This window comes from Mixophyes fleayi, chromosome 3 (genome assembly GCF_038048845.1).
Source record: "Mixophyes fleayi isolate aMixFle1 chromosome 3, aMixFle1.hap1, whole genome shotgun sequence".
Taxonomy (NCBI): Eukaryota; Metazoa; Chordata; class Amphibia; order Anura; family Limnodynastidae; genus Mixophyes; species Mixophyes fleayi.
In genome coordinates this window covers 241,587,375-241,659,463 of record NC_134404.1, presented here as the reverse complement: position 1 = coordinate 241,659,463, position 72,089 = coordinate 241,587,375, and the positions used below count along the sequence as shown (strand labels likewise).

The 72,089-nt window shown below is 41.3% G+C and overlaps 1 protein-coding gene and 1 long non-coding RNA gene across 3 annotated transcripts; one reads left to right on the top strand and one right to left on the bottom strand.

Moving 5' to 3' along the window:
* Positions 1-13,224: 13,224 nt before the first annotated feature.
* Positions 13,225-24,769, bottom strand: ZBTB18 (zinc finger and BTB domain containing 18). Of its 2 annotated transcripts, none has more exons than XM_075203352.1 (2): positions 24,529-24,769; positions 13,225-15,421 (listed from the first exon to the last, which is right to left on the bottom strand). In XM_075203352.1, exon 2 carries the CDS (start codon positions 15,405-15,407, stop codon positions 13,842-13,844), a length of 1,566 nt encoding a protein of 521 aa, XP_075059453.1. In that variant the 5' UTR covers positions 15,408-15,421; positions 24,529-24,769; the 3' UTR covers positions 13,225-13,841. The 2 variants fall into 2 exon arrangements, with proteins under 2 accessions (XP_075059453.1, XP_075059452.1); XM_075203351.1 differs by lacking the exon at positions 24,529-24,769 and adding an exon at positions 16,960-17,628.
* On the top strand, positions 24,711-32,893 carry LOC142144464 (uncharacterized). Its single transcript, XR_012689718.1, has 3 exons — positions 24,711-25,049; positions 30,017-30,151; positions 32,492-32,893. It is a non-coding gene; the product is annotated as an uncharacterized LOC142144464 (long non-coding RNA).
* Positions 32,894-72,089: the final 39,196 nt, after the last annotated feature.

Sequence of the window (72,089 nt, the reverse complement as noted above, 5' to 3'; positions counted from 1 at the left end):
ACTCTCTGCTGTTCTGAACCAGAAGACCGAGGTTTCAGCTGAAAGTAGAGTTTGCAGCTTTTGTTTAAAATTCCGGAACAGGGCTCTATTTCCGGAGAACCGGTCCGGCAAATTTAACTTGGGTTCATCAACTGAACCAGAACTGAGCAGTGTAGTCCGGGGGACCCCGTCTGGGGAGGACAAACGCTGGGATAGTTCCCGGATCATCTGATAGAGAGTCTCAATGTGACCCGCCAGGGCTTGAAGAGGAGACGATTAGGTTCCGCTTTCTTCCATAACAACTTCGTCTCCGAAACGTTTAGGCCGGTTATAATGTTAGGAACCCCGCTAGCCGGCACAACACAACCCGGAGTCTACTCTACCAGTCAGGTATTCACTGGAGCCCCTGATGGTGGGGACAGATTGGGCTGCAGACTGGCAGAGGGTCGTGAAGTGTGCACCGGCTAGGGAGAACCAAAGCAGCGGAGTGGAGTCCAAGCAGAGGTCAGAGGCCAGCGGCAGACAACGGTATCAAGGAATAAGCTGAGGTCAGAGGTCACAAGCAGACAGGGAGGTAAGTATTCAAGCCAAAGGTCAGGGTCACGAGATACACAAGCGGGGCCCAAATTCAAGCCAAGGGTCATACACGGGTAAGCAGTAACAGGGTCCAATACACAGGAACAAGCAGGAAGCAGGCTAGCAGACTGGATACAGAACTATAACCGGCAGTGAGGCTGCAAACCTCACTGCCTTAAATACTAGTGGCCACCAATCAGAGCCTAGCTCTGAATCACACACAGCCCCCTGCCTGATTAATGTATCAGGCATTAATCAGCCCACAGGCTTGTTAAATCAAGCCCCAGGATGTTAAGTACAAGATACTATCTTCTGCGCATGCGCGCCCAGCTTCCTCCGTTGCCGGGACGCAGCGCAGGGCACAGAGCTTCCGACCGTTGCCTTGGCAACGATCGGCCAGGATCCGTAAGTGACGCCCCGGTCGTCATGGCGACGGTCGGGACGTCAGAGGAAGGTAATGAGTGTCGCGGCGGTGCCCGCGGCCGCCGCGACTGTCTAACAGTACCCCCCCTTGAGGAGGGGTCAAAGAACTCCCGACACCCAGGTTTCTTAGGGAATTTTTTTAAAAATTCCTTTAAATGTTTAGCAGCATGAAGCCGTCTTTGTGGAATCCACGACCGCTCTTCCAACCCACGATTCCTCCATTGAACTAGAAAGTGCACCTGCCCCTGCACTCTCTTAGAATCGAGGATCTTAAACTGTCTAACACTCTGGCCACATTCCTGCCAACAGCTCGGAGTAGCAGTGGGAAACATTCTAGACAACTTATTTGGGGTATAGTACCACCTATAGTACAGCTTGTATGCAGTTTCTTTAATAAGTGTGGATATTGAGCTCTTGGCAATCCCCTCTCTGACCTCCTCCCAACAGGACTCATCCGGAGGGGGTCCCAGATCTCTCTCCCATTCACGTTCGTGGTGTCCTGGAGTGCCAAAGGATATCTCTATTAGCCAATTATAAATCCTCGACACCATCCCTTTGGTAAGTGGGGAATGCAAACACATGTACTCAAAGGGAGTGAGGGGTCTAAGAGTGTCAGAGGCGGGCAAGGACATAACGAAATGTCGGACCTGGAAGTACTCAAAGAAAAGTGAGTGAAAAGATTCAAACTTATGCTGAAGGTCTGAGATAGAGGCACAAGTTCCGTAAACCACCAGGTCCGAGACCACACGTATCTCCGCACGCTTCCAGAGTTTAAATTGCTGTGGCTGGCTACCTGGGGGGAAATGCGGGTTGCTCCAGAGGGGAGTTAGAGGGGAAATAATGGAGGATAGTTTGTGCTTGAGCAGGGACGAGTCCCATAGGGACAAACAAAATTTGAGCGATTGGATTAAGGAGGCCTCCTGTGGCCTGTCCAGTCTGGAAAGGCCCCATAGGGATGACAAGAAAGGGAATCCCACAAAGTGGGTTTCCAAGTCCACCCATGCTACAGTCCGGTAAGGGACATAAGTAACTGCAACCTGAGTCAGATGGGCCGCCAAGTAATAGTGTTTAACATCTGAAAAGACTCTTCCTCCCCGGGCCCTTGGCTGTTTAAGTACTGCTACTGAGACTATGGTGGGCTTGCCACGCCAAACAAATTTTGAAGAAAGAATGTAAGTCCCGAAACACAGGATCCGGCACCTTCACTGGTAGAGTCTGGAAGAGGTAAAGAAGTTTGGGGATCAGATTCATCTTAACAGCAATGATCCTCCCCAGCCACGATATAATATAGCTCCTCCATACTTCTAGGTCCTTTTTGATTTTAATGAGAAGAGGAGGAAAATTCTCTCTGTATAATCGGTCATAGGAAGAGGTGATCTAGACCCCAAGATACTTGATCTTGTTCGCCTGCCAGCGGAAAGCAAAATTAGTCTGTAGGGTGGCACGGAGGGGAGGAGGAGCGTGCAGGAGCATGGCCTCTGATTTAGCAAAATTTATTTTATAGCCTGAGAGAAGACCATATTCATCGATGAGCCTGTATAGGGCGGGTAAAGAGTCTTGGGGGTTCGTGAGAGAAAGCAGTATATCATCCGCAAAGAGAGAGACCTTGAATTCCCGGGGTCCCACCTCCACACCCGTTATCAAAGCCAACTGCCTAATCATTGCTGCCAAGGGCTCTATAACCAATGCAAAAATTAAAGGAGATAGGGGGCATCACTGTCTCGTCCCGTTGGAAAGGGAGAGAGGATCAGAAAGCGAGCCATTAACCAATAGCCTAGCGGTGGGAGAGTTATAAAGAGATACTCCCGTCAGGAATTCAAACGAGAAGCCATACGTCTTCAGAGCGTGAAACATAAAGTCCCATGAAATCCGATCGAATGCCTTCTCGGCGTCCAAAGAGAGCATCAGGGCTGGGAGACGTCTCTGATTAATTATTTGAATTATATCTATTGCTCGACGGGTATTATCTCTGGCTTGACGACCTGGGATAAAACCCACCTGATCATAATGGATCATATCCGGAAGGACTGTATTCAAACGAGTAGCTAATACTTTTGCATAAATCTTAACATCTACATTGAGGGAGATAAGATGGTAGCTTGCACAGTCACTAGGGTCCTTCCCCTCCTTGTGTATAACTACTATACGTGCTTCCAACATTGATTTAGGGAATGGAGCTCCTTGCAAGACAGCATTGAACAGGGTGCGGAGGTGGGGGACCAGGGTCTGGGAATTTTTTTTATCATAGGCTGCGGTGAAGCCATCTGGGCCCGGGGCCTTAGAGGCCTTTTGTGCTTTAATAACATCCAGTATTTCCTCTGACGAGATTTCTTCATTTAATTGTTGGGCCGACTCACGGGAGAGTGGGGAGGTTTGCTTGTTTTACAAAAGTTTTTATGATTTCAGCTGGAGGGGTACTTCCAGGATTCGAGCTATCTAAATTATATAAGGAAGATTAAAACTTCTGAAACTCTCGTCCTATTTGATCAGGGCTGTATATGGGGGAGCCCGAGGCCGATTTCAGGGTCATAACATTATTTTGGGAAGTTTGAGCCCTCAAACGGGTGGCCAAGATCCTGTCTGCTTTGTCTCCCTTCTCGTAAAACATTTGCTTCAGCCGTTTCAGGGCCGCGGCTGTGGATTCCGAGAGGAGGAGATTCAAATCAGAACGTACTTTTAGAAGTTTGTTCAAAGTAGCTTCATCTGGGGAGAGTTTATGTTGTTGCTCCAGAGTCTGGAGTTGGATCGCTAATGAGGTGCGCTTATGAATTGTTAATTTCCTACGGCGTGAAGCCATGCTAATCAAATGACCCCGTATCACCGCCTTATGGGCTTCTCAGAGGGTCGTGGGGGGCATGTCTGGAAGGCCATTTAGGAGAAAATATTAATCTAAAAGATTCCGCAAATCAAGGTTGAGTTGCGGGTCATGCAGGATGGTGTCGATGGTGTCGTTGAGGCGCCACGTAGCAGGGCGGGGGCGGGAAACTATATCAGCGAGATCAGCAGATATGGGGGAGTGGTCAGACGAGACCATTGGATGGATGCAAGCTGGCTGAAGTTTTAAGGATAGATCGCGGCTGAAGAGGATCACGTCTATTCGCGAATAAGATCCATGAACGGAAGAATAGAACGTATAGTCTCGGGACGAGGGTTCTCTAATTCTCCAGGAGTAAAAGAGAAGATGATGAGAGAGGAGGGATGCCAAGGCTTTAGATTTACGAGAATCAGAGCTGCCGGCGGGGGCAGCCGCGATAGAAGATCTATCAACAGTGTCATCTACTACAGCATTAAAGTCCCCTGCCATAATCACTTCTCCCTGGCGGACCTGAGAGAGCAGGGAGTCTAAGGAAGCAAAAAATGAGCGTTGGTTTTGGTTCGGGGCATACAAATTAACTAAAGTACACAAAGTGTTGTTAAGTTTTCCCACTAGGATTAATAAACGGCCATCTGGGTCAGAGTGGGATGTCAACATCTCAAATGTTACATGAGAAGCAAAATGGGTTGCCACGCCCCGTTTTTTCTGTCTAGGATCGCAAGCATGGAAAGTAAAGGGATATAGTCTGGACTTCAATTCTGGGTGGGAGTGACGAGTAAAGTGTGTTTCTTGAATAAAAACTACATCGGCCTTGTGTTGTTTAAGTGTGAGGTAGAGTGTCGTGCGTTTTTGTGGGCTGTTCAAACCTTTGACGTTCAGGGAGAAAATCCTAAAAGTAATCACTTAGGAGAAGAATGGGCCGCCTCAGGTCCTCCAGCGAGAGTCAGACGAGCTAGGAGAGAACAAACCAGATACATGGCATTAGCATTGCAGTAATAAGTACAAATAAAATCAAAAAGTGCCTGAGGGTAGGAAAAAAGGAAAGGGAGGGACAAGGAAAAAAGGGTGATAGGGAAGTGGACTGGACCAGTGTGTGGGAGCACATCTGGGCCACGATGCCGGCCAGGAAAAATAGGGGAATGTGCCAATAGCACGTAAAGGCCGGGCAAGGGCAGTAACCCCATTACGGGGACGCGGTCAGGGATACGGGTAAAGGTCCTGTGATCCCAACTGGAAATGGTGAACGGCCACACTACCCGCACGCCAGGGTCAGGTCAGCTAGAAAGAGAGGTATGTGGAGGGGGAATGTCGCGAGGGGTAATAAATAACTTATTTTGGCCTCGCAATATAATAAAGCAGCAAAGAATAGGGCAGAAGACCAAATTCTAGAACAGTTAATTATTCAGGTTTTTTTTCATTATTTTTCTTTATTTTAATATATTTCTTTTATTAGGACTAACATTGATTACAGGATCAATAAACCTTAAAGCATAGCACTGCCTCCTTTTAGCACAAGTTTCTAGACAGATAAATTCACCTATTAGATAACAAGCAGGGGTGGCAATTAAAATATGCAAAATATAAACAGCGAAAAAGAACCCATATAGGCAGAATGTTTCTATTGAAACAGATCCAGGTGACTTTGGTGATTAATTGCCACTATCCTAAGCATGTGGGACTCTAGAGAACAGAGGAAGAGAGATCACATCTTATATATATATATATATATATATGAGAAAATTAAACTTTATGATGTCATATAGGTCCAGACAATGAATTTAATTAATGACTTAGGCCCAATGTGTTTTTATAAGGTAATTCAGAGACTAAATGCAATTTGCTGTGTTTTATATAGAAATTACCCACAAACTTTATTTTATGTTTTGTGCACATTCTTCATTAGGTTTTGTATATCCTTACCCAGTAAGTGAGCAAATGTACCTTCTAATTTTCAGAGGTAATGTACACAAGGCCTCATTCATACTCTATTTGTACTGGGATGTGATTTGCACATTCCAGATGCACTTTGATGAAAAGCGCATTTCTATTTAATATAATAAAAACAGTCAAACACAACTGGCCGTCATTCATGAGTAATTTAAAATATAAATGAGTATAAAACTGAGCATTTTTATTAGGAGTAAAATATAAAAGGTGAAATTAAGGAGAGGGGTAGTCCTAAAATGGTAGTAGTTTGAAGGGATATTCATACTTTCCACTGTGCATTTTAAGGTCTACCAGCAAAACAAGGTGCATGCCACTTTTATGGGGGCAGTTCTACATATGGGAAAGTGGGCGTGCACCTTAAAAGGCAATTAAGCACAAACTTAAAAAATAAAAGTGAACTTCCACTATTTCTGCAGTTGTATGTAACTTTATATAACACTGAAGAAAGGAAACAGCAAAAGAGAAAACAGAAGATGGTGAAAGAACAAGAAGGGGCGGGTGGGAATAAAATCAGGTTACAAAACATTAAAGTCCTTTAAAATTAGGGAGTGGAAAGTAAATATACTTTATGTGTGGTTAGTTCTTCACTGTGTAGGGGTCTTATGAATCCCCAAAATACCGGGACCATAACATAGTTGTAATGTTTCGCTTTCCAACCAATACAACAAAGTGGCTGAAAGTACCTGTGAATTTTCAGCGCTTTCCCCCCTCTAAAATAAAACCAGCCCAGCACTGAATAGACCAAGAGCTAGTAACTGTGATTGCGTGATCCCTGCTGTGCATCACCCACAAAACATGATAGCTAGCCTGGACAGGTCAGCAGGGCGGATGTTGTGCAATAAACATTGGGTTCTACAAACCCCAATGTGTGTTTCAAGGAGATTCTAAATAGGTGGCATGGATTCCTTCTCTAGCAATCATCACATTAAGGCTTTTAGGAAGAGGCTCTACACTTTGAGTTGTGGCTGGTTGTATGTAGCAAAGGTGGTCCATCTTCTTTTGTTTAGCACCCATTCTACTAAACGCAAACAGCCCAGTACTGAACAGTCCAAAAGTAGTAGTTGTAATTGAAGGTATCCAGTGTTGTCAATTACTCAAAATAATTGTAGTAAGCACTGTTTAGTTAACAAAGGGGTTTCTGTGGTTCCCATGTCTGTTACACAAGGAACCTCAGAAAGGAGGCATGGATGCCATATCTTTGTGCTTCTGCTTCTTTTTAATAGGGTGGGGCTAGGAAGAGCTCCTGTGCTTTTCGGTGCAGGAGCTGATTGTAATTAGAATAGGTGGGTGTATACTATCCACAGACAGATAAATGACAGGCATGTTTACATTTTCTGTCACTTAATCCACTAGCTTAAGAAGTTATAGTCACCTGGAGGTCCTGACTTGCTGATTCTGGCCTCTTGGCCTGATCTTGGGACTCTAGAGTCGGACACCTTTAGAATGGGGCAAGGGGGTAATATGTTGAGTCACTCTCTGCGTACAGACAAACACAGACTTGCCCTTGGTTTGACTGATAAGATAAAGGGTGACCCAATGTTACACAAGGATACTGTAAAAAGTCGTACAACCACTACTAATTGGGGCCCCATTAAATATTCTAGCAACCATAGGCACCATGGCTCCTTCAATTTTCAGTGCTTTGGTTGGTTATAAAACTATGTTTTTCCCTTCTCCACAGACCCTCTCTAAAAAGCAGTTTTTAAAGTTAACTTAGATTTGGCTACCATAAAATCATGCTCCCTAAGGGAATTGTAAAATGCTCACATTTGTTGAATTGGGAAAGGTTCTTCCTTACAACATTTCTAATTATACAGAGATGTGAGAGTAAATGGCATTGCTCAACTTTAATATCTAGGATAATGTCAATGTAAGATGTAAGATTTTTCTCTACAGTTTTCCTTTAGAAAAGAAAGCAGGGAACTATTTGGAAACAAACCAACTAAATCATATTAAAAAGCACAGTCAACATTCAGTTTAAAGTTAAAACCACAGAAAATGGACTATTACTGTTGCATGAAATATTACCTGAACCAGCCCACAAGGATTTTTTGCAGCACAGTGGCACAAAGATTAATACTGCTGCCTTACATCACTGGGGTCATGAGTTTAAACCCTAACCAGGGACTTTTTGTTGTAGAATTTTGTGTGGGTCTCCTCCCACACTCTGAAGGCATACATGGTAGGTTAATTGGCTGCTGACTAAATTAGACCCTAGTGTGGGTGTGTGCTTGTGTGTTAGAGAATTTAGACTGCAAATTCCACTGTAGCTGGGAATGATGTGAATAACAAATATACAGTGCTGTGTAATATGGTGGTGCTATATAAACAATAATTATTTCATAAAATCACATGGTAAATGATATAATTAGCAGTCAAAGATGACATCACAGAGAACCTTTCACAAATTACATCACACAACATTCCTTATGAGATCAACGATTATATCAGCAATAACAATTTTGAAAAACCACACACAAAACTACAAAACTATCAGATTCATTTACAGTACAGACTTTTTAAAGGAAACAGAGGTGTCGCAAAAAAAATAAATAAATTAGCAAGTATTTTTTTTTACATTTAAGTAAGGCAGCTTAGAACTACCTGAGTGAGCAAATATGATCAAGTTCCAGAGGTTTGTCTAGTTAATTTTCATACACGGGCCTGTACATGTTATATTCTGTGACTGCATTAACAGGGATGTCTTCATCTCTGCATAAAGTATAGGGGCTATTTTGTTGTGGGATTGAAATACTCTACCAATTACCCTACTGATTTTATTGAATGCATTTCATATAAAAAAGTTATTTGTTGCAATTCTAGTTAATAATACATTTGGAATTACTGATTAAGAGAATTAAACTGATGACCATTAAATAGTCAAGAAATGTTTTTTTTTTATTTCTGTGAATAAATTGACAAATGCCTTAGATGGGAGGCTTGTTTTGTTTCTGGCTCAACACATTTAGAAGTGGCAAAGGCTCTTTTTTTGCGCATCCTCACTAAACTATGAATGATGAAGGGGGATTTGAGAATTATATAGAAGTAGGGTGGCTGATTTAAAGTGTGTAGTAATGAACTAAAGAATTTAAGATCGACATTTTACAGAAAAAAAACAACGTGTTTTTGTTGTCCACATATTGCACTTTTCTTCTGTACCAAGAAAACTCTGCCAAAAACAAGGTAGTGTTAGCATGAATTACTTCTTTGGCTCACAGATGAAACAGCAGGACAGACAGGATGGCAGCTTACTATCCTTTTGTTTTAAAGTGAACATAAAAAATACAGTACTTTTGCATAGTAAATATTTTTTAAAAAAAGTACACTTAATATAATCTGACAATTATTACATGAAAAAAAAATAAACTTTTTTTTTGTAACAAATCAGTTAAATATTCTTGTGGATGCGAATGTCTATAGTGCACATGATGCTCAGATGGTTTTCTGTGCATTTAAAAATTAAAAAATGTTTCAATACTAATTTATGACATTCATTTCTTTCATCTATGTATATTTTTAAGAACTGCTGATTTAATTACCAAGTGCAATGTATATATTTCGCTATGCGTACTTCTTAACATCTTTCATATTCAAGCTGCTTATATTGGTACAAATCAATCCCACACTTATTGTTACAATTTCAAAAGCACACAGAGTATTCCACTTGTCACTTTACAAACACTATTGTATTTCCTATATATACACACACAATGTTGTCTCCTTTTAAACATTTCAGGTTGGCTAAGACTCAGGTATAAAAGTTATAACCATTCTAAATTTTCTGTCCTTCCATATACTCGATACTACGGAATCAATGTCCCTTTTTTATTGTGTTGGGAAGAGTGAAATTGAGAAATAAAGTATCTCAAGACATAAAACACAAATTCTTAAAACACAAAATAAATGCACTTTTATTCTCCATTCCTACTGGTTTTAATATAGCAAACATATAAGCCTACAAAATCCGTGTTAACTACTAAACAAATAACACTTTCACAATACTCGAAAGGGATGCTATGACAAAAGTTACATTTTAATAAAAGGTATTTCCTTAATTGTGGAATGTTGTACAACTATAAACTTCATGTCAGTTCCTAAGTGCAAGCATTTTTTGTGATTTTGACAGCTGTTTGGTATAGTGCACATAAATGGTAGACTACATTATGTACATTTTTATTTAAAGATATTTCATTTGGTAAAAATCCCTTTCAAGATGCTTGCCAACTGTATTTTAAATAAATAACCTCCCAGTGAACGGAACATCAGAAACATAACACTACCTATTTCTGCTACATACACTGTTCCAAATGAATTGTGCGTTCTGGTTTTCAGCCAATGTATCCATTTTAATAAGAGTAAACCTAAAATTGCTAATTCACAAGCATATACAAAATCTCATGAACATTTTCATAAAGTTATCTTTTGTGATGTAGTCCTAAAATACAGCCTTGACTTTATATCTATAAATGCCACTTTAGGCAATTGCAAGAACAAATAAGCTCATAACTGAGAACAATATTAGTAACAAATGTTAAATATCTTGATTTCTGTTAGGGTAAATGCATTTTTAATTAAAATATGTAATCTCAGATTTTCAGGTTCCGTAGCACTTAGCATTCAGCCATACTATTAAATATTCATATTTGATAATTAGCTTTATGTATAAAATGCACATGAATTACTTGTGCTCAATTTGCTGTTTTTAGCCTAAATATCTAAAAATGTGTGGTAGCAAAGCAAAATGTATGGCATCAACAGTTACATTGCAAACCCTTTACATTTTAGATTTCTTACTATACAGCAATAATCACTATAGGGTTCAAAAGCTTACAAAAGCATGGTTTTAAAAAAGTCAGGACCCATTTACAGGAATACACTATATTATTGTAATTTAAAAAACACATTTAATTATAGTTAAGGCACTATATATGATCGTATATATATATATATATATATATATATATATATATATATATATAAAATATACACAAATACACACACACTCAGATTTTCTCAGGAGTCTTGCATGTTTTGCTGAAGACACTTAGATGCTTATGTTAAGTTGAACACAAAATGCGTTCTTGGCAGATAATATGCCTTTTCACATCTGAGTATGTGCATAAAACACTAATTTCGGAATTGATGCTTTGTGCGCTTGCCCAGAAGTAAAAAATCATATTATACGCAAGAACACAATTTGCATTCAACTTAACAAAAGCTCTTAATTATAAGTAGGTAATTTGTTAGGGTGGCAAATTAAAACTCACAGCAAATGTTGCTTTTGGTTATGAATTATGGGAATAGCAAGGGAAATAGACTGTGTACACCGTTTATTAATATTATTACTATTTTTTATTTCTATGCTTATTTCAAACATGGTTCTTTTTCCTTGAGATTGATTATATCAACCTCTATAGATGAGTTTGCTGGGGCAGGGATTGAAGTTAAAACATACCATTTTCGAAACAAAAACAAAATCAGTTATAAAATATGTCAAACTCAAATAACAACATCTATATTTGTACAAACAGTTGCATTATATACGGTTCAAAAATATATATACATATCTAATATATATATATATATATAGATATATATATATATATATATATTTTTATTTTTTTTTTCTTGACAGAGGTCTTGCAACCAGAACAAACTTTACTTTATGTACAAGTACATTGATTGCTGTCCCATATCAGACACACACATTTTATATATATCTCACACACATACATATACACACTTAATGTGCAACACTGATTAAGGCGAATAAAATACACTTGTTCTAATAATAAGAAAAGAGGACTATAAAGGATATACATAACTCGAATAAATATAAAAAAAGTATTTGTTTCCCATAATTTTCTATAGAGATAGTTTTGTAGGGTTGCAATAATATTGTGTGCAAATGTTGTAATAGAAATCTGCATTGCTGTACCGGTTTTAACTTGTATTATAAATTATTAAATGTATTGACCTACTCTGTACCACATAGAGTCACCACACCTTTATGTGTGTACATTAATCAGATTATTAAGCATACACAAAAGACGTGTTGCCCTCCCCCCACTAAAATCTATACTATAGAAACAGGGGATCTCAAGCTATTCATTGGTCCAAAAAATACAGGTGTCCAACCCATTTATATACACAAAAACACCTGTAAACATAACATATTTATACACATAATTGATGTACATTGTACTTCAAAATTGATCAATGATTCATAGTACTGAATGTAACTTACCAATATCATTTTGGTTCTGCCTGGTAACCTCCCAAATGTATACAATAGCATATCTTCAAAACGTGCTTATTAAATTTGTGAAAACAAAATATAAAACATTTTTTCCAGTGTATACAGTTTATTGAAATTTACACAGTTTAAAAATGTACTGAACACACACAAAGTACAAAATTAAAACAGTATAATAAATTACCCTCCCCTTATCTGGAAAACAAAACATACAATGATTGTCAAAGCTAGACACCAGTCTTATTCTTAAACATAATATTCAGAGAGCAAACTTTAAAATTCTAAATAAAAGCAAAAAACATTGTCTATACAGTGTCATTGATTGTCTTTTCTGTATTATTAAAATGACCCTTCCTAAATTATGGTTATAAAAACTTCAAGTACATAAACTAAAAAACTCCCTTTTCATTCTAACAGAAAGTTTGATGAAATAATTAATATGCTGCATATATGTCTGACTTAGTGGAAATGTCAGTTACTTTAACCACTTTGCAATACTTGAGATGTTTATTTTTAAATAAATACATGGAAAGAAAACGCCAAAAGAAAAATAGATCTTTTATAATTAGGTTTTCCCATTATAGCTATAATGTACGTTTACCAAATAATTTATGTAACAATAATGTTTTCACCCTATATGTTGGCTAACACATTTTTTTTAAGTAATCATGAACTATACTGATTGGATACATATGACTGCATATTTTTATCTGTATCGTGTTGACTTATTATTCAAGTAAACGTAGTAAAAATTAAAATATAGTTTATTTTATTTTAAAGAATTTTAAATATTTTTTTTAAAGTGCCATATTCAATATTATGATGTTTCGGATACACAAAGGTATTCTTTATTAAAGAATGCTGCACATATACTGTAAACATGTGTATTTTCCTAGGAGAAAGGGTTTGTTGGATAAAATTGTCATACACAATATGGACAGAATATACCTGAAGAGAGCAAATAAATAAAAAACAAAACAAAAAAACCCCACACACACGGCACAGTGCACTTCCTTACCTTCAGTGGCAATTTTAACAGCATATTTATCTCAAAGAAATTATTTTCAAGTCAATTATACGGCAAATATGCAATGTTAATAATTGTAAAAATATCCATAATAATTAACAGGAGTAAACTAAAAGCAGCATTCAAGTTTGATTTGACACCACCTCATTAATTTAAGTTATACAAAACATATACATTATAAAGCCAAGTTCACCACTTCCCCAACTTCACAATCCTTTTATTAATCCCAAACCATGTCTTCACATACAAACTCACAGTTACTCTCCTACCATTATTTACTGACAATGGCATGGACTGTTGATACTGTGAAAGAAAATTAAACTCCACTCTAAATGGATGCAAATATGTAAAGCATTTGTTTTCTTAATACGAGTATAATGAGGTAACTTCACCACAGAAATCTTGAGTACTATGAAAAAAATCAAATAATGTCAGTGATACTTATCTGCGAAATATAAGTCACCTCCTGAAAAATAAATCTTTTAAACACATTATTTAGTGTATAGATTCAGGACATGAAATTCTGCTAAAGTGCAATACTGATATTCAACTAGGAAAACAGATGGTTTTAAATGTTGAATGAGCATTTTCAATATGTACCATAAATAAGACATTCTACATTTAAGTCCAAAAACAACATGGCTCATTTTATACTTGAATACCATTATTAACATTTCCTTGTAAATTTTAAATGTTGAGTGGAGGAAGGATTATCTAATACCTTGGTAAATATAGTGACATTGCATATGTCTACATATATGTATGCGTGCATACATATAATTATAAAACATGTATGAGCGCATGCACACACATTCTGTTTATTTCCACAGTTCTTGGGAACTATCTTCTAAGGTCCAATCTCTTACTCCAGGCAAGCTCAATGCTTCACTTTTAACAGATAAAGAGTTTACCAGTTCACAGTGAAATTTTCTTATGTGCCTGTATAGGTCTCCAGATTGTGTAAACCTTCTCTCACACCACTTACAGGCATGTGGCTTTTCTCTTGTATGAACAACAGCGTGCCGGCTCAAATTGTGGGAGTACTGGAAACTTTTTCCACATTGAGTGCAAGTGAAAGGCTTTTCCCCAGAATGAGTCCTTTCATGTCGTTTAAGCGTGTACATACAGGAAAATGTTTTACCACAGAGGGAACAGGTTGGAACATGAACATCGTTAGTGGGCTTACTACGTATGCCATCTTGTTCTCTAAAGTGTGTACTTAAATGGATTTGAAGAATGTGTGGGCTCGGAAAAACTTTGTTGCACAGTGGGCACATGAATATTTGCCCTGCAGGATTAAGTATGTTTGATACAAATGGCAGAAGACTGCTGTCCATATTACCTTCTATCTGAACCCTCTCATTCTCTGGGGTTATCATTTCATCATCACTTGCTTTTTCATCATGATCCAACTCTCTTAAGACTGAATCTTCTCTTATAGGGCCCAGATGGATTGACTCATATTGTGTCCTTACACGAGAGCTTACACCTTCTTTCACAGTGCTGTGTGCCATATCGTACTCAGTAGTATCTACATCATTTTCCGCACATGAAACTTCTTTTTCTACTTTCACTTGAACCAGACTGTTTCTTAGTGTGTCTGGTGAAGAGAAGTAAGAGCTGCTCAAGGGTTCAGTTACTGAAGCACTGGATTTCACAGACAGGTCTAGAACACAGTCTGAATCTGCTGTGTCCCTTATGGAAGTGTTAGACCTCACAGACAATGAACCAGCTGAGCTGCAGGGGCTAGGTACTGTTTTGCCAGTGGTTGTGTGTCTGTCAGATTCTACACTATTTTGCATGATGCTTGTTGAATCAGAGGACAACCTTAACCACATGTTCTCAGATTCAATTGTCAAGTCACCCTTAACAGGCAGCATGTTTAACTTTTCAGCTTCACCATCTTCATCATCACTTGGCAGATCACCTACCAAATGACTACTACCATCTGAGAGACTCTCTACTTTATCCGAACAACTAGAATAATCTTCCTCCTTTTTTGTGCTGTCTGCCTCTGTTGTAGCTTTTTCTTTCAGTTTCTTTTTACAGACTTTCACAATGTCGTACATGTGGAGATAACTGGCAGCTGCAAGCACATCTTCAATGGGAAGATCCTTAAACTGGAGTTTCCCTTCATACATGAATTCAAGCAGGAGAGCAAAGGCTGGAGCTGTAACAATGTCACTGTTCAAATTAACAATGTCTCTTTTGTCTAGTTGATCCTTGTAAAAGAGGTGGAAATACATGCTGCATGAAGCCAATACAGCTCTGTGAGCTCGGAAATGGGCATCTCCTACAAGAACAGTGCAATCACATAAAAATCCTTGATGCCTCTGCTCGCTCAAGCACTGTAGCAAATGTCTGCTATGTTCTGGAAAATCCATACTGTCTTCATAACCTAAACAACAAACATGCTGTATTAGAAATTAGTACTAAGATTTTTAACACCAGCACAACATAATAAACCTAAAGCTTCTTTGACGCAAATTTCAGCTGAATTTTACACACAGTGTGCAGTATATTGTATATTCTTGCAGTGTTCCGTGGGAAACAGAACTACAACTAGACAATACAATATTTTTCTTTAAGTATATATAATATTCTATCTTAAAAATTAAAGTGAGAGCAAGTTCAATTTTATATGATGATGCTTTCACCACACAATGGACTAAGTAAAAAAAAATGAAATTGCGAAACAAAAAATAATTAAATAACTTATAAAGCATTTTGGGCATCACACCTTTGGTAAAATATATTGTGATCAAAATGTGTACTTTCAGCCTTAAATAATATGGAATATGGCTAACAGACTAATTAAAAAAATGCAACAAAAGTGTGCAAAAAAGATTTGATAATTGTATATTGTTTTAACATTACATCATTACATGCTAAAAACTTTGACAATACTTAAGTGTGTATCTTACAATATAAGTCTCTTATGTACTATTCACAAAACATGCTAAAGAATATAAAAAGATTAATAAATACAATCACTTTAAGTGCCCCGTAACCCACATCAATCCTAATCCTTAAGAGGGCTAAAAATAAAGATTGGAGGGCAGCTCACAAGGTAGCTGTGATCAAATTAGTAGGCTGAAAGGACAGAGGGACGAAGAAGGAAGCTTATAAACATCTGATCCAGCTGACAGTGGCCATATGGCAGCTGCTGCCCAGATAAAGAGATTAAGAATAGAGGAGTGCGATTACAGCTGTCTGGCCAATTCAAGCAGCTCAAATCTACAAGTTCTAAATTAGTTTGCTTGTACATAAACCAGTCCAGAGCATTAATAATAAAAATTCAATATCTAACATAAAAACAAGCCGAAAAGTTTGAGCCATGTAAAATTAAGTAATGTACTCTTGTAAAATCACAAAAGTATTGTGAAAAGTATACTTTTAATAACTTAAGTATACTGCAAGCTTTCAACTGGCCTGCATTTCTTATGTACTTTTGCATATAAATGTACCCTATTGTCAAGAAACACAGGTCAATACATAAAACATTACATATTAGCTCCACATTTAATAATTTTAAGAAAAATCCCCCAAACATTGTGACTATAAACCTCTACAAATATTCCAAGATAAAATTATCAAAACTAATCAATCCAAAATGCACCGCTTAGAAGACCAGTGTGCAGAATGCTGGGTTATAATAGTCATATACAAAATATACAACACGCACACACATTTCCACAACTTGATTAAAACATTACAAATCACAAAAATATAGCTAATAAATAATGACATTCCACATTTAAAATGGAGAAAGCGAACAAGCTTTTTGGGGGGAATATTTACAACTGTATGAAAATTATGTTTATGTGAGAGCAAAATTAAATTTTTAATGTATTCTATTGAACAGTCAAAACTAAAAAGTAGAAATTATTATTCAATACAGCATCAAGAGACAATACCATTTACCAGAAGTCCTACCTTTTTTATACATAGACCTGATTATGTCCTCCCCTCTTAGAAGTGCTGTATGCGGTCGTTTAGATCGACTCAAGGAAGAAATGTAAAAAAAAACAAAAACAAAAAAAAAAAAAAAAACAGACTGACAAACAGATGCAAAGTGGAGAGGATGTTAGAGAGGAATAAGATACCTTTTCCCCACACAGCTCTGCACACACTAAGTCCCTGGCTGTGTGTTAGAATAAAAGGCTGAGGGATGGCAAGCTGTCAGCTGCTCTGACATCATGTTCAGATGGAAATGCTACCTCCAGCTGTGCTCCTTTTAATGCCATATGCTGCTCCTCTACACTCCTGCCACCAGCTTTTTCTTAGGAGAACTTTTTTCTTCAGTTTATATAAACAAAAACTTCAAAGTTTCCTCTTCTCTAAACTTTCTTCGCATACCAACTTAACATATGGACTATTATAATTATTGAATTTCTAACAACTTCACACAATTTTTGATGGCTTTATGTACTGAAGACATGCACTCCCACAACATGTTGCTAAAAAAAATCCAAACAAAAAAACCCAAAGTTCCCCTTTGTATGTATGGATGTCTCTCTCTCTCTCTCTCTCTCTATATACATTGTCATCATCATCAATTATTTATATAGCGCCACTAATTTTGCAGCACTGTACAGAGAACTCACTCACATCAGTCCCTGCCCCATTTGAGCTCACAGTTTAAATTCCCTAACATATATACACAATGACTAAGGACAACTTAATAGCAGCCAATTAACCTAACAGTATGTTTTTGGAGTGTGGGGGGAAATCCACGCAAACATACAAACTTCACACAGATAAGGCCATGTTTGGGAGTCGAACGCATGACCCCAGTGCTGTGAGGCAGAAGTGGTAACCACTGAGCCACCGTTCTGCCTATTATATTATCAGTTTCTTACATTACTTGAGTGTAAAAATGTAGACTAAATTATAACCAGTTATGGTTTACAGGTCCGTTTCATGTGTGTTCAGTGACACTAACAAAGCTGTATACAGTACTATTATGAACTAGGCAGTACAGTTACATCCTGATCAGAGAGAAATTACTGACAGCTACTGGTCCCTGTACAAGGACCAGGACCTAAGAATGGCTGAGTGATTCCCAGCCATTAGATTGCCTCTGCAGTGTTAACTTATAGAATGCTGTGCATAGAAGTTATGTCCCCATACTACCTTTCATAGACATCTATGTGATATCAACAATGGGGATTCCATAGAGCAGGGATAACCTCTGCATGTGAACACAAGCTGATTTTTTAAAAGTGACTTTAAAAAATAAAAAGTGAAACGGAAAAAAACCCACAATCACTCACCATACACACATAATGTAACACTCAATATAATCTGTAATAAAGTCAACATATTAGCTTGACCTAAAAATATCAGAGTAAGGTTGAGCATATAGTTTGTGGTAGTTACACTAGCAAGGGATGACCACCATACCCCAGTCTTTTTTCCTCTATGCTTCCTTTGTAATATATATATCTATACACATACATACATAATGCGAAAATTGTTCTTTTCACCTGGGCTGAAACCCATGGTGTCTTGAATGAGTTAAGAGAGTGTTGTTGGCAAGTGAGCATACAAAAAGATCAAGTTCTTGCAAGTGGCTGATGAAATAGCACTGCAACCTTGTAGTGCACACATTTTTTTCTGTTTATGAAACTCACATCTATGGATGTCACATAAACACTAAACATTAGCTAAGTGAATTATTACCTGGCTTTTTCATTGTTGTCAAATTAGCAAGAACAGGAATTGCCAAAATCTATACAACAGTGACTATTGGGCTGAGACAATAATATAAAGACTAACTGAAGTTGAGTATTTTTTTCTCTCATAAAATCTTGATCAGTTATTTCAAACTAGCATACTGCTATTTATGTGTAAAATTAATTGAATATATACACACCAAAATTAAGTTAGTATATAGCTATTAAAACAAATGGTTTTTATACATTGACCTTATTATGCTAATTCAAAGGAATAAAATGAAATCACATGGAATGCATAAAAATGGGTGTAAGTCTAACAATCTGATTTCGCAAGAATTGCACATGTATTTGTATATAGCAGTGAGCTACAGTATAGATACAAAAGGAGTTGCCTGTATGATCTTTGTTTAATATAGAGGTGGGTCCTTGCCGGACTCCACTGAACGAAATATTCTTGCTCAATATATGAAAAGCACATGTACCTGCATATGCTCCATTCAAAAGTAGATACTTACACACATAATTGAACTGAAAACAATTACAATAAGCACTCTAGGGGTATATTTAACAAATAACGGTATTGCACTAGCGTGCACTTACCGTGTAATTTAGTCCACGATGTGTCCAACTCAAATTTATTAACGGTGCATCGCAGCAGATATCATTGATATCTGCTGCTTTTCACTGCTGATCGTTTTTGAGAGCAGTCACCATACAACAGCAGGTGAAACTTGTGTTCTTCGTTATGTCCAGAGCAGAGCTGGACAGCGCATGGGCAGGGAGTGATCTTGTCATCCCTCCCTGTCACAGCCTCAAGTTCTCCGGACTGCACATGCGCAGATGCATGAAGAAGAGAAAGTACACCGAAGAGGAGGAGATCGGGAGACAGCGCGACCGAAGAGGCAGTGGTGAGTATGTTTTTTTTTAACACAGAAACAGCAGTTTTTCGGAACTGCTGTCTCTGTGATCCATTTTTCATAAATTTGAGAAATACATCAATCCTTATCCATGCGATAAGGATTGATAAGTATTTCTCACTTTCCCCAATACATGATAAATGTGCCCCCTAGTCTAACATGCCTAAAGTAAAAGAGGGAAAAAAAGAACACCACAAATATAAGTGTACAAAAAAATTAAAACTGGCATTATAGCAAGGGTGGTGAAATAATGAGGGTGTCATACAATGGAATTAAACTATTTCAATACATTTGTTAAGAGAATATACCTAGTGGAATGCGAGACATTGCAAAGAAGGAACACTGTGCATGCATTTGATGAAAAAAAAGAATAGTCTGAAAATCAAAAGAGATGGGAATAATTTAGGGAACAGTTAAACAAGCTCTTAAAATACTGATTTTTAAATGTGGTCCTTAAATGCTAACACACCAATACATATCATTGAATGGAAGCCAGGAACGGCTAAATGGTGGTGTGACATTAGATTAAGGGATATTTATTTTTTTTTGTTAACCATTATAGATACACAATATAAAATGATGATTTTTTTGCAAACAAAAATATGACATACAAGATTAAAACATTATACAAGTGCAAAGGAGGTAAATGTTAATTACTTACAAGGTCCTATATCTATTCATTATATTCAGGCCCACCTATTAGATTATAGAAACTAAAAAGCCTTTAAGAGTGGAAACAGTTGTTTATAAAAAAAATAATGTTAAGCAGTAGTAAATTTTTAAATAAACTGCTGAAGATCCTGGGAAAAAAAAGACACAAAAGGAAACAGTGCCTGTACATCTGACAACTGTGGTCAAAGAAGATACCTACGCTTGGATATCAAGATTTTCATATCAAATAGTTATTTTAATCACAATTGTTGACCGTAAAAATACTATAATAAACTCTTTGCAGATGATATCTAGAAACATAATTAATAATATTTTAAATATAACTGAATACACGCAAGGCCTAAAGAAGCTAATAATCTATGCTCAAACAGAAAGGAAACAGGAATATAATTTGTGTGTAAAATATAAGTCTTCTATGAGAAAATAGTAGGTAAAAAACATTACGCACTGTTTTTTATGAATGCTAATATTGTGTACTCTGTAATACAACCTCTATAATAGTTATTAGAAAGTGGCTTTTCAGTTACATAGATGCAATTATTCCATTGCTTTCATTGTTTGCACATACATACTGATACATACTAGAACTGAGATGTAAATCTCTAATGCTGGTACCGACAAGGCCTGAAGCTGCTCTTCTTTCTCTGCCTGTAAGTACATACAGGTAACCAGTGATTTTATATATGTGCAACTCATGAGTTAGGTAGTAATTAACATTCCAACATACCTACAGAACTGTATAAAAATGCTGTGCAAGGCATGTTGCCAAATATTTTGGTGCCAATAGTTAGAAGGATAGACCTTAAAGATTTGGCAGAGCAGGGATTATTGGAGAAGTTTTGGTGACTCCTACAGTAAAGTGTACCCATCTTGCTGCTACTTGATGAGGAATAGTGGCTACGGTAATGTCATTGAAGTTTAAGGAATGCAATCACCAAAGAGCAACTGCTAACTAAAGTAGATAATCCTCAAATGACATTTCAATGCATTGGTTTAACAAGTATGGTAAAATAGATCAGCAACTCAAATGACTACAAAAATCAGTCTTAAGGGTTAATATGCAGTACCGCTGAAAATTTGGGAGATGGATATTTGTGTTGCAACGTGTAAACCCTTTAGTACACATATAGATATACTTTAGCAATTAAAGGCATGCAAAGGAATCACGCAGTGGTCTACTAAGATGTTGTTAACATAAATAACCTGTACCCGGTTCTCAACAAGCATATGAGTATATGTTGGCACGTTGAAAGTAATCATAGAGACTTGCTACCTAACATGAAGAGTTCTGTTGGCTTTATTACGGTGTCAGTTGCATTTTCTAGGCAATGTTAAATTCCACTCAACCCTTAGAGGCCAGGGTAAATGCCAATACAAAGCGATTCTTAGCCTATTTCACATTAAATTACCACTTTCCTCTTTTGTTAAAACATCTCTATTCTGAAAGGAATGAAAGGTACCACCGGCAGGGTAAAAGGGGTCACTGAATAGTTTGATTAGCTGAAAATCAACTTAAATCATATGCTATAACCTTCCCAGTCATCAGATATCAACCCAAATTAAGACTTATGGGAATTTCTGAAGTGGTGGATAAAACAGTGGTTTTCACCACCATCAACAAAATATCAATTGTTATGTAATTTATTATGGAAGAAATATGTTGTAAACAGACACTTGTAGAAACTAGGGTAAAGCACAGTGAATATATTTCAATGGCTCATGGTACCCCAACAACCAATTAATACTTCAGCAGTGCTCAGACTCAGTCCTCAAGAGCTACCAACAGTTCATGTTTCATGATTTTTTTAATCATGCACAGATGAGTTAATACATTTTTCTGGGTCAGTAATTATCCCACTTATTTATACAGACAGAAATCCTGAAAACAAGACCTGTTGGTAGCTTTTGAAGACTGGGTGTAAGCACTTCTTCCTTAGTTCAATTTATGGTAAAGCGCATTCAAAAGCGCATTCATTTCCAGAGTGCAAAGGCAAATGAAAACCCTTTTTTATTCTTCCTGTATATTGTTCAGTAACAACCACCACTCCATTTTATATTGCAGCATACAATTGCATTTAGGCACAAATAACTTAACTGTGTAATTAAAAGGAATTACAGACTTGGCTAAAAAAGGATTTCTAAACTCTTCTCTGCAACCAGTTGCATTTTGATGATTTACTTAATTGTGCACATGTGAACTTTTTTGATGAGCTCCAATATCTATCCTGCTTTCAGAGTAAGTAATCCATGACCTGATTGTGATGTAATTCTTGAGAATTTTAAGGGAAACAATGATATAGATGAGCAATGGCTTTTTAGAGATAGCAATTTTGTATTTAACTGTGCTTGTCTCATGAAAACTAAAGTGAGAGGACCCAGTGTTGCTTTCATACTACTAGCATGCTTTTTGGAAACTGTCTCCTTCATATAATTTATATACTGGCATTATAGAGGAGATTATTAGCAAAGGAGACACTAAGGGGCATATTTAACAAGAACTGCACAATATGAAAAACAGTTTGAACTATTTCTCATATTTATGAAAAAACATACACAGGAACAGCAGTTCTGATAAACTGCTGTTCCTGTGAAAAAAAAAAAACTTACTTATCACTCCATCTTCGCAATGCGATCCTGGGTGGCTTCTTCGTTCTTCCTGTCAAATCCTGTGCGCATGCGTCGATTGATAACTCGGGCATGCGCACAGGCATCCAAACAGCACTGACCCGAAGGACCTGGGTCATGTGACAGGGCTGCACATGCGCTGTAAAGCTCTGCTCTTCGGAGAAGAGCTTAACAGTGCTGAAAACAATCAGAAACGATAATGTAGGCGTACATTACCACATGTGTAAAAAAAAATTTTTAAATAGACATCTATGGGGACTGCTATGTATTTCCAAAAAAAAAATGCAAAGCAGCAGATATCTATGATATTTGCTGCGATGCACCAATAATAAATGTGCAGGGTAGTTAGATTTGCGGCCGTTTTCAGGAGATTTACAGCAAAAAAAAGATTGATAAATGAGCCCCTAAATAACCTAAAAGGCATTCTTGTTAAAAAAAAAACCCCAAAACAAATAAAATTAAAAAATGCCTGTCATGACAGCTACTTGAGAGTTGTTTTTGAATAGAAAACATAATATTCACATTGACAGATATATAGGTTTGCAACTAAAATAGTTTCAGGACCATGGTAAGCATGGAAAAGCAAGTTCTATTAGTCTCAGTCTTAAAGTGTGTCCATGGTTTTGGAGTTATTTGGTAAACAATGCTATTGTTTATTCTGTCTCACACTTGTACACATAAATAAATGTATACCTAGTTCAAAACTGTGACACATCATTATATTGTTGGGGTGGCTCACTGGAACTATGCAAATTGTTTAAAATAAATAACATGTATAATATAGACACATACTGAAATAGCAAGTGGTGCAATGTAATCTGTGTAATATTATAGTGTAATATAGTAGCAAGCTGTAAATCTGCATATAACTAGTGGAAATCATTGCTAGCTTCTGAGGATTCAAGGCCCTACCTATGGCAGATTATACATTAACTTAATCTCATATGACATATATACAGCTATTTCATGGTAAAATGCAAATAAGGTAAACACTGAGGACAGAAAATAAATATATATATATATATATATATATATATATATATATATATATATATATAAACCTCAACCAAATGCAAGGAACATTCCGCGAATAAATAGAAGAGCTGTTTCAGAACAAGCGGCTCTGGTAAAACTGTTGATCTAGTTTCTTCCGAAGAATACATATAAAATATAGACCGCTTGCCACCTCGGAGAGCCAAACTTGGAAAATATCGGCTAAAGTACCTTATTTAAGAAGGTCAATAACAAATACCAAGTGTCTGACTGGCTATAATGAAGATCACTGACTTAAGAGGCTATCACTGTATTACCACTGTACATACAACCCCTTGATCTATGGATAAGCTCAGCTAACACACTACAAAAAAAAAAAAAAGACACGGAAACCCCCAAATTGGCAAACAGTGGTGTATAACTGTTTGATGAACTCATTGCAGGGGTGCTGAGGGTCACCTGCAGAGCTGCAATGGAACTCCTCTCGGAGACCTGCTCCGTATACTCATGCCCATCCTTCTCAAACCCTTCGGCGGAGTGAATCAGCGCTGAAATACCTTGTCCTTGACACTGTCCGATACACACACAACAACGCATCCACTACCCGCGCCTCTTACTCTTATTTAGAATCCTGGTCACTGCTTGACGAGTGACCGCTGAATCCGATGTTACACTCCGCTAAGCGCGGACTCCCTGCTCCGTGTCAAAGTCGGCACTCTGTTATCAAGGTCTCCCCGAGCATAGACCCGGGGCGGCACTCGGAGCACACATCAGCCTGGCGCGTATATGGTGGGCCAGGTGCCAGGAAAGGTGGCCACCACGGCTAACTGGGAAGGATGGCAGAGTCAGGCGATGTACTACGCGTGCGCGAGAGTTCATGGGGTAGGGGCGGGGTGTTCTCTGCCACCCCTGGTTCGTATGCTATGTATGTGTTCGTACCTGGGTTTTTACTGTACTTTTCTTTCCACGTAAAAAATAAACAGTCGCTTTTCATTATACAGTAGCTAAATGCAGTCTTCTTGTACGTCTCAGTGGAAATGGTAAAGAAAGAGGCTCACTCTGGTTTCCTGTTCGCAGAAATTATAACATTATATTTACATAATTCTCTGCTCTTTCCCAACTTCGTTTACTAGTGCAGGTAAGTGATGTATCAATTCGTTGATGTGAAAGGGTAACTTCAATAGGAAGTTTGGGGGGCAGAGCATTGTTTAAGGTTTTTATCATTGGAGGTACGTGCGCCTATGGGGCAGAAGGGAACTAGTGATGGGTAATCTAGTTCATTTTGAAGATTAGTTCATTCTGATCTAGTTCACACAAAAGATTAGTTCAAAAGATTAGTTCATTTCACTCATTTGACTCAGTAATTCATTTCACTCAGTAGTTCATTTCACTCATTTCACTCAGTAGTTCATTTAGATCATTTAGTTCAGTTAGATCACTGGCTCTGGAACACTGCTGAGAGAAGTGATTGGAGACATAGATCTAGTCTATTACACATACTGTAGGCATATATACAGGGCCTGATCAACCACTAGGCTGACCAGGCTGCAGCCTGGGGCGCTGGGTCCCGGGGGGCGTGCACTGTGGGTATTTTTTTTTTTTTTCAATTTTTATTTTTTTTTATTTTTTTTTCTTCATTCATATTTTTTTTCGGGGTGGGGGAGGGGGGGGGGTCGCCGCGGGGGGGTGGAGGGCTCGACGATCAAAAGCATTGGTGGTCAGTGGTTAGCAACACACAGCCAATCGCCAGGCTGCCTGTTGCTGTGCAGCAGACAGGAAGCAGGACGTCTTCACTTCCTATCTGCTGATCTGAGGAGAGGAGCGACGCTGGCACAACTACAGGTAAGTGAAGGGGGGAACTGCCCTGCATATCTATAGGGAGGGGGGGGAACTGCCCTGCATATCTATAGGGAGGGGGGGAACTGCCCTGCATATCTATAGGGAGGGGGGGGGAACTGCCCTGCATATCTATAGGGAGGGGGGGGAACTGCCCTGCATATCTATAGGGAGGGGGGGGACTGCCCTGCATATCTATAGGGAGGGGGGGAACTGCCCTTCATATCTATAGGGAGGGGGGGAACTGCCCTGCATATCTATAGGGAGGGGGGGGGAACTGCCCTGCATATCTATAGGGAGGGGGGGAACTGCCCTGCATATCTATAGGGAGGGGGGGGGAACTGCCCTGCATATCTATAGGGAGGGGGGGAACTGCCCGGCATATCTATAGGGAGGGGGGGAACTGCCCTTCATATCTATAGGGAGGGGGGGGGAACTGCCCTGCATATCTATAGGGAGGGGGGGGGGGAACTGCCCTGCATATCTATAGGGAGGGGGGGAACGGCCCTGCATATCTATAGGGAGGGGGGGGGGAACTGCCCTGCATATCTATAGGAAGGGGGGAACTGCCCTGCATATCTATAGGGAGGGGGGGAACTGCCCTGCATATCTATAGGGAGGGGGAGAACTGCCCTGCATATCTATAGGGAGGGGGAACTGCCCTGCATATCTATAGGAGGGGGGGGAAACTACCCTGCATATCTATAGGGAGGGGGGGAACTACCCTGCATATCTATAGGGAGGGGGGGACTACACTGCACATCTATAGAGAGGGGGGGGTAACTACCCTGCATATCTATAGGGAGGGGGGGGAGACTACCCTGCATATCTATAGGGAGGGAGAGGGGGGACTGTCATGCATATGTATAGGGAGGGAGAGGGGGACTGTCATACAAATCTATAGGGTGGGAGGGGGGGCTGCCATGAAAATCTATAGGGAGGTAGAGAGGTTGATATGTATGAAGGAGGGCAGAGGAGGGGGGCTGATATATGTGACTGGGGGAGTTTTGATGTGACGGGGGGGGATAGCTAGCTAGCAGAGTGGAGGTAAGGAAAATAGCATCAAGGGGGATGGATGCAGGGTGGGAGGTAAAGAAAATGGCTGCAGCAGGGGTTAAGGAAAATGGCTGTGGGGGGGGGGGGGTTGTGGTTAAGGAAAATGGCTGCAGGGGGTATTTAAAAAATAGAGCAGCTTTGGGGGGCAGAATCTCATGATTGTGTGGTGGTCACATGGGTGGTCTCAGCAATCACTAGAATACTAAATATTAGTGAGATGGGGCTGGTAGAGGTTTGTATTTGATTGACAACAAATATTCAGATATTGCTTATATATGCCTGTCCAATGGGGTACTTTTAGCTGGCCATAATGGAGTGTTTTGTTTTAACTAAAGGGCCTAATCATTCAGGGTTTGCATTATAATACATTTTTGCATTTTCAAAAAAGGACGCCAACTTTCCAGAAGCCAGCGAGAGGATAACAAAGTTGCAAGAGAGAAGAGCAAGGACAGGTAAGAGACAATGGCACAATCTGTCTAAATTTGAATGCTGGAGAATACACCTGAACATTCATATTCAGGAGTGTTCCTATACACCTATATATTCGGAGGGGGGGCGCTGCGGCCGTATTAGCCTAGGGCGGCCAGAACCCTTAATCAGGCCCTGCATATATACTACATCTCATTATGGGGCACATTTATCAATATTCACATAAAGTGAAAAGTAGTTTTCAATCCTTATCGCAATGATAAGGATTGAACTACTTCTCATATTTATGTGCAGCCCTGCACAGAAACAGCAGTTCCGAAAAACTGCTGTTTCAGTGATAAAAAAAATCATACTTACCCCCCTCTTCGGAAGCGCTGTCTTCGGGTCTTCTCTTCACTCTTCAATTGCGCATGTCCAGTTCCAAGAACTGAACATGCGCACACAGATCCCCTCTCTGTCTCTGCAACGATAGTTGCAGAGAGAGAGCGCTGAGTGACAGGGAGGGATCATGTGATCCCTCCACACATGCGCTGTCCAGCTCTGCTCTCTGGAGCAGAGCTGACAGCATTAGATTTCCTCAATTCGGATGATGTACGCCAGCTTCATGACAAGTTCCCGAAAAAAATGTTTTTTCGGGACTTGTTAGATTGCGGCCAGGAGCAGTCACCATTCTGTTGAATGGTGACTGCTCCCAAAAACGAAGAGGAATGCAAAGCAGCAGATATCCATGATATCTGCTGCGATGCCCCCTTAATAAATTTGCGGAGGACACTGTGGGACCTTAATGACCCGTTAAAAGCACTATCATGCTTTATTAAATATACCCCTAGATGAGTTATAGTCCTGTTAAAAGGATCAGATAAGTTTAATATGTCAGATCATTTTTAATATTTTAAAAAGGGCAAACACTTATACAAAAACTAGTAGTGACATGTTGAGCTCTGCAAAGTTAATTACATTTTCATTATCATTTTTTATTTCCATAATATGCAAATGAAAAAGACCCAAATTCAGAGTATTATAAAGTGTCACTTTTTTGCTTTTAAAATTGAGATCAGTGCAATCAGGATATAGGGGAGATGTATCAAACCTTAGGGGGGAATTTTTACAGCTGTAAAAAGACCCCAAATAGGCATCACGTCACTGGGGTCATCATGAAGCCCCCTCCCCCCTACGCCAATACCCCGCTCCAGGAACTTCCAGACGTAACCAACATAATGTTGGCAATTATGACTAATCAGCTTCTGTCATTTATCTAGCAGAGTCTATAAAATGACAGAAACTGATTAGTTGCTATGGGCAACGCTTTCACTTTATCTCTCTTGAAGGTTTAATACATCTCCCCTGTATATATGGTGCAGTAAACAGAACTACAGTATATAACATGCAGCACTCAGCAGTGCAGTGTGTCTTGAGCTGACAGGGAAGAGAATGTATCCTGTGACTCATGAGCTAAATGATCTGAATGATTGAAAAGATTTGAAAGAGTGGAAAGATTTGAAGAGTGAAATGATTTGAAGACTCGTATGAGTCACTGAGTGAAATGAACTAGATAAACTAATGAACTCCTAAGAGAATGACTCATGACTCATATAGTCAGTGATCAGCTCCAGAGTCTCACACAATGTCTGAGCACAGTAGTGCCACCTTTGGTAGTTTAGAGGTACTGACTCATGAGTATTAAATGAGAGAGCTGAATAAAAACAAAAGAGCCAGTGTGAATGAGACAGTGAGTGAGGCTGCTGGAGCTGCTCTGCTTTATCTCTAACTCCTCCCACTTGTTTTAGTTCCTGGTGAACTAATTATTGTCAGAGCTGTGAACTAAATGATTTAGTTCACTTTGAAGATTAGTTCATTTGAACTAATCATTCCTGAACTACCCATCACTAAAGGGAACACTGGACAGAATAAACTTCTTCGGAAAGATGTGCTGTTCAAAAATGGTCATTAACCCCTTCATACCCATAGGTGGTTTGCATCTCAATCGCCTTTAACTTTTTATTTATTGTTGGAAAGCATTGGATTTGTTATACATACATTTATTTACCTAATTTATTAACATAATTAATGCATTTTAAATTTGGTAACATACTAGACTGTAATCTCTCAAAAGCAGGGCTATCCATACCCTCTGTCTCATGTCTGCTCGTCCTTTGTCTACCTCATCTGTACTTATTATGTTTGTTTGCCTAATCTGTACTTTTATGACTTGTAGTCAGGGCCGGATTAACCCAAGGTCTAACTGGGCTATAGCCCAGGGGCCTCGGGCATCCAGGGGGCCCTTCAAAGTTTTCAGCAGCATTATTGATCGGTCTGGGGGCGGGGGCGCCCCCAGCCCGATCAATGCTGCTGAGCACAGTCAGTTCAGTCCTCCGTCCCCGGCGCTCAGTAATCTGTTTACTGACGAGATCTCGCGAGTGAACTCTCGTGAGATCTCCTCAGTAAGGAGCTTACAGCGCGCCGGGGACGGAGGACTGAACTGACAGGTAAGCGCTTGGGGCGGCGGGTGGCTCACATTGGGGGCCTCACGGGGGAATGGAGGCGCCCTTAGCCCAGGGGCCTCCATTCCCTTAATCCGGCCCTGCTTGTAGTACATCTCATTTACCTTGTAATATACCTGTTATGGTTTTTTGTTTTTCTGTATTTTGTATGACATGTAATGTTGACTGTCAGGTGTTGAGGAGTCTGTGGTGCCTTATAAACAAACAATGATAGTGTAATATAATATATCTTCATATTATGGCCAATCCATGAGACCTGTATTTACATTTTCTGCCAATCTAGGCCACTTTTCCTGTGTTTTCTCATACTCTCACCACTCCATTGGTGTAGCTTTCAATGGTCAAAGACTTCACAGCATCCTGTGTTTAGGATAGAGGTGAAGCGTATAGAGGGACAACGACAATTATTAATATAAGGGTATGTACCAATTGTGATATAAAAAGTGGTGCTTGTCCTAGGCCTAGACAGACTTTTGTGAGACTTTTATAAAAACTCAGTACAGATTTTTAAATTTAAGGCATTTTTGCAATTTTTTGTTAATCTAATCTGTTGTAGCACAGTATTTTTATGTGACAGTTTTAGTAAATGTAATCCATTGTCAAATTCACACAAGACATATAGGGGGGATATTTAATTGGCCGCGTTACTATAAAAAGTAACACGACCTGCGCACTATGGGGGGTATTCAATTGTTCGGCTTGACAGCCAAAAAACTCGCGCTCTAAAACTATTAGCGTTAATACGGTAAAATTGCGCTTAAAAACCGTTCATACAGTAATTTACTCGCTGAATTTCAGCTCGCGGTAATAGTTTTAGAGCGTGAGTATTTCGGCCGTCAAGCCGAACAATTGAATACCCCCCTTTTACCGTTATTATGATAGTTTCAACGCCGGCTTTTTGCTCATAGCTCCCTGAACTGGATTAAATTTACTGTAATAATGGTAATAAGTTTAGCACGGTGATACTCTGGGGCGAATTGAATTCCCCCCATAAAAGCTAATTGCTCACTGGTTGCTGCGGTACCGTGCAAAATTTTGACCGCAATGCAATTTTAGTAATTTAGCCTTAATGTGTTGATGGGATGTGATACAGGACAAAAGCTGAAACTGTATTTACTCAGATTCCCTAAAATCTAAAAAACTATTTAATTTAACTAGCATGTGGCAACATTTAAAATAAAATATTTGGTCATATAACTAGAAAGCACTTCTGGTCACTGAGGAGTTAATGAATGACGCTAACAAACAAAAATAAAACCTAAGCCTGTGAAAGAATAAGAAAGAAAATAGGGTGGGAAGAAGAAAGAAAACTTACAATAAACAAGATATGGAAGAAATAAAGGTGTTTTAAACCAAACAGTTAAGAAGTGTTTATGTTTTTTTAATAAAAATATTTAAGAGGTTTTTTTTTTAAATTTGGTTTTACTAAGTTAAATAGTAGCAAAGTGTTATGGTCTCTTTAGTAATTACTTGGGTCCTAATGGGAGGCATATGTGTTAGCTATAAGGTCCCAATAAATATCGTAGCACTATAGACATGGCTAGGAGGAGCTCTAGCAAATGTCAGAGCTAGCATCTGGTTAATTTAATCGGGAGATAATGAAAGTGAAATTATTACAAGCGCTTAAGATTTTTCAACAATAAAAATGAAAATAATTGTCATTGGTGTCAAATAAATAAAGTGAAAACAATACTTAAATTTGTGGTCCAGGTTTCTTAGGGTCATATTTATTAATGAACACATTTTGAACACGATTCATTTCAATACTTATCGCAACGATAAAGATTGAAATATCGTGAGTATTAAAATTTTTCACTTGGAACAGCAGTAATGAAAAAGTGCTGTTCCTGCGAAGACCTTTCCCCTATGTCCTCTAGGGTGACTATCGCAAAGAGGTCACCTTTGCAATAGTGACCGGAGGGGAGAGCAGTAAGATGTGGTGAGGGATCTGACCTCTACCGCAGTTCTCCACATAGATATTGAAGCCTATGCGTCTGTCCCTCAAAAAACGTCTGTTTTCGGTGGACAGACGCATTTTAAAGTAAATTTGATTTTGCTGTAACAACAGATTAATAAATAGGCCCCTTTGTCTCTTCTTCTTTCACTATACCACGTCCAGCAACATATATATATACACTTTTGGTGAGTGTACTACCTTTGGGGACACACCCCCGAAGTCCTTAGATTGGTACAAAGTAGAATATTTCACTATTATAAACTTTTTACACAGTGGCATACTCTGTAGCGGTATTGTAAATATATTTTATTTCCTATACATATATATATATATATATACACATACATACATATATATATATATATATCTTGCTGGAAGTGGTATAATGAAAGAACAACACATAAAGACGATTGGCCCACAAATTTAAGTATGGTCTTCAATTTATTTCTTTGAGGTCACCAATCACAGTTATTTTAAATCTTAAGCGCTTCTAATAACTTACTTTTTATTATCACTTAGTTTAAAGATTAAGATTTGTGTATGGTGTTTTGAAGTATTTTGAAGCAGGATTTGATATTTTGGAGCGCTAGTAAAGATTCCATTCTTATAATTCCATTTATAATTTAATGAGGAGACATTGTGAGCCTCCCTAATATCACCATAGGTAGCATAGACTGACTATTTGAAGGAATCTTTATTAAAACTGTAGAGTTGAGGGCACATTGCACTTATTTTTAATAATTAAAACATTAACAAAAATGCTGTGTTAACAAAGTGGCATTGTTTGTCGTTTTTTTTTAGGAAAAGGTACATCTCTGCCCTGTAAGGTCCATGAATATATCAGATAACTTACCAAGTGCCCCACATGGATGCTACCCAGCCTGTAATGAAGGTGTCACCTTTGTCTTAAATATTAATATCTAATAACAAATATATATATATATATATATATATATATATATATATATATATATATATAGGTCTTAGAGCTTCACTGTATTATTGTGTACATAAGTTTGTGAAACCATTAATCCACACAATGTTTCTGCTACGAATATTCTTATATTGATGTGAAATTCCAAATACTTTGTTTCTCAGTCATGTGTCTGAAGAAAAAGAAAACAGAAAACATAGTGTAGTAAGTTGATAAAACAATTATTTCTTGCTAAATAAAGTTACCCTTACTAGAAATAAGTGCCTCAATATGTGTCTGTGTCTTGCTCTTTCTTTTATTTAGATAACATGCATCAGATAATTGTGTAAGAATAACGTGCTCAATCAAACAAGAACAAAATAACACGTTTAGAATGCCATACCAGGTGGAAACCTCTACAAAGTGAAATTACACTTACTGGATGTCTGTATTAAACAAGGCTTTAACATTCATCTAGTTTTGTAATCTTCTTTCCTCAGAGACAAGTAGAAATAAAAAAACAAAATAGTGAAGTTCAGTATGTACCAAATCCAGCGAGCTTCCTAACAGTAGAACTTACCTGGGGCTAGATTTACTAAGCTGCGGGTTTGAAAAAGTGGGGATGTTGCCTATAGCAACCAATCAGATTCTAGCTTTCATTTATTTTGTATTTTCTACAAAATGATAGCTAGAATCTGATTGGTTGCTATAGGCAATATCCCCACTCTTTCAAACCCGCAGCTTAGTAAATCTAGCCCCTGGACTCATAGGATAACCAGATTATATAAGGAATTATTTTAACGCACCTTGCTTAGTTTCTTCCTACCATATTTCAAAGATGAAAGATTGGAAAACACAGGAGAAAAAGATTCTGGTGCATTTGAGTAATTTAGCAGAGAAGTTCATTTGATAGGAAGATACTAAACAAGTTGTTTTAAATAATTTCTCTCACATCCACTGATTATTACTTATGAATTAACGTAACTTCTAACACTAGTGGGCACTTAGCATTGATGGACAGGGGTTGAAAATAGCAAACACAGTGCATTGGATAGCCGATTTTTGCATGCCAGAAAAGATAACACATTGCCCTTCTGCATATAATTAGTAATTGAGGTGAGCTATTGGAACAGGCAAAAACAAGTGTACCAGTAGCAATTTTCTGACAGTAGAAAGAAAAGTGCAGTACATTATAATTGTGCCAGAATAGTACTTTGCACTAAGCTAAACCAATTATATTTTTTTGAATTTATTATACCAAACAGGATTTTATGTTGGTCCTTTTGGCACAAAAATTGTTTTACACTATTATGGCCACATTTTTATTTTATGGCCTTTTGCGGGATAATGAACGAAATTCCGAGTTAATCAGCTAGATTTGCATTCATGAAATGTTATATCAGGAATGAATTTGCTTGTGCTATTCTGTACATGTAATGGAATGCAAAGCAACTTCAACTATAAGATAACTTTGTGAACTATGGTATAACTGTGAATTCAAAGAGCTTGTGTTGTGAGCTATGGCCTGATACTGGAATAACTTTTGTCTCCTAAAAAGACATCAGGGCTCCAGCTCTGAGGGGGGCTGCCATCCACACACAAAGGGGGCATGTAGTCTGAGAGCACCTGGCTTTCCCTATTAATATTACTATTATTATCGTAGATTTGTAAGGCGCCACAGTGTTCCACAGCGACGTACAGTAGGGAAAACAGGGACATACAAAAAACAATGACATGCAAGGCTGACAAAATAAATACAGACTTGAATACAAAGGGTATGGAGGATCATGCTCATTAGAGAGCTTACATTTTAAGTGGAAGAGTGCACAGCTGAAACAGGAGAGTGTGTGTAGAGTGGAAATTGGGACAGCTGTAAAGGTGTATTAGTGTCAATAGTGTCTTCAGGGATAAAGGGATAAGGTAAGCTTTGAAAAAATAAAAAGATGAGTTTTAAGAGAACATCCAGAGATTTGATGGCTGTGGGAAAGCCTGATTGGGCGTAGTAGGGAATTCCATAAGTGGAGAGCAGCACGGGAGAAGTCTCTTGTAAGCAGGAGTGAGAGGTGAGGTGGTTACCAGAGACGAGAGAAGGTGCAGGTCAGAGGTAGATCTAAGAGGGTGGGCGGGAGAGTATTTTGATATGAGATTTGAGATGTATGAAGGTGGTGTTGTTGAGGGCTTTATAGGTTAGGATAAGTCATTTCAATTGGATTCTGGAGGACAGAGGCAACGAGTGTAGTGATTTGCTAAGTGGTGAAACAGATGTGGAGTGGTGAGAGGAAGATCAGTCTTGCAGCAGCATTTAGGATTGATTGAAGTATGGCTATATGGTTATTGAATGTTGAATGCTAGATAGCAGGAGGTTATAGTAGTCAAGACGGCAGATAATGAGAGAATGGATAAGAGTTTTGGTAGCATGTTGAGTTAGAAAAGGGCATATTCTGGTAATGTTTTTGAGGTGGAATCAACAAAATTGGGAGAAAGCCTGGATGTTAGGAATAAGGCAGAGGGCGGAGTCAAGTGTGATACCAAGGCAGCAGGCTTGGGAGACCGAGGAAATTGTGGTGTTATTGAGAGTGAGGGAGATTTGAGGGGAGGGGGTGATTCTGACAGGAGGGAAGATAATAATCTCTGTTTTGGATATGTTGAGCTTTAGGTAGCGTTGGGATATCCGTGTAGAGATAGCTGAAAAATAGTTGGTTACACAAGATAGTGTAGAAGGGGAGAGGTCAAGCAAAGAGATATAGATTTAGGTTTTATCAGTGTAGAGGTGGTACTGGAGGCCATATGTGAAAATAAGTGCCCCAGGAAGTGAGGTTTACAATGAAAAAAGTAAAGGGCCAAGAAGAGAGCCTTGTGGGACCCCAACAGATAGTGCGAGTGGAGGGGAGGATGTGTCAGAAGTAGAAAAGCTAAGGTAGGAAGTGAACTAGGAAAGAACTCTGTCATGAAGGCCAATGGAGTGAAGGATGTTTTGGAGAAGAGTGTGATCAACAGTGTCAAAAGCAGCAGAGAGGTCCAGAAGTATGAGTATGGAGAAATGAGACTTTGCAGGAAGTAGATCATCAGTCACTTTTGTGAGAGCAGTTTCAGTGGAATGTTGGGGATAGAAGCCTGATTGCATAGAGTCTAGAAAGGAGTGAGAGGAGAGAAAGTGAGACAGGCATTTGTACACTGATCGCTCAAGTAGTTTGAAGGTAAAGGGGAGGAGAGAAATAGGGTGGTAGTTGGAGAGAGAGAGGCTGGATCGAGAGATGATTTCTTTAGAATTGGAGAGATCAGCATATGTTTGAAGGAGGATGGAAATGTGCCAGTGGAAATAGACAGGTTTAACAGGTGAGCTAGAGATTGGCATGCAGTGGAGGTGAGGGAGTGGAGAAGTTGAGAGGGAATAGGGTTGAGGGACAGGTTGTAGGATGAGATAATGAGATGAGTATAGAGACTTCGGGTCTGAGTCATTAAGGCAAAAAAGGAGTAAATGTTCTCTGGGACAAACCATGTTACAATTTAAGGGGTGCAAATTAGTTTATTATTTTGCACATAAGTTAAATACTGGCTGTTTTTTCATCAAGCACACAAATACTAGCTTTATTATTACACTGAAATTTAAAGTTGATCTATGACATGTCCTACCCCAAGTATAAATCTGTCCCAACATTTTAAATTTACCTCCCCCTCCAATGCAACATGGTTTTGCCCAGGTGCAAATGTTACTCCTTTTTTATGCTTTGCTCTCCTTAATGACTCAGGCCCTTCGTCTTCAGTTACTGGAGAAAATGAATTAAGGGTGGATTGGAGAGTGTAGGTGAAGGTGGATAGAATTTGGCAATAACTTGTCGAATTGTATTGATTTTGTCTTTGAAGTAGGTGGCAAAATCATGGGCTGTGAGGAAGGAAGGGGAGGAGACGCAGGTGGTCAGAGAAGTGAATTGAAGGTGGCAAAGAGGCAATGTGTTTTAGAAGACTGGGTATTAGAGATTTGAAGAATGTTTTGCAATTGAAAGGGCAGTGCTGTAAGATGAAAGAATGAATATAGTAATGAAATATATATATAATGCAATTTATAGTGAAGGAAATCGGGATAGGAACGAGATTTCCTCCAGTGGCGCTCTGCAGTACGGGAGCACTTTTACAGGTAGCGGGTCTGTTTGTTGTGCAATGGCTTGGGTTTGTGATAATTTTATAGGACTCCGGAGAATCCGTCAGGAATCGAACTCTTGGCGCCAGTGCTTTGAGTCAGAAGTCACAGTACTCACCCTTTTATTCTCTATTTAATACAATTAAATGTCTATACTTTACCTAAAGTCTAAATACGTTCAAGGTTCCAAGTTGCCATGCAAAACACCTTTATGTGCAATGGTTTTTGTTTTTTAAGTTTTGGACCATGCTTATTTTGCATGTAAAATACATCATTGTAATTTAGACTGGGTAACATTTATTAAATGGGTTATATAATCAGTCATCATTAACAAGAGAAAAGCTGTATTTCACAGAGATGAGCCTTGGAAACACTCACTTGAAGGGGCAGTTACTGTTTACAGCTGGTGAGGATACGTACATATCTCACACAAGACACTGCAAAAATTTTAATTCATGCACTGATAATTTCCCACATCAACTATTGCAATTCCCTCCTTACCGGTCTTCTCCAAATCAGAGTCTTACCCCTCCGATTAATTTTGCACGTAGCGGCTAGATGGATTTTCCTTGCAAATTGATCTTTCTCTGCTGAACCACTCTGTCAGTCTCCACATTGGTTGTCTGTTTTTCAACGAACCCAATATAAAATTCTTCTACTAACATACATGGCCATAAGCAAAATTACACCAACATACATCTCACTTGTCTCAAAATATCTCCCAACTAGACACCTCCGTTCTGCACAAGATATGTGTCTCTCGTCCACTCTTATCACATCCTCCCATTCCCTGTTACAGGGCTTCTTTCAGGCTGCACCAACTTTGTTTGATTTCCTCCCTCGCACAATAAAACTTTCCTCTAGTCTTCAAACCTTCAAGCATTCTCTGAAAACCCACATTTTTAGGCAAACGTATGATATTCCTCACCCACCATCTTAATCGCCCTAGGATACTCTGTTACCATCCTCTAAACAGTTAACACAAGACAACAACCCTCTGAGCAACATTGCTGTGTGACTGGATCATACATCCCACTAAGTACATTTTACCTTTGCATTCTAGCTGCACTAATATGCAAAATGCAGCACTTAGCCTCATATATAAAACTTCCATTGTCCCTAAGATTGTAACTGTATGTATTAGTGTGACAGGATGGACCGCCTATGCCACCCTGTCTGTTGTTGCTGGGAACCGGCTGGACTTACTTTGCCACCGTTCCCTTTCATTATCCCAAATGCGCCCTCTTGCTGCAGTAGGAGGGGCTTATAATGCTGTCACCACTGAACTCCTTTATGGCGCTCAGAACACACGTTCCTTCTGATTAATTGTCAATGCAGGTGTACTCCTGTGCTGGTACACTTGGGCTGGTAACTCCGGACCTCTTATTATGGATTCGGATTGCTGTGGATGGATCCTCCCTGGCCTATCACACTGACCAGAGCTGCAGGTAGCAGGCAGAGCGGTGGTACTGGAAAAGCTTGGGTCCAAACCTCAGAATCAGCCGGAGAACGGATTAGATTTAGGGTCTAATCGGCAGGTCACAGGATTACAGAGATATTGAAGAAGTTGTGAAGCAGGTCTTTTAAGCAGAGTGATGTTTATTGCTCAAGTGTCCTGACAAGGACAGTCCCACTGATTTAAGGTATCAGTGGTAAGGTCAGGCGGAACATCAGAATGATACATTACATGCTCACACAGCTCATCTTTTATACAGTTCCGAAATAGTCTATTATTAGAATCAGGATGTACTCTATTTACACAAACATGGATTTACATGCATTGCAAAGCCACTAATATTTATACTTAGCTATGAAATTCTTAAAAAACTTGCTGTGATATTCTGCATCTTTGTTTGAGACGCAGGAAATGTAGCAGCACGTTTTAAATGAAACCTTCCTGTCTCCAAGTTAAACCTCACACATCAAAAGGCCTGATTAGCATTACACTTTTTTCTTCCAACAGTTGCAGAATATACATCCCAAAAACAGGTTTAAACTTCTAACAAGTCATTTTCACACATCACAATACACAGCAGACTTTCTAAACAAAGGCTCATAATATCAGCTATATACATCAGAAATAAGGTGTTTGCTTTTGAAAGGTTAGAACAGGAAAAACGAATTTTCTACCCTATCTCAGAAATAACGATTTCCTATCTCACAATATACTCAATATCAAAAAGAAGTGCACGTGCAATTACATAAATAAGTGACCTGCGCTATTTGTATTATATACATTTTTACCTAAAGTTATTTAATAGTGATCCAGTCACAATTACCCAGGATTTTTTTTTATTACCGTTTGTTCTTTATTGTAAAGCGCTACAACATTTGGTGGCCCTCTATAAATAAATGTTCATGATGTTGATGGTGAGGACTGCATATGATTAAATGTAATAGTAGATGCACATGCCATTTTTATCGGTTCATGCCAATGAAAATTTTTTCTAGAGCATTGCTGAGATATCAATATTAACACACCTTCTTAAAGAATGAGCAGAGAATGATCAAACCCTGCCCCTCCATCATTCTAGTTCCCATGTAAAGTGCAATCCATATTATTGAGATCACGGACAGAAAAATTTGTTCAAATTTATCTCTTATTATTATTTTAAATTTAAATGAAAGTTTGTGCCGGTAACATGTTAGCTTTGTTCAAACTACTGCTCCACTGGATATTTGCTTAATTTCTTGCGCATATCCCAGTGTGCATTCCTGTCATACCGTCTTAGGTATTGCAGCTATTTCTGTGTACAAGGTTGTGAGCTGTATGAAACAGAAGAGAGTTGCCTTATTGCCCAGAGACAAACTGGTGGCTGCAAAAGTAAAATATACCACTGTGTATGTTGTGATTAGTTTTTTTAAACATCTCTTTCTGTGTTTCTGAAGAAGAGCTGTATTTATGTTCTCCCTTAACAGCTGTTGAAAAGCTGTATTTCAGTTATTTGATTATTGATGTACAGTGAAAAGTGTAACAGCAGTTATCGAGGTGTCAAGGTATTTGTTCTAACCTAGCTAGTGTTACATAATTGTATTCAAATATTAAATTCAATGTGCTTGATGCTTTCACACTTATTGCGTTGATGAATAAATAGTGTCTTTCTTCCAGATCATACCTTGATGTAGTTTTTATATGTTGACATTTGTTTATTTACTAAACAAACTAAATACACACTAAATGTGGACAAATCCACATTTAGGCAAGTCTTACCAGACCCCATGTAGCAAGCAAGAAAATATTCAGAAGGCTCCATCACCTAGGACAACACTTTTAACTGAAGCCAACAGCTGATTACACTGTGTTCTTGCAGTGCAGGTGGAGGAAGTCCTCCATACTTCTCATAGAACTGAATTAAAGACTACTTCTGAGCTTGATGAAAAAGGCATGAATGGACTTCCTCTCACACTGGCTACAAGCTCCCAGCATGATCAACTGCTACCTTCAAGGAATGAGGGGCATGTGGGAGTTACACTCCTATTTTCTACATAATGGGGCAGATAAGACTGTGAAGCTTCTTCTTTAAAAGATTCATGATCTGCCCAGCTTGCTTATAACAACTATCTTTGCAACCTGCTATAGATTGCATTTTATATCCAGTATTGTTTGATACTAAAGTATTACATGATTCTAAAATATTGTACGATACTAAATTCTTATGCTAAATCAGGCCTGTCCAACCTGCGGCCCTCCAGGTGTTGTGAAACTACAAGCCCCAGCATGCTTTGCCGGTAGACAACCAGTTAATAGCTGGAAGGGCATGCTGGGACTTGTAGTTTCACAACACCTGGAGGGCTGCAGGTTGGACAGGCCTGTGCTAGATATATTACTGCCTATATTTACCTAATGCTGGAGTGATTCATTGATTCCATAATATGAAACACTAATTCTAAGTAAATTACAAGCAAATTCTAACTGGCTGTGTCAAAAAACACAGAAAATACACATCAAGACTTGAAGCTCTGATCTCTAATTTCTGTGGGTGTTGTATTTGTAATACTGTACTCCCACCAGAGGTGCTGCTTACCTTGTTCCAGCAATGAAGCAGTTAATCAATTCATGCTGCACAGCTCAGCAATTAACAGGCTACACATATTATTTGGCCTAAAAGACTCTGGCTTTCCTCACAACCAAGGCCAAATCATTGTTGAACTTTTTTTGTTCCACAGTTGTATTCCTGCTATTCTGGTCCTGTTCCTGCTTTCCAGAGCAATCCTAATCCAACTCTCCAGCCTAAAGGATTCCCAACCATTGTCTATGCCTGCATGTGTCAAGTTCAACAAAGGTTGCCAATCTCAGGGTTGGGACACAATTCTTAATATATCCCTGACACTCTGACGCAAGCTAACACCATTTTCTCTATTGCTAGATTCTAATGCGTGATGATGCAATTTGCATCATTGCGGTATATGTTTGGTGTTATGATGTAAGTCATGTCATTATTAACTGTCTGCCCTGGATTTCACAGAGCTTTCCTCAGCATCACCCATAGGTGAGATCTAAAATGTCTAAAGAATTATGCTTGAAACCTCATCCACTAACATATAGATGTGTTGATGTGGCAGATACTCAGCTACAGGATAGCACTGCAATCTGTAAGAGATTTGTCATATATTACCTGTTACTAAAAAGGATTTGTTATAAGCCATCTACCGTAAATGATTAAGACAAACATAAAATATTGTGCTGAAATGTATTTATTGTTACAATTTAAAAGGGTGGCATATAACATGGCATACCTACACGTTCTTTATAGTGCATTACCATCCAATTCTCACAGAGTTCTTTCTATACATATTTATGAAATAAAAACTTTACTTATACAATAATGTAACAATATATTTTCAATAACATAATCTTACACATGGAACATCAAATAGTTCAACATACATGACTATCTATGTGCAGGTACATTAACTTATATTACTAATTTCCTACTGTATCTGATTAATGTGTAAATATCTTGTTTATGTATATAAGTGGAAGTATGTATACATGTGTGTGTCCCAGATTCCATTATCACATAATATACAATACTGTGCAAAACTTTTGGGCAGGTGTGGAAAAATTATGCAAAGTAAGAATGCTTTCAAAAATAGCAGTGTTAATAGGTTTATCAATTAACAAAATGCAAAGTGAATGAAGAGAAGAGAAATCTAAATGACATCAATATTTGGTGTGACCACCATTTACCTTCAAAACAGCTTCAATTCTTCTAGGTACACTTGCACAAAGTCAGGGATTTTGTAGGATTATAATCAGATGTATGACTGACCAAACATACCAAACAGGTGATAATGATCATAGTTTTTAATATGTAGTGTAACAAAAGGAGGCATTTAGCTGGCAATATGCAGAGAAAGCAGGGAAGTAGAGTAAAACATTTGTGCAGTAATGCACCTAGATTGAATGTAAAGACTTACCGTATATACTCGAGTATAAGTCGACCCGAATATAAGCCGAGGCACCTAATTTTACTACATAAAACTGGGAAAACTTATTGACTCGAGTATAAGCCTAGGGTGGAAAAGAGCGCTAAATTAAAAACCTAAATGAAAATGATAGGTTCAATCTATGAAATCATTTCTAGCTAGAGGACAAGGAACATTCATAAATGATTATGAAATCATTGGGTACAAACTAACTTAAATAAAGGGGGTAGGGATATAAAGAGAGAGAGAGAGAGAGAGAGAGAGAGAGAGAGAGAGAGAGATGCGTTTTTATAGAATATCTTAGCAGCATACAGTTGTTCTATGATAGCAATATCTAGTGTCTCCAAACCTATGTAGCCGAACTGCATTATCTGCTTACCTGTCAGCCGCCGGGAGGGAACATCAGTATAGTGAGCTGCCGCTGCTGAGATCAAGACAGATGAATGGAGAAGGCAGTGTCCAAAAGATGCCGCTATGCCGTTATTCCTGACTACAGGTGGAAGCGGACGTAGGGTGAGATTTTTTGTTACCTACCCGGCAGTGGAACGCATATGCGTTCCAACAACAGGAAGTTCGGCATTTGGAACGCAAGTTTGCGTTCCAAATGCCGAACTTCCTGTTGTTGGAACGCATATGCAGAAGTTGACAGCCAGGGACCGGACACCAGGTAAGTTCACCCGTGTATAAGCCGAGTGCCCTTTTTCAGCATACAAAAGTATGCTGAAAAACTCGGCTTATACACGAGTATATACGGTATGTATGAAAAGCAATAGTTTAAGTTTGGTTAAACTTACATGATTTGAAATCCTTCCTCTCAGCAAACAGACAGGGTGTGTCTGTTAGTGCAAACAGAGCCAGGGATGGGCGTTTCCTTTTAAAGAGAAGGTGGGTGTGTCACCTGTCCATCAAGCTAAGGCTGGGGGAGGAGTATCAGGTATAAAAGCTTGTTTGTATCATTTCTGCACTGAGACCAATGCTGGGGAAGCTGGTTGGTCTTGAGAGAGCTGAGCTATGTCTAGCTAGCGTTTAGGGTCTCCAAGAATTGCTGTGAAATTTGTACGGTGTCAAAACATTTACCATCCTGACAATAAAACTACATAAAAAGGAAGAGGTTGTTTGCGTGTGCTTCTGCAGTAGCGGGCTCTTGCCACAAGTGGTGCCACAAGTGGTGTCAGGAGTGTGATGCTCCGGGAAGCAAGTTTCCGCTACCCAACCCACGCAGACAGCAACATGGAGGAAGTACTGAAACCCCTCGTGAATGTGGCTGCTGCGCAGCAACAGCAGCAAGCTCAGATGCTACGAGTTGCCGAGGCACAGGTGGAAAACACAAGGCTCTTAAGGGAAGAGTTAAGCCAGGTGAGGCATGACAGAAATGAACCACCTGGTCCGGTTCTGCAGAAAATGTCACCAGCTGATGACGTAGAAGCATATCTGGTGTCCTTTGAGAGACTTGCAAAAAGGGCAAAATGGCCTCCTAAAGATTGGGCTGAGAGACTGGCGTCATATCTGACTGGTGAAGCTCAGCGAGCTTATATGGATCTAGATGAGGACCGGGCCTCTGATTATTTGTGCCTAAAGTCTGAGATATTGGCTCGCATTGGAGTTTCCGGGCCAGGCCGAGTCCAGCGCCATCACCAATGGCGCTATCATAAAGAAAAAACGGTCAGGGCGCAAGTGGCTGAGTTTTCTAAAATTTTAAAGAAATGGCTGCAGCCTGAGGAGAATTCGCCTTCTCGGATTATTGAAGTTCTGGCGATAGATCACTACATCCGGGGGCTGAACCGCGATTTGCAAAGGTGGGTGCTGCAATCAGACCCACAAACTTATGAAGAGCTTGCCACTGTGGTAGAAAGGTTTTGTGTGCTACAGCAAATGACTAAAGAACCTGCATTTGTGCCAAAGCCGCTGCCCCGCCAAAAGCCAGGTTTGACAATCCTTGCTACAGGGCCCAATGGCAAAACTGCTATGGACAGAGGGCCAGGTGCATAGCTGTCTAATCTGAAGTGCTTTGAATGTGGTGAGCCAGGCCACTTTAAGGCAGAGTGTCCTAAACTACAGGAACCCATGGACTGTTCCGTGGCACATATTGGGCCTGCATTTCCAAGCTGTTTTACCATGAGTCCCACATCAGGAAGTCCTTGTTTGTTCCGGGTGACTGTGCTAATCAACCAAAACCTTGTTTTGCCCTTGGTTGACTCGGGAAGTGAACTCTCATTGGTTTTTAGCTCTGCCTTACCTGAAACCATAACTTCTCAGTTGCCCAAGGTAAAGGTTCTTTGCGTACGTGGCACGACAGAGGAGTATGAAAGAACAATACTACCAGTCACACTCAAAGACAAAACTGTGATGGTGGTAGCTGCCATAGCACCTAAACTCCCATATCCACTCATACCCGGTGAGCGGATCCGGCCGGACATGCCGGCAACTGATGCAAGAATCCACAACATCTGGACATCGATCTTTGGTAACCGCCAAACTGGAATGCCATCCTGGGAGTCACAGCAGGAGTTCCACAAAAGCATCCACCTGCGGGGAAACATGGACAGTCCAAACTAGTATTGGACGGTGATGTCGCAGATGAGCCCACCCCGCCTGTCAGTGAGGATACGGACTGGTCCGCAATACCAATTTTGTTTTCTCTGCAGGACTTTGCTCGCGACCAACTTAATGATGCCACTTTAGATAATGCCTTTAAAAGTGTGACTGAGGTAAATGGGGTAGCGAAAGCCGCCCAGCCTGCAGAAGGTATACCATTGTCACGGTTCAAATACAAGTGCAGTTTAGGAGCCAGGAATGAGGTGGAAACACACAAAGTTTATTGCTGAATACTGAATATACAGGAATATGCAGAAATAAATACCGGGTAGATGGCTGATTAAGGTAAGTGGTAATATGGAGAGATCCAGGCAGCATGAAACCAAAAGCACAGCAAAGGAAAGGAACAACAGGATGGGACAACAATAACCAGCAATGTGTGCTGGGAGTGTCAGGTATATATAAGGGAAATGAGAACACACCCAGGTGCATGGAATAATTAGTGAACAAGTTAACCCCTAAAGCAAACAAGAAAGGCACAATAGCAGCACCTCTGGTAATCAGAGGTACTGCTGCAATACAATAATAAGGACAAAGGCAGGAGCTGCCAGGCAAAGCAGCATGTAATGCATAAGCTTGCAGGCAGATACTGACAGTACCCCCTCCCCCCCCCCCCCCCTTAGGGCGGATTCCAGACGCCCGATTACCAAAAATGTCTAAATTCATCTGAATCATAGTCCACAATAGGGGGCCTGGCAGAAAAGTCCTCGTCCATGGGCGGAAAGGCAAAAGAGACCATGCCAGTTGTCAGTTCAAGGACTGCAGAAGCACCTCTTTTCATACGTCCTCCTCTCTTACGGGACTTCCTCGGAGTTGGGACCTGAGCCAACAGGGTGGAGCACAAAGGTAGTTCTCGGACATTAGTGCTGGGTAGTGTTGCCGAAAGCACAGGTGACCCACAAGATGGCACTGCAGGGGTTGGAGAAAACTTTTTGATTACTGCCTCAACAAACAGTTGTAAGTCCGATAGGATGGAATGATCCGTTTCAATAAATGGGTTTGCCCATTCCAAAGCTTCCCCTCTAAAATATGAAATAAGGAACAGTACCTGTCTCTTGGGGTTGTTAACAAGCTCAGGTCTGGAGGGAATATAAGAAGCAGCAAATCTCAAAAGGGCACCAAGTTGGGAAATGTGCCCCTCAAAGAAAGGCAACGGCTCAGACTTGGCACTCTCAGCAAAGGATGACTTGGACTTGACAGCTGACCTGGACTGTGCGGCAGGCTTGGCAGCTGGCCCGGACTGGGTGGCAGGTTTGGCAGCAGGCCCAGACGGGGTGGCAGGCTTGGCGGGGACAGTACTGTGAGAAGCCTCGGGGCAGACAGCACTGTGAGAAGCCTTGGGGCAGACAGCACTGTGAGAAGCCTCGGGGCAGACAGCACTGTGAGAAGCCATGGGGCAGACAGCACTGTGAGAAGCCACAGAGCAGACAGCGCTGTGAGAAGCCTCAAAGCAGACAGCACCAAGTGGTAACTCGGGCTGAACCGCATAGAGTGGCAACTCGGGCTGAACCACATGGACAGGCAACTCGGGCTGAACCTCATGGACAGGCAACTCGGGCTGAACCGCATGGACAGGCAACTCGGGCTGAACCGTATGGATAGGCAACTCGGGCTGAACCGCATGGACAGGCAACTCGGGTTGAACCGCATGGACAGGCAACTCTTCTGGAGCAGACTGGAGGGACAGGACCCCCTCTGGAGCAGGCTTTAAGGGCAGCGCCCCCTCTGGAGCATGCTGTAGCTCAGGAAGAGAGAGCGGCTGAAGACTCAGAACTGGAGACAGCGGCTGAAGACTCGGAACTGGAGACAGCGGCTGAAGACTCGGAACTAGAGACAGCGGCTGAAGACTCGGAACTGGGCAGCACGGTGGCAGGAGACTCAGGTGCAGAGGCAGCGGCAGGAGACTCTGGACCGGACACCGTGGCAGCAGACTCAGGACCAAACACCATAGCAGCAGACTCAGGACCGGACACAGTGGCAGCAGACTCAGGACCGGACACAGTGGCAGCAGACTCAGGACCGGACACAGTGGGCAGCAGACTCAGGACCGGACAGTGTGGCAGCAGACTCAGGACCGGACACAGTGGCAACAGACTCAGGACCGGACACAGTGGCAGCAGACTCAGGACCGGACACAGGGGCAGCAGACTCAGGACCGGACACAGTGGCTGCAGACTCAGGACCGGACACAGTGGCTGCAGACTCAGGACCGGACACAGTGGCTGCAGACTCAGGAACGGACACAGTGGCTGCAGACTCAGGACCGGACACAGTGGCAGCAGACTCCAAGTTGGTGGCAGATGATGACACCTCAGGGCTGGAGGCAGAGGCTGGGACCTCAGGGCTGGAGGCAGAGGCTGGCACCTCAGGGCTGGAGGCAGAGGCTAGCACCTCGGAACAGGAGACAGAGGCTAGCACCTCGGAACAGGAGACAGAGGCTGGCACCTCGGAACAGGAGACAGAGGCTGGCACCTAGGAACAGGAGACAGAGGCTGGCACCTCGGAACAGGAGACAGAGGCTGGCACCTCGGAGCAGGAGACAGAGGCTGGCACCTCGGAGCAGGCGGCTGGAGCTGGCACCACAGGACAGGTGGCAACTGGAGCTGGCACCACAGGACAGGTGGCAACTGGAGCTGGTGGATTAGGCTCCATCCCAGGGAACAGATCAGGTTGTAATATAGCAACAGAAGGTGAAGTGCAGACAAATCCAGGGTCTGGAGAGGAGCACACTGAAGGCTGCTGCATAGGATGTCGGGGTCTAGGATAGGACAGTCCTGTAAGAAGTGTGCATTGCTGGCACAGTAGAGGCACAACTTGTTTGTTATTCTGCGCCGTCGCTCCTCTTCGGTCAGATGGGGGCGTGGACCACCTGTGAACTGGGAATTAATTAACCCATAGTTCTTACTAAACAGCAAATTTGTAGAAGCACAATTAGGAGGTGCTGTTTGCACAGGTTCAGCAGCAATAAAGGTGGATTGAGACAGACCAGTAGCTTCTGTATTAGGAGAGACATAATCAGACAATCTCCTGAGAGGGTCCAAAAGTAAAGCGGAAAATCTAGCAAGCTGAGAGCGTAGCAAAATAATGTCCATTTGTAAGGTTTGTAGCAGTGGCAATTCCAAGATTGGTGAAACAGACATGTTACAAAAACAAATGAAAAAAGAATTGCAGAAAAAGGTCCCAGAAAATATCTTCCACACGACTCCTAAGCTGTTTTTTCTTTGGGCTGGTTATACTGTCACGGTTCAAATACAAATGCAGCTCAGGAGCCAGGAATGAGGTGGAAACACACAAAGTTTATTGCTGAATACTGAATATACAGGAATATGCAGAAATAAATACCGGGTAGATGGCTGATGAAGGTAAGTGGTAATATGGAGAGATCCAGGCAGCATGAAACCAAAAGCACAGCAGAGGAAAGGAACAACAGGATGGGACAACAATAACCAGCAATGTGTGCTGGAAGTGTCAAGTGTATATATAAGGGAAATGAGAACACACCCAGGTGCATGGAATAATTAGTGAACAAGTTAACCCCTAAGGTAAACAAGAAAGGCACAATGGCAGCACCTCTGGTAATCAGAGGTACTGCTGCAATACAATAATAAGGACAAAGGCAGGAGCTGCCAGGCAAAGCAGCATGTAATGCATACGCTTGCAGGCAGATCCTGACAACCATATTTTATTGTTAAAAATAATTTCCTGTATAGAGTTGCTAATGTACGGGGGAAAAAGTAGAACAATTAATGGTTCCTCAGGTTCATGTACCCCTAGTGTTAAAAGCAGCACGCATACATATCTGTTGGGGACACCTAGGAGAGGATAAAACACGGGAACGAGTTCTGCTTAGGTTTTACTGGCCCGGTGTACACATGGCAGTGAAAAAGTATTGCCGGTCCTGTCCCATTTGTCAGAGAACCTGTCCCAAACCCATGTACAGGGCACCTCTCATTCCTATACAAATAGTACAAGTTCCCTTTGAACGGATAGCCATGGACCTTGTGGGGCCACTGGAAAAATCTGCACGTGGGCACCAATATATACTAGTGGTGCTTGACTATGCAACCAGATATCCAGAAGCAATTCCCCTACGAAACATAAAGTCCAGCACCATAGCTAGATAACTTGTATTGATGTTTACACGCTTGGGAATACCCAAAGAAATTCTCACAGATCAGGGTACTCCATTCATGTCTAAACTGATGAAGGACATGTGACAGTTGCTAGGGGTTACGGCGCTTCACACCTCTGTATACCATCCACAAACAGATGGCTTGGTGGAACACTTTAACCGCACATTAAAGGACATGCTCAGGAAAGCAAAGGCTCAAGAGAAAAAAGATTGGGACACTCTTATTCCCTATTTGATGTTTGCCATCCGTGAGGTACCTCAAGCTTTAACAGGGTTATATCCCTTTGAGCTATTGTTTGGGAGACAGCCCAGTGTTATCTTGGATATGTTAAAAGAAGGGTGGGAGCAGCAAGGTACCAGGGAGCCAAATCTGGTACAATTTGTGTCCCAAATGTATGAGAGGCCAGGAAAGATAGGGCCCATTGTGCAGCAACATGTAAAAGAGGCTCAGGAATGACAGAGGAAAAGTTATGATAAAAGTGCTGTTGTTCGATCATTCAAGCCTGGGGACAAGGTCCTAGTCCTGGTTCCCACCCAGGAAAGCAAACTTTTCGTTCATTGGCAGGGTCCATATGAAATTCTAGAGGCTGTCGGTCCTGTCAATTACAGAGTCTGCCAGTTAGGTAGGAGAAGTGAGGAGCAAATATATCATGTTAACCTCCTTAAAACTTGGCATGATGAGGAAACCTCTCCTCAGGTAGTGAGAACTGCTATTGAAAAGTCTGAAGTGCCCATAGAGCCAGCTTTGTCCATTCAGCAGAGACAACAGACTGAAGAAATGATTCGCTGGAACAGGGATGTCTTCTCTTCCATTCCTGGGCGCACTACCTTAATCGAACATGACATTGTCACTGCACCAGGAGTCATTGTAAAGCAGAAGCCGTATCGTATTCCAGAAGCCAGACGGGTGGACGTGAGAAAGGAGATTGAGAAGATGCTCCAGTTAGATGTGATTGAAGAGTCCACTAGTGAGTGGAATAGTCCCATTGCGTTTGTCCCGAAACCCAATGGGACAATTAGGTTCTGCAATGACTTTAGGCGCCTAAACAGTATGTCGCAGTTCGATGCCTATCCGATGCCACGTGTGGATGAACTAGTGGAAAATCTTGCTGGTAGCAATTATTTGACAACCCTTGATCTAACAAAGGGTTATTGGCAAGTTTCCCTGACTTTCACGGCCAAGCCAAAGACTGCATTTTCTACCCCTGATGGTCTCTATCAATATAAAGTCCTACCCTTTGGATTGCATGGGGCACCTGCTACCTTCCAAAGGGCCATGAATAAATTGCTACGACCTCACACAGCTTATGCAGCCGCTTACCTGGACGATATAGTGATTTATACCCCAGACTGGGGATCACATTTAGCCAATGTTGAGGTGGTCTTAGCTTCATTAAGGTCAGCAGGGTTAACAGCTAACCCAGAGAAATGTGCCATAGACACGAGGGAAGCCAAATATTTGGGGTACGTTGTTGGTCGAGGGCATGTCAAACCTCAGCTAGACAAAGTGGAGGCAGTCAAAAATTGGGCAAGACCAGAAAAAAGTCACAGTTAAGAACCTTTTTAGGCTTAGTAGGTTACTACAGGCGGTTTGTAAGCTACTTTGCCACTAAAGCTGCTCCACTTACGGATATGTTAAAAAAAAGTTGTCCAGATAGATTAACCTGGTCTGATTCTGCAGAAACCGCCTAGTCTGATCTTCAGTTAGCTCTTTGTTCCTCCCCAGTTCTACAAGCACCGGATTTTACCCAGAGGTTCTTCCTCCAAACTGATGCTTCTGGTGTTGGCTTATGTGCAGTCTTGTCACAGGAGAAGAATGGAGTAGAAAATCCTGTCCTGTACCTAAGTCGTAAGTTGCTTCCAAGGGAACAAAAATATGCCACTGTGGAGAAAGAATGTCTCGCCATAAAATGGGCTACAGAAGCTCTGCGCTATTATCTCCTAGGCAGAGAGTTCACCTTAATAACAGACCATGCACCATTGAGATGGATGCAGAACAACCGGGAGGTAAATGCCAAGGTAACCCGCTGGTTCTTGGCACTGCAACCTTTCAAGTTCTCAGTAGAACATAGACCTGGGATTCTACACAAAAATGCAGATGAGTTGTCACGAAAATTTGCGCTCCTCGCGAAGTCTGCGTCCCCCTACTTGGAGAACTTAGGGGAAGGGATATGTAACAAAAGGAGGCATTTAGCTGGCAATATGCAGAGAAAGCAGGGAAGTAGAGTAAAACATTTGTGCAGTAATGCACCAAGATTGAATGTAAAGACTTCTGTATAAAAACTAATAGTTTAAGTTTGGTTAAACTTACATGATTTGAAATCCTTCCTCTCTGCAAACAGACAGGGTGTGTCTGTCTGTTAGTGCAAACAGAGCCATGGATGGGCGTTTCCTTTTAAAACGAAGGTGGGTGTGTCACCTGTCCATCAAGCTAAGGCTGGGGGAGGAGTATCAGGTATAAAAGCTTGTTTGTGTCATTTGTGCACTGAGACCAATGCTGGGGAAGCTGGCTGGTCTTGAGAGAGCTGAGCTATGTCTAGCTAGCATTTAGGGTCTCCAAGAATTGCTGTGAAATTTGTACGGTGTCAAAACATTTAAATCCAGCTATATTGTTCAATTCTAATCGCCAATGCTACATCACAAGTACAGGCCTGATACATTAAGAAGTGTAACTGGCGATTTGTTGCATATAATGTGTACAATTACTCTGCACATGCCCAGAATCTGACCATAAGACACAGAACATTGCAGCTTTCAATTCATCTTTGAGCGCAAAGGACACTTACTACATGCTACGTTTTCATGAGCGGAATGGACATATGCTCATAGTCAATGCACAGTAAATTCATGCAAAGATGCAAAGCTCAAGCGCACGAAACAGCATTTGATTCAAGGTCTGGGCATCTCTAACGTACTTGTTTTTCACCCATATCTCTTGTTCCAGCTACTTTAAGGGCTAGATTTACTAAGCTGCGGGTTTGAAAAAGTGGGGATGTTGCCTATAGCAACCAATCAGATTCTAGCTATCATTTTGTAGAAGGTACTAAATAAATGAAAGCTAGAATCTGATTGGTTGCTATAGGCAACATCCCCACTTTTTCAAACCAGCAGCTTAGTAAATCTAGCCCTAAGTCTTGATGACTAGTGACAACAGATGCGTATGCATGTTATAACATGTGTTTGCAATCAGGAACAACTGTTAAAATGTATTTTATGTTCGGTAGACAGTAAGAATGTCCTAATATATTTGGGAAAAACTATATTAAAAAACACTGTTTTTAACCAGTTTTTTCACTAATGCCTATATTATTTACAGGGAACATTAATTGATTTTTTTTTTCTGTGCGGGCTTATGTGAATTTATGTTCTACACAGTATCTTGTGTAGCAGAGCTTAGCAGACCTACACCCAAATTCATCAGTGCACGTATCTTCAGACCGCTCCTTGTTGAACTCATGCTCAAATTCTGTATGTTTTAATACAAACGGAGGTTGCGCTCAGTATTTGTGCCTTGATGAATCAGGCCTGGAGGGTTTAGAAAGTTCAATGACAATGCAACTTATTTTCAAACCTATGTGCAAGGGTTGGGCCTCTCCATTTTTCCAGTGTGTAACCATAACTTGGCATGAGAGAGAGAGAGGAATGAAATAATAAAAATGGGTTAGTATTTGTTAGAAACGTTCGGGCTCGATTTTCTGAAAACCGAGCCCAGACGAACATTGGAGATCCGAGTACCGAGCTAAGTTCTCGCAACTGAAAACGAGGCAAAACGTCATTGTTGCATCGTCGGATCTAGCGACTCCTGAATTCTATAAATACCGCCCTCCACAGAGATCCAGCGCCACTTCACAGAGAGACACAGAAGGAGTAGTGCCATTAATGAAAGAGAAAAAAGAGGGGTGGCAGTGTTCTTTAAAGCATCCAGTGACATTGTATTGTGCCATAGCTCACACAGAAACAGAAGAGGTGGCATTGTTTTTGTCAGTCTACAGTGTACGTACCATTGATCATTGTTAGTGCTGAAACAGAAATAATAGGGGTGGCAATGTTCTTTAACATTATCAGTCACATTGGTCTGTGCCATAGCTTACACAGAAACAGGAGAGGTGCAGTGTGCATGCCAGTCTACAGTGTACGTGCCATTGCTCATTGTCAGTGCTGAAACAGAAATAATAGGGGTGGCAGTGTTCTTTAGAATTTTCAGTCACATTGCTCTGTGCCATGGCTCACACAGAAACAAGAGAGGTGGCTGTGTTCTTGCCAGGCTACAGTGTACATGCCATTGCTCATTGTCAGTGCTAAAACAGAAATTATAGAGGTGGCAGTGTTGTTAAAAGTCTACAATCACTTTATTCTGTGCCATAGCTCACACAGAAAAAGGAGAGGTGGCAGTGTTCTTGCCACTCTACAGTATACGTGCCATTGCGCATTGTCAGTGCTGAAACAGAAATAGTAAGGGTGGCAGTGTTCTTAAAAGTCTCCAGTCACAATGCTCTGTGCCATAGCTCACACCGAAACAGGAGAGGTGGTCAATGGTCACATTGCTCTGTGCCATAGCTCACACAGAAACAGGAGAGGTGGCAGTGTTCTTGCCAGTCTACACTGTACGTGCCTATGCTCATTGTCAGTGCTAAAACAGAAATAGGGGTGGCAGTGTTCTTAAAAGTCTACAATCACTTTGTTCTGTGCCATAGTTTACACAGATAAAGGAGAGGTGGCAGTGTTCTTGCCACTCTACAGTATACCTGCCATTGCACATTGTCAGTGTTGAAACAGAAATAGTAAAGGTGGCAGTGTTCTTAAAAGTCTCCAGTCACATTGCTCTGTGCCATAGCTCACACCGAACAGTAGAGGTGGTCAATGGTCACATTGCTCTGTGCCATAGCTCACACAGAAACAGGAGAGGTGGCAGTGTTCTTGCCAGTCTACACTGTACGTGCCTATGCTCATTGTCAGTGTTGAAACAGAAATATGAGTGGCAGTGTTCTTAAAAGTCTCCAGTCACATTGCTCTGTGCCATAGCTCACAAAGAAAGAGGAGAGGTGGCAGTGTTCTTGCCAATCTACAGTGTATGTGTCATTGCTCATTTTCAGTGCTGAAACAGAAATAATAGAGGTAGCAGTGTTCTTAAAAGGCATCTTCTTGTAAGGTCAGTCATGATGATGCAAGACCTTGTCATTCTAACCAAAAAGTGGTGCACAAATAGTTTTCAATGTAAAAGCCGAGTTGGAAGAAAACAGTAAGGCATTAGAAGAAACTGTATGTTCAGATTCAGAAATGACACATATCCCTGAGGAGAGTTTTTCCACGAGTGCTATGTGTAAGCCTGATCTTTCTGATACTGTACTCATAAAGAAGCCTCCTTCCAGCATTTCTGCAGATGTGTGGATGAGCAACCCAAGTGTAGCAGGTGATAAACAAATTGAGGATGTCACTTTGTAAATGCAACAGGATGAGGGGGATATTTGTGTAGCTGACGACGGCGCTAATGAGGATGTTGATAAGGATGTTGTTGTTTGTGTAAGTCCTGCACCAGTGGAAGCAGTTCTTGCCAGTGATAAGAAGATGGCCATTGTCATGCATGAGCATAAGACCAAAAAATCCACGTCTTATGTGTGGAATTATTTTTACCCAAATCCTGACAACAGTTGTTTAGCTATTTGTAGCGTTTGTAAAGCCACAGTCAGCAGAGGTAGGGATCTTAACCATCTAGGAACATGGAAAGGTTTTGGGAAAATCAGAAACTTATGCTAAAAAAATAACAAGCAGTCCAGCATCAGCTAGTACCCTTCTCTCACCAAGATCCCAGCACATGTAATCTACACCCACAACACCTTCCTCATCAATTTCCTCAATAGTAATTGGAGTTAGTCCTGTATTCAAGTTGCTAAGACTAGATGACTCCTCCACTATCCAGGATTCCTCAGATGAATCCTTTAGCATTAGTCCCCATTCTGCTGCTGCTGCTGGGGGTGGTTCTTCATCCCAGAAACAGACCAAGAAGAAGACTACATTGATACATGGCTTATCCCACTTGGACTCTCCTCAGGATATGTAGTTTCTGATAACGCCAATAATATTGTGAGAGCATTACAGCTGGGTAAATTCAATCACCCTCCTTGTTTTGCTTACAAAATCAACTTGGTTGTACAGAGCTTTTTGAAAAATGACGGACGTGCAGGAGATGCTGTCTGTGGGCCATAAAATTTCGGGACATTTCCCGCATTCTGCAACAGCATGTTGGAGATTGCACAAGCTACAAGAACAATTTAATTTGCCCTGCCACCAACTGAAGCAAGAGGTGGTAGCAAGGTGGAATTCCACCCCTTTATATCCTTGAGGATGGAGGAACAGTGAAAAGCCATCCACACTTAGTCCACAAGCCATGACATTGGGAAAGGAGGGGGAATGTATTTTAGTCCAGTGCAGTGAAGAATACTTTCCGTGTTGTGCATGGTGCTGAGACCATTTGAAGAAGTCACCTGTGAAGTGATTTCAGATACTGCTAGCTTGAGCCAAGTGGTTCCCTTAATTAGACTTTTGGAAAAGCAGCTTGAGAAATAAGGAGGATTATTTTAATGACAGCGTACAAACAGACAAGTCAGACAGTCCCTTTACATACTGGGAGAAAAGAAAGACATTTTAGAGAGCCATGTACAAACTAGCTTTGCAATACCTAAGCTGTCGTCCAGTGTGTACTCGGCAGGGAACCTTGTCAGCGATCGTCAGAGGAGGCTACTTACTAAAAATGTGTAAAAGATGATGTTCATCAAAATGAACTACAAATTCCACAAGGAAGGCCTTTACTGCCAATTACATCAAAGTACAGAGACTTTTGTAATGGTGGATTCCAGCGGGGATGATTTAATATTGTGTGAGGATTATGTACACACTGATGAGGGTGAGTATGATAACAACAACATCTTACCACTGTAGAGTTCATTGACAGCACTGTTGGGCTTAAGGCAGCTAAGGAAGCTTGTTTTGTGGGGGCCCAAACAAACCAAGCACTTCAGCCACAAAAGTGGCACTCCTTGTCGCTGGAGTGCTGAGTTTGTTAAACTGTACATGTCCTTTTTAATATTTAACACAATGGTGGGTGGAAGGGCCCAAGGACATTTCCATCTTGCACCACTTTTTATTTCTGCCACTACTGTGTGACACTGTTTTCTACATGTGCCATGAACTCCCATGTGTTTGTGCTGTTGCTCTGGCGATTAGTAACCAGCCAGCTTGCTGCAGTCTTTGGCCGAAAGTGAATAAAAATAATATTGTGACTTGTGAGGTGTTCAAAATTGACTGGAAATTAGTGTTATGGTATGTAGGGACAAAAAAAGGGAGCAAAATTATGTGATTTTAGCAATTTTTAAAAAAAATACAGATCCAAAACCAAAACACACAAGGGCGGTTTTGCCAAAACACACAAGGGCGGTTTTGCCAAAACCAAAACACAAAGTTAATACAGATCCAAAACCAAAACCAAAACACGGGGGTCAGTGAACATATCTACATAGTAACATAGTTGATGAGGTTGAAAAAAGACACCAGTCCATCAAGTTCAACCTATTTTGGATCTCCTGCGATCCTGCACTTATATTTGAAATTAATCCAGAGTAAGCAACCGCCAATCTGTTTCAATTTTGAAAATCCCCCCAGACTCAATATTGCAATCCAATTTTTACCCCATATCCACTACTATCCTTTATTTTGAATTTACGGTCGTATCCCTGGATACACCTTTCCGCTAAAAATTTGTCTAACCCTTTCTTAAACATATCTATTGAATCTGCCATCACAACCTTCCCTGGCAATGAATTACATATCTTGACTGCCCTTACTGTAAAGAACCCCTTCCTTTGCTGGTTGTGAAATTTCCTCTCCTCTAACCTTAGGGGATGACCACGTGTCCTGTGTATGGTCCTTGGGGTAAAAAGTTCCCATGAAAGCTCTCTTTATTGACCCTTAATGTATTTGTACATAGTAATCATATCTCCCCTTAGACGCCTCTTTTCTAAAGTAAACATGCCTAAACTGGCTAACCTTTCCTCATAACTTAATGACTCCATACCCTTTATCAATTTTGTCTCCCTTCTCTGAACCCTTTCTAGTTCCAAATTATCTTTTTTATAGAGTGGTGCCCAGAACTGTACTGCATATTCAAGATGAGGTCTTACCAACGATTTATACAGTGGCAAAATTACACTGTCTTCCCTTGCATCTATGCCCCTTTTTATGCATGCCAATACTTTGTTTGCCCTTGCAGCTGCTGCTTGACATTGAGCACTATTGCTAAGTCTACTGTCTACGAGCACTCCCAAATCCTTTTCCATTATAGATTCTCCTAAATTAATTCCATTTAATTTATAGATTGCGTTCTTGTTTTTGATCCCTGAATGCATAACCTTACATTTATCTGTGTTAAACCTCATATTCCATTTGGCTGCCCAATCCTCCAGTTTATTTAAATCCCTCTGTAGAGAAGCTACATCTTGCTCTGATTTTATTATCTTACAGAGTTTAGTGTCATCTGCAAAAATAGAAACTTTACTCTCTAAACCATTACCAAGGTCATTAATAAATATATTAAAAAGGAGTGGTCCCAGCACGGAACCTTGAGGTACTCCACTTAAGACTTTTGACCAATTAGAAAATGTTCCATTCATCACAACTCTCTGTTCCCTATTCTCTAACCAGTTTTCGATCCAAGTACAAATTTTGATTCCTAGACCCAGTTCCCTTATTTTGTAAACCAACCTCTTGTGTGGCACTGTATCAAAGGCCTTTGCAAAATCTAAGTAGACCACATCTACTGTCCTGCCCTGGTCTAAGTTCCCACTAACTTCCTCGTAGAAACTAATTAGATTAGTTTGACATGACCTATCCCTCACAAATCCATGTTGATTCCCACTAATAATTTTATTGCGTACCAAGTAATCCTGAATACTGTCCCTTAAAATACCTTCCAGTAGTTTCCCCACTATTGATGTCAGGCTTACAGGTCTATAATTATCTGGTTGTGATCTCGTCCCCTTTTTAAACAACGGCACCACATCTGCTATTCCCCAATCTCTTGGTACTGAGCCTGATGAGATTGAATCTCTGATAATTAAGAATAGCGGTCTAGCTATTTCCGAGTTTAACTCCATAAGGACCCTTGGGTGTATGCCATCTGGACCTGGAGCTTTATTTATCTTAATATTCTTCAGTCGCCTTTGGACTTCTTCCTCTGACAACCAAGTATTAATTAATGGCATGGCTTCATTTCCATTTTTATGTATTACTCCTGCCATTTGTTCCTCTCTGGTAAATACTGAAGAAAAGAACGTGTTTAATACCTCTGCTTTTTCCTTAGTATCATTTATCAATTCACCCATCTCACTTCTTAGGGGTCATATATTATCTTTTTTAATCCTTTTGCCATTTATATACTTAAAAAACTTTTTGGGGTTTGTCTTACTTTCTTTTGCAACGTGCCTTTCATTTTCTAACTTAGCCAATCTAATTTCCTTTTTGCATGTTTTATTGTATTCCTTGTACCTATGGAAGGACTCCTCTGACCCTTCAGACGTAAACAATTTAAATGCACGCTTCTTCCTTTGCATTTCTTCCCTTACCTTTTTATTTAGCCACATTGGTTTAGACTTAATTCTTTTACATTTATTTCCCATAGGAATGAACTTATACGTATAGGTTTCCAACAACATTTTAAAGACAGCCCACATCTCTTCCTTATTTTTTCCTTCAAAGGCTTTGTCCCAGTCTATGCTCTTTATAGACTCCTTTAGCATATTAAAATTTGCCTTTTTAAAGTTTAAAGTCCTAGTTGATCCCTTATACTGTTGTTTCTGGAAACGAATTTCAAATGAGACCATATTATGATCACTGTTTCCCAAGTGCTCCTTTACTTGAATATTTGATATTACGTCTACATTGTTTGTTATTACTAGGTCCAGTATAGTCCGGTTCCTAGTTGGTTCCTCTACTAATTGGGACATGTAATGGTCTTTTAGCGTGCTCAGAAACCTATTTCCCCTAGCTGTACAGCAGGTCTCAGTACTCCAATCAATGTCCGGATAATTAAAATCCCCCATAATTAAAATTTGACCTAGTTGTGTAGCCTTTTCAATTTGCTGTAGAAGTTGGGCTTCCTCAATCGTACTAATATCTGGCGGTTTATAGCATATCCCTATCAGCAACTTCTCTGAACTTTTTCCTCCGCTGGATATTTACACCCACAATGCCTCTATATTATAACCAATATTCTCGTATATAACTTCCTGAATACTTGGTTTTAATTCTGGCTTAATATAAAGACATACTCCTCCTCCCCTTTTATTTACCCTATCCCTCCTGAAGAGAGAATAGCCTTCCAAGTTGACTGCCCAGTCATGTGTATCATTCCACCAGGTCTCAGTAATACATATAATATCATACTGCTCATTCATTGCTACTAGTTCTAACTCCCCCATTTTACCTGTCAGGCTTCTTGCATTTGCAAGCATACACTTAAGTCTATTGCCTCCCTTAGGTATTTCTTTTTGCTTTAAAAAGGGCCGCTCCTTATCGGCTATGCTTCCCTTTCCCCCCTCTCCACCCCCTTTACTCTTGTTAAATTCCTCCTTACTACTCTCAATGTCTATCCCATAAATACTTGCTTGCCCCTCCCCCCCGGAGCCTAGTTTAAAATCTCCTCCAACCTTCTCTCCATCCTCTCCCCTAGCACTGCAGCCCCCTCCTCATTCAGGTGCAATCCATCACGACAATAAAGATGGCAACTGACCGAGAAATCAGCCCAGTCCTCTAAGAATCCAAAACCCTCCTTCTTACACCAATCTTTTAGCCACGCATTAACCTCCCTAATCTCCCGCTGCCTCCCTGGACTAGCACGTGGCACAGGTAGTATTTCCGAAAATACTACCTTGGATGTCCTTGCCTTAAGTTTGCGACCTATGTCCCTGAAATCATTCTTTAGGACACCCCTTCTTCCTCTAACTCGGTCATTGGTGCCAACATGCACCAAAACCGCTTGGTCATTCCCAGCCCCTCCCAACAATCTGTCCACCGGATCCGCAATATGCCAAGCCCGAGCACCCGGGAGACAACACACTGTTCGGCATGCACGGTCCCGGTAACAGATTGCCCTATCTACCTTCCTAATAATTGAATCCCCTACCACCACTATCTGCCTGGGTCCCTGAGTAACTTTGGTCCCCTCTGTGCTGGAGAGACCATTCCCCTGGTTGCTAGAGGAAGCAGTCTCATCCAACTCTACCAATTCTGAACTGCCTTCCACAGTATCTTCATCCAATCTGGCAAATCTGCTGGGATTGCCTAGCTCAGAACTGGCCTGCCTCATCCTCCCTCTGCTACCCCTAGTAACTGTTATCCAGCCGCCTACCTGTGCATCCTCCTCTGTCTCTGCTCCACCCTGCTCAGCTAACGCATCAACGGTGAGCTGTAAACTCTGCTCCAGGTTGGCAATGTCTCTCAATGTTGCAATGGTCTGCTTTAGATCAGTTACCTGGGCTTCCAAAGAGACCAATTGCTCACATTTCTCACAGAGGTATAAACCTTGGAACACTTGCTCCAAGTGTGCATACATATGACAAGATATGCATTGAGTGAGATCATCAAGCCTGCTACTACTCATCTTATTATGGCTAACCTAACTTCTTATAGCCTACAGTGAACTTTAGTACTAGCCTTTCCTAGCCACTTACCAGATTAAACCCCTTCCTGGATTCAACTCCTTACTGAAACTAACTCCACACTTTAAACAAAAACAGCACTTGAAATAAAAAAAAACAGTGAAATCTAGTGTTTGGATATATCAAGCAGCTGTCATACATACATACATGCACAAGATGATACATGTCAACCCCCCTACTGTATTATGCATTGTGAGGGTGTATGTGTATATATATATATATATATATATATATATATATATATATATATATATATATAAAAGAATGATATAGATGCTTCTCACCTCTGTACTTGATTTTCAGTGCCTCAACCCGAATTGCTGCTCTCTCTTCTGGGGGGTTCTAAAGATACACCGGGGGGGTAGGGTTAGGGAAACCCCCTGCTCAGTATTGACACTATGCGACACACTGTGTGCTGCAATAGCCAGCCAGACACATTTCTTGAAATGGAACCACTAAATGCAGCTTTTGTGATTTTATAGAAAAAAATACTTTGGTATAATCTGAAATAATAGAGTGAACAATACAATACAATACTGAGACGGTGTGGATGAAAGTGGAGCACCAACTCTTTCTATGAACACCAGGCTAACACCATAGTTTAAAATAACTCAATAATATTAACAGCATACAACATAAACATTAATTGTTATAACCTTATACACTGGAACAATATTTCAGATGCTAACCTTACTGGCCCCTGATACTGGGAGTATCTCATAGTTGCCTACTCTCCCGGAAGGTCCGAGGACTCCTGAATTCCTGGGAGTCCTCCCGGACTCCCGGGAGAGCAGGACGTCTTCCCAGATCCCGGCAGCTTTATAAGGTAAAATGAGGGGGCGGGGCATAGTGACACAATTTCTGCGTCATTGTGGCCACACTCCCTGATGTTATAGGTCAAAAATGGCTATGACCGCACACCTGCGACTCGGACCTCCTGGAAAGCTAATGCCAAGAGTTGGCAAGTATGGAATATCTCAAAGGGTGAATGTATATATATTTACTGATAGCTCTATATTGTACTGCCAAACACACACATCAGCAGCATTCAAACATACCACACAAATGGAGCAGTACACTGCAAGTTGGGGCCCTTCTGTATGAAGGCCATCATGGCATAGAACCAGCATGTGTCCAGTTTGCAGCTTTTAGAGGTCTTTAAATCACTTGCAGTATGGTACAGCAGTCACAGTGTGCAAACCCTCCTGTAGCAGCAACTGTTAAAAATGAAGCCCTTTAGCTGAATGCAGATAAACACAGCTGCTTGTCACGATGCAGGCAATGACAGTACAGGGTTAATTTTGTAAGGTTGCTGCTCCCGGATGTAGAGGGGAGGAGTAAGAGGAGGTTTTTATATATATATATATCACTGGTCAGGCATTTCAACTTCCTCTACTCAACAGGATTTCTGCTGAGTGGAGAAAGTTTATTTATTTATCTGAATTTACTATCTCGTTTTGGTCTACTCTTAATCCTTTATTGCTTATCCTTTCTCTGTTTCTTCCTATATATATTTCTGTGTGTTTTCCCTTCTGGTAGTGTTCTAATTGGCGCTATTTTGTGTAATTCCCTTGGGTTAGTTTGCATCCTTACTTGCCCCACTAGAGTCATCATGTCTCGCCCCAAGTGCAGCATTAACCCCCTGCTCGTTTTAATGAAGCAGAAGGTACTAACTGCGGGATTGAACTTACCACGCTGTCCCCAGCAATGTCGGCCGCAAGCGTGCTGGAGGAGTCCGTGGGTCAGACGTCTGCTCCCCCTCTGGCTTCCGCGACTGACAATCTGGAGGGTCGGCGGGGTGAGCAAGAAGCGGAGGTTCAGGGACGGGCAGGGGCAGGGACGTTTCCTCGCGCTCTGCTGCACATGCATGCGCGGTCGGGCGCCGGGAAGGGCTGGTAGGAAGCGGGACTTGAAACTAACGAAGAAAGGTAAAACCAAGGCCACTCAATATAGGGGGGAATCTCCTTCTCCTGCATACTCCATGCTAAACAAAAACGTTTTGCTGGATCTAGGTCCAGGTCTGGGTCCCACAGTGATATGTCGCAGGAGTGCAGGTCTGTGCCTGGGGGTAATGGCGGCAGGGGGGGCACAGGAGGGGCCACGGTTCCCGCCAGATAGCTCCCAATAGGCAGGTTGCACCAGTTATAAGAGGTGGGAGTCCACCCTCACCTCCCAGCACACGGTCAGGACGGATATTTCACAGGAAGATATTAGGCATCAGTTTGCTATTGATAATAGGCAGCATGCAGAAAGGCAAGAAAGGTATTATCATGAGGGCGAGGAGCACCATCTAGTGGATGATAGCCAAAGGTTGTGTGATTTTTTAAATACTCAATATTATGGTGGGCGAAGTGGTGACAGGTTATATGAGTATGAGGAGGAGGATGTAAACGCACCAGGCACAACAGGGCCATACCAGCAGCGTTGCCCTCCCGCTACATTAGAACATGGACATGTCAGAAGATTGCCGGCGTTTCATCCTCATTCTAGACAGGCACCATATGTAGTTGCATCTTTTCCTTTCCCGCCGGAGGCAGGGTAGAGATGCAGGTTTATGGAGGAGAAGTAATCCCCAGAGTGGGTGTTGTAGATACGGGGACGAGACAGCACGTTGATTTCATGAGGGTTACAGTGGTTCCCCGTATTACCAGGTTAGGCCTCTGGTGGAGGCGGACTCGCAATATCTGCCGCCTCAGTCAATAAGGGTAGGGCACCAGCAAGCGGGCCGACATAGCGGTCATTATGATCAAAGGAGTAAGTCGAGGCGGACGCCTTGGTCCAGTGCACCGGAGCAAGCGCATGTATGGCAAGAGCCCGCTACTGCAGAAGCACACGCGAACAACTTCTTCCTTTTTATGTAGTTTTATTGTCAGGATGGTAAAATGTTTTGACACCGTACAGATTTTACAGCAATTCTTGGGGAACCATCAGCTGGTGACATTTTCTGCAGAACCGGACCAGGTGGTTCATTTCTGTCATGCCTCACCTGGCTTAACTCTTCCCTTAAGAGCCTTGTGTTTTCCACCTGTGCCTCGGCAACTCGTAGCATCTGAGCTTGCTGCTGTTGCTGCGCAGCAGCCACATTCACGAGGGGTTTCAGTACTTCCTCCATGTTGCTGTCTGCGTGGGTTGGGTAGCGGAAACTTGCTTCCCGGAGCATCACACTCCTGACACCACTTGTGGCACCACTTGTGGCAAGAGCCCGCTACTGCAGAAGCACACGCAAACAACCTCTTCCTTTTTATGTAGTTTTATTGTCAGGATGGTAAAATGTTTTGACACCGTACAGATTTTACAGCAATTCTTGGAGAACCTAAACGCTAGCTAGACATAGCTCAGCTGTCTCAAGACCAGCCAGCTTCCCCAGCGTTGGTCTCAGTGCACAAATGACACAAACAAGCTTTTATGCATGATACTCCTCCCCCAGCCCTAGCTTGATGGGCAGGTGACACACCCACCTTCTCTTTAAGAGAAAACGCCCATCACTGGCTCTGTTTGCACTAACAGACACACCCTGTCTGTTTGCTGAGAGGAGATCATGTAAGTTAACAAAACTTTAAACTATACATAAGTCTTTACTTGGTTTAACCTGAATCTAGGTGCATAACTGCGCCAATGTCTTACTCTGCTTGTATGTTTTCTCTGCATCTTGTCAGATAAATGCCACCCTTTGTTACACATGCTACAAACAGGTCAAGGGAGGCACATGCTAACATATTTTGTTTCCCAGAAACACGGAGTAGCGGCAGAGTGGAAATTGGGGGATCAGCAGCTGTGTGGACGGCAACAGGAAGACGCCGCATATCCCACACACAGAGTGTCGCATCGGTGCAGGATGCCCCTGGGCTGGGAGGAACGGCAAGCTCAGGATGCACTTCTTAAGGTGAGTGTGATCAAGTTATGTCTTACACACGATCACATCAGGGCCATCTTAACATGATTATGGGCCCCCGGGCAAAGCCATGCACCGGGGCCCCTATAAATATATATATATATATATATACATATATATATATATATATATATATATATAGATAGATAGATATATATAGATAGATGTACTTGCTCAGTGACCTTTGAAGGGTTTTTTTGCAGGTTTTTTCATTTGCATGATTATTTATTCTATGGGGCCCCCGGGCACCTGCCTATCATGCCCAATGGAAAAGATGGCCCTGGATCATATAGTCCGCTAAGGTCCTCTACGAGTAGTGGATCCTCATCAGACCGTGAAAGCGGTTCCCGTAAATTATTGAGGATTTTGAATGAAACACTTTAGTGGGGGTAAGAGCCTGAAGAGGCTAGCACGGGCAGCTGACAGCGATACCGTGGGCAAAGGCTCAGTAGTGCATTGTGCATATACAGCACTGACGGCAGGCATTAGGAGTAGTTCAAGGGAGAGGATCAAGAAAGGAGCGTATGTGGACATTTTTATCATAACAAAAGTGGGGAAGAAAGAAATGGCAAAGGCGAAGGAAAAAGGGGGGATAGGTGAAGAGGCTTATAAGTCGTTGCCTAATTGGGTGACAGCTTTAAGTGTCTTTGCATCGGTGTACCTGAAAACTAGGCCGGAGGCGTCGTTAGATGTCTGGCGATACATGCACCTAATCACGGGGATTTATAAAAAGGATGGGGGTACGATTTGGAGCAGGTATGACGAGAGTTTCCGTGAGAAGGTCAAAGGGAGACACATCATTCCGTTTGACTGTAAGGATGTTGAGACGTGGATGGAAATGATGCGTTCAAGGGAAAGCGAAGGTCAAGATTTCAGGGTGTAGAGGTTTTGCATGCAGGGGAGACGCAGTTCTCCCCCAGCGCAGAATAGGAACAGGTGCTTTGCCTTTAACAGCGGCAAATGCACGCGGGGAAGTTCATGTAAGGCAGTATCACCGGTCCAGACACAGCAGCTGGACAGGTGGCTTCGCTGGTTTCCAGATCCGGAACAGGCGGAATTTTTGAGTTCCAGTTTTAAAAATGGTTTTCCCCTCCCCATAGTTGGTATTGTCAAGGCTAGTGCAAAAAAGAATTTGCGCTCAGCCTATGTGTTCCCAGAGGTATTAGAGGAGAAAGTACGGAAAGAGGTAGACTTGGGGCGCATGGCGGGCCCCTTTTTGTCTCCTCCAATTCCGGATTTAGTTATCTCCCCAGTAGGGGTAGTGCCTAAAAAAGCAATGGGGAAATTTAGGCTCATTCAGCACCTTTCACATCCCCCTGGGCAGTCGGTTAACGATGCCATAGCCATGGAAGACAGCTCTGTGAGTTACCAATTATTTGAGGAAGCCTTAGACCTAGTCAATGCATTGGTTCAGGTGCCTTGTTGGCAAAATTGGATATTAAATCCGCTTTTTGCTTGCTTCCCTTGCATCCGGAGTCGTTTAGGTTCATGGGTTTCCCTCTGCCGGATGGGTACTATGTAGACAAGTGTTTGCCAATGGGTTGTGCGGTGTCCTGTGCATATTTTGAAGTGTTCAGCTCCTTTCTGCACTGGTGTATACAGGCAGGAATGGGGCATGTGGGTATTGCTCACTTTTTGGACGATTTCTTGATTATAGGACCGGCAGATTCATCAGAGTGTGCAGACATACTGTTTGCGGCTAAGGTTTTTTTTTCTGTTATGGGAGTGCCAGTTGCACACGACAAGACGGAGAGTCCCTTGCCTTGTTTGTCATTCTTGGGAATCGAGATTGACACATTGGAAGGGTGTTGTAGATTGCCCAAGGAGAAGGTGAAGAAGCTAGTAAGATCAATAGAACTTACCTTGGCTTCAAGGTGTATATCTCTGCGTCAGGCCCAATTATTGTTAGGCTCCTTTAATTTTTCATGCAGAATTATTCCTATGGGAACAAGTGTAGTGTAGAAAGATGCAGTTGGCTACAGCGGGAATGTCGCGTCCACACGTGTGGATTACCCTGACTAGGGAGGTTAAAGGAGATTTGCGAATGTGGTTGGGGTTCTTGGAGAACTTTAATGGCATTCGTATTTGGCCGGCTCCACCAGTCTCCAGTAGTCAACTTGAGTTAGTAACAGACGCTTCGGGGTCCGTGGGTTTTGGAGCCTACTTTAAGGGTAGGTGGTGGCCAGAGTCATGGCGTGCCAAGGGGTTGCTAGGCAACCTGCTGGTGCTGGAATTGTTCCCCATTGTAGTGGCAGTGGAACTTAGGGCGTCGCTGTTAAAAGGGCAGCAAGGGATATTCTGGTGTGACAACCTGGGTGTAGTGCAGAATATTAACAAACAGAGTGCTTCCTCTATTCCAGCTATCGAATTGTTGAGACACCTAGTGTTGCGCTGTTTGGAACATGACATTACATTCAGGGCGAGACATGTCCCTGGTGCAGTAAACGAGGTGACTGATGCTTTATCTCGAGGGCAGTGGGGACGTTTTAGGGAATTGGCTCCGTAGGCTGACATTATGGGTACGCCATGTCCCCCTTTTGTTTGGCAGGTAGTCAAGCAGGTATGGTAAGACTGGCGGAAACATCGCTGGCTCCTTCCACCAGAAGAGCTTATCAGGCTGCATGGCTTCAGTGGCGGCAATACTTACAGTTGCGCGATCGGTGCGATTCAGGTCAGAGCGCTGACATGCTGGATTTTATTTGGGTTAAATATCAAGAAGGAATCTCTAAAACTTTAATGGCAGCCATGCTGGCGGGCATTTCATTGATGGCCAAACTTCATGGGTGTACTGATTTTACGAAAGGGTTTTTAATATTCATAGCCCTAAAGGGTTGGTCGCGATTGCAACCAGGAAAAGAGGATGTTAAAAGGCCTGTTGATAAGAACAATCTAAGGAATCTTATGTCTGCGCTGGCGTATGTCGCTGATAGTGACTACGAAGCTCTGTTTTTTTGCTCAGCCTTTTCGCTTGCTTTCTTTGGCGCGTTCAGGTTGAGTGAGTTAGTGGCGCAATCTAAGCACGAATTGGGGAATGCTTTGTCGGCTAGGCATATGTTTTTGGATGATAACATGCATTCTTGTCAAATCCTTAGATCCAAAACAGATCAATCGGCTCGTGTTCATTGGATTTCAATCTCTGCGCAAGAGGATAGTGAGATCTGTCCCGTGGTTTTGTGCAATAAGTTTCAGAGAGTTAGACCACGTGATGCTGAGCCCTGATTGATTCATGCTGACAGGTCCCCTTTGTCGAAATTTCAGTTCACAGCCATATTTAAGTGTGCGTTAGTGCACGAGGGTTTGGACCCGTCACTCTTTGGTACACACTCCTTCAGGATTTGTGCGGCTACAGCTGCTGCTGAAGGTGGCTCTTCCGTCAGTGCCATTAAAGCTTTAGGCCGTTGGAAATCAGATGCGGACAAGATGTATATCAGACCAAACAGATAGTTGGTACGCAGTAGGTTATTCCCCTCCCGTGTTTACCTTGGGCTCCTCCGCTCGCCGTTGTTTTATACGGGGATATGAAGGGATTTTCTCCATTTTTTCCTCCGATAAAGGCCTGATTAGTGGTGTGCCTCCGGGGTTATGGTTTTTACCTTCATTTGGGTTAACACTCCCCTCTTTAATATAATTTTAAAGTCACGTAAAGTCACGTAAAAGTCAATTAACCTTCCCATTCTGTAATAGGTTGTGATACAAATATCAATCGATGGAGCAAATGGGATCGGTATATGGTGGATAAGACCAACCTGGTGGTGATGGATTCTATTATCTGTGTTACAGGTGGCTCAACTCGCAGGATAAACATATGGATTGTTGGTCATTCTTTTGTGTTCTGGGCGGCCAGATATAATTTTGCCAACAATAGAGAAGCCTTTGCAAGGCCAGTGGATATTTGGTGGATCGGTAAAAGAGGTTTGAGATGGCAAGGTTTGATGCCACTTTTGGCTACTGAAATTGCTAAAGCAGGCCCACCTGATGTGTTAGTTATACACTTGGCGTGTAATGACGTAGGCATCGGTAAGTCATTGGACTTAATTATTGCCATAAGAGAGGATCTGAGGAGTATTAAGAGGCAATGGCCTTCAGTAACAGTTTTCTGGTCCAATATAATTCCCCGAACTGGCGAGCAGAGATAGCCTTCCGTAAAATAAAGACCATGGTATGCGAGTTGAATAGAGCTACAAAGAAAATAATTTTGGAGCTAGGTCCGATAGTGGTAGATCATCCCCTGATAAAAGCAGAGCTAAGACACCTGTATAGACATGATGGGGTTCACCTGTCAGAAGAAGGTAATTGGATCTTTGTAGAGCAACTTTTTTGGAGATTAGGTAGGTTAGTGAGGTTTATGGGTGGCGGGCTGGGCGTCCGTTAAATGACTCCAGCGTGGCAGGAGAGCTGTTTCAATCAGCGACTAATTCATACGGTGCTACCGCTGATTGGCCGCACGTCACTGCTCCTTTCAAAGCACCCTGGCTCTTGGTACCTCTGTGCGAGGACCCCTTGACCTGCACTGTGCACGTACGTCTTGGGGAGCCCAAAGGGGAGTGGTCACGATGACGCCAGATTTAGCAACGGCCGATCGTAAAGGACTGTGGTCCTGGGACCAGTGGTGAGTGCCTGTGGGCCATACACTGTTCGGTTTCGCTATTTGTTGTTAGCTGATTGGATCGCTCTCGCCGCCACCCTGTATAGGTAGAATAATAAACAAATTAAAATAAATAAATAAAAAGTTTATTTTATTTGCCACTACAAAGTTGTTGGTGTCTTTATTTGCAAGTTAAGTGTTTAGAGTGTTAAGAATAACTCTATTATGGTATGGTGTAATGCTGAGGGAATCAGTGGTGTGCAGTTTATAAAAACCTCAGTTTGTATCATTTCCTATTTGTATCCTAGGACTTGAAGTTGCACAACTTTATTTTAACCCCAGAGGATTACCCTGTGGTATAAGTTCAAATGCTGATTAAACAAACACTTGTTGCTGTTATGATTCCTAGTAAACTCAGGAAGCGGGCACGGAAGTATAATGCAAATGTCTTTATTCCGGCAAAATATATGAGCAAAGATACAGTTCAAGGAATATGCAGGTTTTCATGTAACAGCATAAACAGGTATAACTCCCAACATAAATATGAACAGGTGTGGCAGGAAAGTTCACAGAAATAACAGGTTCCAGTGAATGCAAATACAGTTTAAATGCAGAGATAAGAATGGTGAGTTACCCAATGCCAGGATGCAAGAGTCTGTCCAGGGAAGAAAACAGAGGAGTAGAGTCCAATGACCAGGCAGAGGTCTGGCAACACAAGTACAAGCAAAACCAGAGTCCAGGGTACAGGGTCACAAGCAAGCTAGCATAGTCCGGTAATCAGGCCGTCACGTGCAAACAAGCATCAACGGTAAACAGGCCAAGGTCACAACGGAAGATCAAATAGCAGCCGATCCAAACTGGAACAGGGAGACACAAGCAGCAGCCAGGTATACACAGATGAACTGCACTGAGCACAGGTTGAGGCAGGTATTAGAAGCTGTGAGCCAGGTGCAGTTCTAATTAGGCAAGGAGGTTAACCCCTTCAGGCATGGTGCAAGCTCAGGAGCAGAACAGCAACACCTCTGGTGGATTATGGGTACTGCTGCCACATACAAAACATAGGCAGTCATAACAGTTGGAAAATTACCTGCCCACCCATCTATCCCTGAATCTTCAGTCCTTGTTGCCAGATATATTCCCAACCCCACTTGAATAATAACAGATAGTTAAATTAGCCAGTTACTTATCTGCACCAGTGTGGGTCCCAGGGTCTGAACTTGAATCCCTCCAATATGGCTGACTTGCAAAATGTCTTTATTCAGAGTTGCAAACAAACCTCCTCCTACAGCTTCAAACTGTGACTTCCCAGCAGGTTCTGTTCACCACTCCACTCTGCTCTGATATCTGTCAAGACTGTCTGTTCTCTCTGCTCAGACCATCATTCTAGTGCCCTTATGTTTATCTGAACTTGTCACACAGCTCAGTCGCTCTCAGGATGATCCTCCCTCTCACTCCTCACCTGCCCTGAGGTTGAGGTTTCTCAGTCTTGTTAGGCTCTGCCCCCTTTTCACAGTAGCCTTGTAGGAGATGTCATTTCTCTTCCTAGATTGGTAAATGGCAATGTCTATCTCTTTTCCTAATGGTGCAATTATGATTAGTAGCACCTGGTTGTTCAAGTCCAAATACAGCATCCCCAGGTACATACATTTTTTGCAGAGTGCACGGTGTGAGTCTCATTAACCCATAGCTCCAGAGAAAGAAAGACAGATATACAGAGAACTAGAGATTGGATTGGATAAAAAACTTTGGCTGTGTCAGGTTAACACAAATCCAAGCCCAAGGATTTGTGTTAACCTGACACAGCCAAAGTTTTTTTTATCTAAATCTGAATTCTCCCACACCTCGGATTTGAAAGTGAGACAAAACATAAATTTCATGTGATATCTGGAGAGAGGTTGGAGAACATATGTGAGCATAAATGGAGCACAAATGCATGGAATAAACTCTATTGATGTGACGAGATAGAGCATGTGAAATAGGAAAAAATTCATCAATAATTTAATGTTACTTAATTTTAATGGCAGATTAAACACTTGATGTCTGGGCATGTGATAAAGGGATAGAATAGCAAACAGCAGCAAATTACTTTAATTATCACCAAAAAGCCATTGAGCTATTGATTTGAACTGGTGAATGTTACCAGCCCCGGCGGCCTCGGGCATTGCCGCAACTCTCTGTTCCCTGCTGCTGGCATCCCGGCCATCTCCATGATGACCAGGACGTCACTTCCGGTTCCCTCATCCCGTTTGCCTAGGCAACAACCGGGACGCTTGACGCTCCCTGCCGCCGCACCCGGCCAGCTGTGAAACAGCCGGGGCGCGCGCGCAGGTCTATTTAGGCTCAGCCATCATGGCTAATTTAGGTTTATATATATCAGTCCTGACTAATTAGGCAGCTCGGCACTGCTTCTACATTGGCCACCAGTGCTACTAATTATTTAGGCAAATCCTGGGGATACTTTCAGGGCTTTGTCCTGATTGGCTCTGGCCTCACTGCTAGTTATAGCGTTCTGTTCCAGTTTGCTATATGCTTCTATGCTGTATTGGTGTTTAACCTTGGATTGCTTTCCCATGTCCCAGTCCTGTTCCCGGACTCTGAGACTTTGCTTGTAACCCTGACCTTCTGCCTGTATCTGGAGTCTGAACCTTTGCCTGTGGCCCTGACCCAGCTTGTACCAGACATCTCTATCTGTGTTCTGTCAGGCCAGTCAGACAGTATCATCTCTGTCCAGTCCGTAGATCTCTGGCCTGTCCCTACTCCGTGTATTACCTCCTGTACCTAGTGCTGACGTGTGACCATAAACTTGTACTACACTGAGCGTAAGTCCTGGTGGCATCCGAGTACCTGTGAGCTGTTATGTGCGTATTGTCGCTAACCAATAACGATTGTCGAACCTCGATTTGTGTTTCCAACGCACAAAGATTTATTCGCAAATAGTAGAATAATATGCTCAAGCGAAGTGATAATAAAAACAGCCGTTACTTATCGCAGGCGCTCTGGATCCAG